The following is a 72089-nucleotide window of genomic DNA, read 5'->3' as shown; positions in this document are numbered from 1 at the left end:
TGCCTTTGCTTGAGATCAGTACCTCATAGGCTACACAAACTCTGTTCTTGATCATCTGCTGTTTCAGTTCAGGAAGAATCCACAAACCATTGTCATCTTCTGAAGCCAATACTCCCACTCAGTTCCAGCTGAAGTGAAGCAGTAAGGAGACCATGGCGGCAGCTATTGTGGTGTCCTTTGGGGACATCTGATAGAGAGCAGGAAACTTGTTATTGTCACTCAGGGCATGAACAAAAGGCACAAAAGTAAGCTAAAGGGAAAGAAATTTGTACAGTCTATGAGTGAGAATATTGCCAAGAATCACAGTCTCATTCCTAAAGTATGTTAAGAATCAGCATCAAGGCTTATACTATAAAACTTGAGCCACACATCCCACTTCCTGCTTTTGTTCTGTTCAATTGGAGATATTTCCTAAATAGGATTACAGATATGAGTCACCAGTACTCTGCTCATCATCTCTTCATACCTCAAAAGATTCTTGCAGAGAATCCCATGGTAACAACTGAATGGAGAGAGACTCAATAAATGGGACTACCTAAAAATAAAAAGTTTCTGCACAGATAAAAGCATAGCCACAAAAGTAGAGAGATAGCCAAAAAACTGGGAAAAGATATTTACCAATAATACATCTGACAAATGCTTAATATACAGTGTCTGCAGGGAACTCAAGAAACTAATTCCCCACAAACCCAACAAACCATTCACTAAATGGGCAAGGGAACTAAAGAGAGTCTTATCAAAAGAAGAGGTTAAAATGGCAGAAAAGCATATGAGAAAATGTTCATCATCCATTGTCATAAAGGAAATGCAAATAAAAACAACGCTAAGATACCACCTTACCCCAACAAGAACGGCCAAGATTTTGAACTCAGACAATGACAGTTGCTGGCGGGGTCGTGGAGAAAAAGGAACCCTACTACACTGCTGGTGGTATTGTAAACAAGTTCAGCCACTCTGGAAAGCAGTGTGGAAGTTTCTTAAAGAACTGAAAACTGACCTTCTCTCCAATCTCACCATACCACTTCTCGGCATCTACACTGAACATCATAACCCAAGATGTGATAAGGACACCTGCTCAGCTATATTCATCCCTGCACTATTCACAATAGCTAGGTGATGGAAGCAATCCAGATGCCCTACTGCAGATGAATGGATACAGAAAATGTGGTATATATAGACAATGGAATTGTACATAGCCAACAGACAATATAAAATAATGGTATTTGCAGGGAAGTGGATGAATCTAGAGCGAATCATGTTGAGTGAGACAAGTGAAGACCAAAGGAAGAAAAGGCACATGGTATCCTTAATATGTGGCTATTAGATCCAAACAGTACAAGAGTGAGGCATTGCATACCAAATGCTATGGACATGGTACTGGAAATATAAACACACCTACATAGACATAAGAAATTATGACTCTATAGACATAATGTTTTATTACCTAGATTAATATGTACCTCTGATATACAAACCCTTAGCCTAATTCAGATTATGTTCTAAAAACTAAGTGCCATGGCTTTTGCTTCTATATAGAATTAATTCTGAATGAGATTCACAAATGTACCTAAGCTGAGAGAGAGCATGCTTTTTCTTCACGACTATGCGTGTGTAAACAAAAACCTTTTGTCCATGGATTAAACATGGATTAGATGTTTATGTCACATTGCATATTCTGTTTCCTTTACCTTAGGATTACTAGCTCCACCTGTGTAAAAATGAATTGGATTTTGAGTTACTCAATTGATTTTATGTGTTTTTATGGCAGGCCAGGCTTAGTAATGAATGTTCAACTTAAGAGCAACTTTGAGAAGTGGTCTTTATGAAAGATTCTATAGCCATTATGCTCACACACCCAACATATTGAACACTGCTTCCTACACTATCAGCCAGAACAAGATCTCAATTATCAGGTGAGGAGATTTTATTCTTATTTATGTCACAAAGTAAAAGGTGCATCCAACTAGAAGGAAGTCATTGTGAGGAGGAAACTCCAACAGTGGATAAAGAGGAAATTGCAAGCAAGGCCACCACTATAACAGAGAGGGATCTCCACTCCTCTTTAACACAGTACTAGAATTCCTAGCCAGAGCAATAAGGCAAAAACCAATCAAAAAACGGATCCAAGTAGGGAAAGAGGAAGTAAAACTATCCCTGTTCGCAGATGACATGATTCTGTATTTAAAGAATCCTACAGACTCAACTCCCAAGCTCCTCGAGCTGATTCAAAACTTTGGAAAGGTAGCAGGGTATAAAATTAACTCTAAAAAATCAATTGCCTTCCTCTATGCCAACAGTGAGAGGAATGAGGCAACAATCAGTAAAGCAACTCCTTTCGCAATAGCCTCAAGGAAAATACAGTGCCTACGAATTATCTTAAGAATGTACAGAACCTATTTGATGAAACTTTAAACCGTGAAAAACAAAATTAAAGCAGAACTGCGGAAATGGAAAAACGTCCCATGCTCATGGATTGGAAGAATCAACGTTGTGAAAATGACAATCTTGCCAAGGGCTATCTAGAAATTCAACACAATACCCATTTATATCCTAATGTCATTCTACAAAAAATAGAAGAGGCAATCCAAAATTTCATATGGAATAATAAAAGACCCCATATAGCGAAAACACTTCTTAGCAGAAAGAACAGCGCTGGAGGAATTTCAATTCCAAACTTTAGATTCTATTACAGAGATATAATCATCAAATTAGCTTGGTACTTGCCGGGGCCAGCCGGCAGCAAACCAGGGTTCGCAGATTGGGATTCCTGAAATAGGGGGCAAGGACTAGGAAAAAATAGAAGAGAGACAGACACACCGGATCCGGGATGCCCAGGTAAAGACCGCCCCGTTTATTCTCAACTCCAGGCTTATATCCCTTCTTGAAACCAGGGAACTTCCAGCTGTTACATTCATATGGTAAATCTCAGATAATTTAAACAGAATAAGGCCATAAAACAATAAGACAATAAAGCCATGGTCTGATGCAAATCAAGATACAATTTGATTCTACTCTGGCTCCCAACAGGTACTGGCACAAGAACAGGCCTGAAGACCAATGGAATAGAACTGAGGACCCAGATATTAAACCACAGACCTATGGCCACCTAATCTTTGACAAGGGAGCCAAAAAAATAGAATGGAAGAAAGACAGTCTCTTCAACAAGTTGTGCTCGCAGAACTGGTTAAGCACCTGCAGAAAACTAAAGTTCGATCCTTCTTTGTTACCCTGCACTAGAATTAACTCCAAATGGATCAAAGATCTGGAGGTAAAAGCTGACACACTGAAAACTTTACAAGAAGGAATAGGAGATAAACTAGGCCTCCTTGGCACAGGTCGAAACTTTCTTAATAAGGACCAAGAATCACAACATATCAGAGAAAGGCTGGATAAGTGGGACTGCATTAAACTGAGGAGCTTTTGTATGGCAAAGGACATAGCTAATAAATTAATCAGGAAGACTACAGAATGGGAGAAGAACTTCCCTAATCATACATCAGACAAAGGCCTCATATCTAAAATATATCAACAGCTGAAAAAATTGAACCAATCAAAAACTAATCTCCAAAGAAACAACGATCCCATTAAAAGATGGGCCAAAGACTTAAAGAAAGTCTTCTCTAAAGAAGAAATAAAAATGGCCTATAGACACATGAAGAAATGCTCAACATTTCTGGTCGTAAAAGAAATGCAAATCAAAATAACTCTGAGATTCCACCTCACTCCAGTTAGAATGGCCAGGATCAAGAAAACGAATAACAACAGATGCTGGAGGGAATGTGGCCAGGAGGGATCACTACTACACTGTTGGTGGGAGCACAAACTCGTTCAACCGCTATGGAAAGCAGTATGGCAGTTCCTCAAAAGACTAAACATAGAGCTCCCCTATGACCCAGCAATTCCACTAGTAGGCATTTACCCAATCGTCCAGAAACAAGGACATACTAAATCCACTAGCACAACAATGTTCATTGCAGCTCTATTTACCATAGCAAAGATATGGACCGGGGAAGGTGTGGAAGATGGGGCAAAGACAATAGGGATGCTGCCTAGCTCTCTCTCACAAAAAGAGAGAACCAGGGAGTCCCACGAGCCAATTACCTTAAGCAATCCACAACAACAAACTCAAAAAGCAACGGAGGACTCAAACCGGAAAAGAAATCCACATAAAGCCCACATCCAACATTCTCAAAGAGTTCGGAGCATGAGGTCCCCTCCCGAAAAGGTGCAGAAACCAGCATTAGACCGGGCCAGCGAGCCTCAGAAGCAGCGGAACCCAGAGGCGGAACCAGAACAGCAAGCAATGGAACCCAGATGCGGAACACAGGTGGCGGAGGAGACCCGAGGGGAGTGAAAAACTCCCCAACACTATGGAACACCCGCAGACAACGCAGAGGTGTGAGTCATACAGTGGGTCCCCAAACCCCTCAGGAAACCAGAGCTGGTGCCAAGCAATAGAACTTAACTCAGACCCCTCCATCCTGCCCGAGAAAGACTGGCAGGAGCAGGGGGGCAAGGAATTTAGAATCCTGTCTCTTCCCTCAGCAGCCCCCTCCCCCAGGCCATTGACTGGAGATTGACAGGCGGGCTACCCCACCAAGGGAGGCGGAGCTGGCCCAAACCCACTGTCCAACAGGCATAACTCCCAGCCCTCTGACTGGAGACTGACAGGCGAGGAAAGCTAAGACTCAGCACCCTACCAGGGGAGGCGGAGGTGTCCCAGCTCCCATCCACCCAACAGATTCCCCTCCCATGCCACTGGATCTGGAGAGTGGAGGGTGCTGCGTCACTGCCTTACAGCAGCATGTGGGGTGTGTGGGAAAATTGAAGCCAGCATCTGTCCCCCCTCAATTCTTGAGTGGGGCATCCTCCAGCTGGGAATCCTGAGCAAGACAACACCGAGGGGCCCCCCACAGTCACAGACTCTCTGACAAAGCAGTGACACACAGCAGGGATCTGAAGGGCCTACCAGCAGCCAAACTCACATTCTGAGAATCAGAAATGCGCGGCTCTGCCCTTGGAGCCCATGTCCTCAGCTGGGCCCCGCCCCTGGGAACAGAGTGGTCTCCTGCTGGTCCTGCTGAGTGCTCCTGGAAACTCTCAAATCCCAGACCCTTGGCCGGGGGCCCCCCCTGGAAGCAGCACAGGTACACATCTGCCCAGCACGCTCAGACTGAAGCTTGCAGATCCATCCCAAGGTCCACTGTGAGGCCACTGGTTGGGCTGAGAGCTCGTCGTGCAGCAACACATAAGTTTTGTATAATACTTTCCAAAATTTGTACTCAAATATGCTACCTACTTACCAACTTAGGTCAGTTACCCTTACACTATACATTTTCTTCATTACTATAAGAATCTTACACTCCTAAGTTAAGCCTCTTGTACCTCCCCTGACCTCTCTCATTCTATTTTTCTGTCTCTGGTCCTCTTTTCGTCTTTCAACCCTTATAATGCATGGATCTACACTTGATGGCTGTGGAGCAATACTGTTTATCTAGGTGTTCAATTGTACTGTAGGCTCAGAGGGACTTAAATACAATAGAGATTGGATTGAGAGGCTTATTGTTTTGGGTATAAACAGCTTATCAGTGGTTGTAGTAGACTGGTCTGTAACTGAACAAAAAGACAGAGTGATAACACCAACCAAATTTGTGAACATCTAGGATCTGCCAGCTACACAGGTCTAGGATGGTTATATATGAAAACTATAATCAGGATTAGTATTAATCTTGCACCCATTTTCAAATGGGCAGAACAAGAAACTGAAGAAACATGTCAAATCAATGAATAATATCCCCCACCCAATATAAACAGACAATGGAAGAGTCACTGGCAAACCTAGAGGAGAGTCTTCCAAGTGCTGTACAAATGCAATTGATAAACATCATTAATGAAAAGTGTGAAAATATAAAGAAAGAGATAAGGGAGGAAGCCATATCTACACAAGAGGAAACCATAAACAAGGTGATAAGTGAAAAAGAAGAAGCTATAAAGGAGGCCATAATAAAGGTTTTTTCAAAGAAAAATGGATGAATTCATAGAATCCACAAATAAAAAGATGACTGAACTCCAACAAATGTCCCAATAAAATAAAGCTACTGAGCTAAACACTCAAATGGAAATCAAGGAGCAAAAGGAACCCATATATGATATAAAAGAAGAGAATGGCTTTAGATTTTCACCATTAAGTGTAATACTAGCAGTAGGTTTCTCATACACAGACTTTATTACATTGAGGAATGTTCCGTGGATTCCTAGTTTCTCCAGAGCTTTTAACATAAAGGGGTGTTGGATCTTGTCAAATGCCTTTTCTACGTCTATTGAGACAATCATGTGATTTTTGTCTTTGCTCCTGCTGATGTGTTGAATTATATGGATTTGCGTATGTTGAACCAGCTTTGCCTCACTGTGATGAATCCAGTTTGATCATAGTGTATAATTTTTTGATGAGTTGTTGTAGACGGTTGGCCAGTATTTTGTTGAGAAGTTTTGCATCAATGTTTATCAAAGATATAGGTCTATAGTTCGCTTTCTTTGATGAATCTCTGCCTGGTTTGGGGATGAGGGTTATACTGGCTTCATAGAATGAGTTTGGTAAGGAACCTTCATTTTCAATTTCGTTGAAGAGCTTGAGGAGTATTGGTGTGAGCTCTGCTTTGAAGACCTTATAGAATTCACCTGGCCCTGGGCTTTTTTTAGGTGGAAGTTCTCTAATTGCCATTTCTATTTCAGAGCTTGAAATAGGCCTGTTGAGTTGGCTTAGTTCTTCTTGGTTCAGTGTGAGTGTGTTAATATTGGCTAGGAATTCATCCATTTCATCTAGATTCTCAAATTTGTTGGCATAAAGGTTTGAGAAGTATTCCCTCATGATATTCTGGATCTTGGTAATTTCTGTCGTGATATTACCATTTTCATCTGCAATTTTGTTTATTTCGATATGCTCTCTTATTTTTTTGGTAAGATTTGCTAAGGGCTTGTCAATTTTGTTAATTCTTTCAAAGAACCAACTCCTTGTTTTGTTGATTCTTTCTACAGTTTTTTTGGATTCCAAATCATTTAATTCTGCTTTGATTTTAATTATTTGCTTTCTTCTACTGGGATTAGGGTTGGTTTGTTGCTCTTTTTCCAGGAGCTTCAGGTGGGACATTAACTTGTTGGTTTGCAATTTTTCCAACTTGTTATTGTAGGCACTCAGTGTTATGAATTTTCCTCTGAGTACTGCCTTTGTTGTGTCCCAAAGGAGTTGGTATTTTGTGTGCTCCGTACTGTTAAATTTCATAAACTGTTGGAATTCTGTTCTGATCTCTTCGATGACCCATTGGTGATTCAACAATGTGTTGTTCAGTCTCCATGAGTTACAGGGTTTTCGTTGGTGGAGATGTGTGTTCAATTCCAATTTGATGCCTTTGTGGTCTGAGAGCGTGCAGGGAATAACTTCAGTGTTTCTGAATCTGTCCAGGTTTGTTTTATGGCCTAAGATGTGGTCTGTTTTGGAAAATATTCCATGTGCTGCTGAGAAAAACGTACATTTTGTTGTTGCTGGGTGGAATATTCTGCAGATGTCTGTTGGATCTAGTTGGTCTATATAGTTGTTCAGTTCTAAGGTTTCTCTGTTGAGTTTTTGCCTTGTTGATCTATCCATAGGTGAGAGTGCTCTGTTAAAGTCACCAACAATCAATGTGTTTCGAGGTATGTATGGTTTCAGTGTAAGTAAAGTTTGCTTGATGAAGTTCGGAGCTCCGGGATTGAGTGTGTAGGTATTTAGGATCGTTTTGTCTTCCTGGAGGAAAGATCCCTTTAGTAGTATGTAGTAACCTTCTATGTCTTCTCTTACTAATTTTAGTTTGAAGTCTATTATATCTGATAAGAGGATGGCAACTCCAGCCTGTTTATGGGGACTGTTAGCTTGATAGAGATTATTCCAACCTCTCACTTTCAAAAGTTGATCGTTTTTGGGGTAAGTTGTGTCTCTTGAAGACAGGAAAGCTTTGTTTCTTGCTTTTTGATCCTACTAGATAGCCTATGTTGTTTAATTGGAGAGTTAAGTCCACTGATATTGAGAGTTAGGATTGAGAGATATTTATTAGTTTCTACTATTTTTAAAAGCTTTCATTAGGGCCTGTGTCTTGACAGTACTTCTGGTCCTTAGATGGTATGCTGTTTAGGTGCCATTTTTTTTTCTTCTTTTTTATTGTAATTAGTAAAAGGGTTACATGATATTTGCCAGATAGAAGGTACATTAATTCACATACATTGGTACCCTTTCACATGTCTTGGTACCCATTACCTTTTCCCCCACACCCCCCACCCGTCTTGGTTTTCCCCCCTTCCCTATCACTATTCAAATAACCAAATGCAAATAAATTCAAGATATCAGATAACGAAGTGAACACTATAACAATATGAGATAACCAAGGGACAGCAAAGGAGATGAGAGACAACATAGTATATTAAGGACAACAATCATTTGTTATATGGCTTTTGTTTCAATATCCTGGAGGTCCTTTCAATTAGCCTCATACCATATGGCCTTATGGATCAACATTTTGTTCTATTGCAGATCTCTGCTAGTAGAGCCAAAGGTTTCTGCTGATTATGACGAATGAGGGAAACCATTGAGCCTAAGTTCCTTTGAGTCTGGCTTACTTCACTTAATATGATTTTTTCTAAGTCTTTCCATTTCCTAACAAATGGGGCAATGTCATTCTTTCTGACAGCAGCATACAATTCCATTGTGTACAAATACCACAACTTTTGATCCATTCATCAACTGAGGGACATCTAGGTTGGTTCCATATCTTTACTATGGTGAATAGTGCTGCAATGAACATTGTTGTGCTAGTGGATTTTGTATGCCCTTGTTTCTGAATGGTTGGGTAAATGCCAAGTTGTGGAATTGATGGGTCATAGGGGAGTTCTATGTTTAGCCTTTTGAGGCACTGCCACACTGCCTTCCATAGTGTTTGAATGAGTTTGCACTCCCACCATCATGTAGTAGTGATCCCTCCTGGCCACATCCCCTCCAGCATCTGTTATTATTCGTTTTCCTGATCCTGGCCATTCTAACTGTAGTGAGGTGGAATCTTAACGTTGTTTTGATTTGCTTTTCTTTTATGACCAGAGATGTTGAGCATTTCTTCATGTGTCTTTCTATAGGCCATTTTTGTTTTTTCTTCAGAGAAGACTCTCTTTAAGTATTTGGCCCACTTTTTAATGGGATGGTTATTACTTTGGAGATTAGTTTTGGTGCCATTTCTTTCCCTATATTGCATTTATTTTGCTTTTCAATGTGTAGAAAATCTTTGAAAATTCTCTGTAGTGTTGGTTTTGTTGCGACATATTGTTGCAGCTTTTCCCTGGATTGGAATGCTTTATTGTTCCCTGTGTTATGAATGAGAGCTTTTTGGTACAGTATTCTTGGTTGGTATTTATTTGACTTAAGGGCATGACATATATGCTTCCAGTCACTTCTTGCTTGCATGGTCTCTGCTGAGAAATCTCGGGTTATTCTTATTGGTTTGCCTTTATAGGTTACTGAACCCTTTTCCCTGGCTGCCTTTAGGATCCTTTCTTTGGTTTCTATTGATCCAGTTCGGATTACGATATGGCGGTGGGATGTTCTTTTCTGGTCAGGCCTGTTTGGGGTTCTGAAAGCTTCTTGTATCTGGATGGGCCTGCCCTTCTGGATATTTGGGAAATTCTCTGTGATGATTCCCTGAAGTATATTTCCAGTACCATTGACCTCTTTCTCCACGCCCTCCTCAATACCAATTAGCCTTAAATTAGGCTTCCTAATTGTATGTTGGACCTCCTGAAGCACTCTGTCATTTTTCCTAGATTTGGATTGACTCATTTTCTGTTCTTTCTCTATAATAACTAAATTATCTTCAGCCCCGGAAATTCTCTCCTCTGCATTGTCTAACCTGCTATCAAAGCTATCTACTTTATTTTTCATCTCCCTTACTTCTAATTGCTCATTTTTGATGCCTTGCATCTCTTATTTTAGATCATGTATGGATTTCTATAGCTCCTTGATTTCCATTTGAGTGGTTAGCTCAGTAGCTTTATGTTCTTTGAACATTTGCTGGAGTTCGGTCACCTTTTTATTTGTGGATTCTATGAATTCATCCATCTTTCTTTGAAAAACCTTTATTATGGCCTCCTTTATGGCTTCTTCTTTTTCACTTATCACCTTGTTTATGGTTTCCTCTTGTTCAGCTATGGCTTCTTCCCTTATCTCTTTCTTTATATTTTCACATTTTTCATTAATGATGTTTATCAATTGCATTTGTACAGCACTTGAAAGCCTCTCCTCTAGGTTTTCCAGTGACTGTTCCATGGGCTGTTTACATTGGGTGAGGAGGGTGGGGGATGTTGTTTCTTGATTCGACATTTTTCTTGAGTTTCTTGTTCTGCCCATTTGAAAATGGGAGCAAGATTAATACTAAACACGACTATAATTTTTCAGATATAACCAACCTAGACCTCTGTAGCTGGCAGAATCTAGATGTTCACAAGTTTTGATTGGTGTTATCACTCTTTCTTTTTGTGCAGTTATCGACCAGTCTAATACATCCACTGATAAGGGATTTATACCCAAAACAATAAGCCTCTCAATCCAATCTCTATTGTCTTTAAGTCCCTCTGAGCCTAGAGAATAATTAAACACCTAGATATACAGTGTTGCTCAACAGCCATCACGTGTAGATCTATGCTGTATAAGGGTTGAAAGACGAGCAGAGGTCCAGAGATAGAAAAATAGAATGAGAGAGGTCAGGGAGTGAGTAGGTAGCGTATTTGAGTACAAAGTTTGGAAAGTAGTAGAATAATACTTATGTGTTGCTGCACGACTAGCTCTTAGCCCAACCAGTGGCCTCACAGTGGACCATGGGATGGATCTGCGAGCTTCAGTCTGAGCGTGGTTGGCCGACGTTTTCCTGTGCTGCTTCCAGGGGTGGCCCCAAGCCAAGGGTCTGGGGATTGAGAGTTTCAGGGGCTCTCAGCAGGACCAGCAGGAGACCCCTCTGTTCCCAGGGGCGGGGCCCAGCTGGGGACGTGGAATCCAAGGGTGGAGCCTTGCCTTTTTGATTCTCAGAAGGGGAGCTTGGCTTCTGGTCAGCCCTTCAGATCCCTGCTGTGTTTCCACTGCTTTGTCAGAGTCTGTGACTGTGGGGGGCCCCTCGGTGTTGTCTTGCTCAGGATTCCCAGCTGGAGGATGCCTCGCTCAAGAATTGAGGGGGGGCAGGTGCTGGCTCCTATTATCCCGCACCCCCTACCCACTGTTGTAAGGCAGGGACCCAATGCCCTCCACTCTCCATATCCAGTGGCCTGGGAGAGGAGCCTGCTGGGCGGGTGGGAGCTGGGACAACTCCGCCTCCCCTGGTGGGTTGCTGAATCTTAGGGTCCACCCGCTTGTCAGTCTCCAGTCAGAGGGCTGGGGGTTGAGCCCGTTGGGTGGGTGGGAGTTGGGACAGCCCCGCCTCCCTTGGTGGGGTGCTGGGTCTTATGGGTAGCCTGCCTGTCAATCTCCAGTCAATGGCCTGAGGGAGGGGGCTGTTGAGGGAAGGGACAGGATTCTAAATTCCTTGTCCTCCTGCTCCCGCCAGTCTTTCTCCGGCGGGGTATTGGGGTCTGAGTTAAGTTCTATTGCTTGACATGCGCTCTGCTTTCCCGATGTGTTTGGGGATGCGCTGTATTACTCACGCCTCTGCGTCTGTCTGCGGGTGCTCCAAGGTGGTGGGGAGCCTTTCACTCCCCTCGTGTCTCCACCACCGCCTGTGTTCTGCGTCTGGGTTCTGCTGCTTGCTGTTCTGGTTCCGCGTCTGGGTTCCGCTGCTTCCGCCATTCTCTGGCCCAGTTCTGTGCTGGTTTCTGCAGCCGTTGGGCTCCCAGCCTGGCGCCCTCCACTGCCGCTGCTTTTCGTGGATTACAGCCGGCGCCTGCTGCTGCTTTCCCAGCGTGGAGCAGGCACCCGCTCAACCGCTTTTCGCGGCTTGGTCCAGCGCCAGCTGCTGCTTTTCGCGGCTTTCTGCGGCTTTCCCAGCTTGGATCTGGCGGCGAGAGGTGGGGGAGGGCTCCTCGCGTTCCGAATTCTTTGAGAAAGTTGGATGTGAGCTTTATCTAGATGTCGTTTCCGGTTTGAGTCCTTCTCCGTTGCTTTTTGAGTTTGTTGTTGTGGATTTCTTTAGGTAGTTGGGTCGTGGGACTCCCTGGTTCTCTCTTTTTTCAGAGAGTGCTAGGCAGCGTCCCTATTGTCTCGGCGCCATCTTCCTTCCCCAGGAAGATAATTTCTATGTGACTTGAACAGGATGATGTAACACTGGAGAAAAAATGCATCTCTGGAGCCTTACCCCGGAGGCCAAGATGGAGAAGACCTCCACAGCCACCATCACCTTCCCCTTGGCAGTGTGGTAGACAGGCAGGAAGGTAAACCAAGGTTAGTATCTTGGCACTGTTCAAAAAAAAACCAAAAAAGAATAGCAGCAGGAATTTTGTCCAAGTAAAGAGCCTGCAGGCCAGGGACATAGGGACATTCCCAGGCATGTTTCATCATCCAGGAAACCTGCAACCCAGGGAGACATGTTTTCTGTCTGTGTTAGCATACTCTTCATCTGAACACTTCACACACAGCCCCATATCTGATGAGGAAGATAATGAGGAAGGAATTGGGAAGAATTCATCCCATTTCCATCCTGCCTTTTCTTTTTTTAATTAATTAATTTATTTTTTTCTTGTAATTAGTAAAAGGGTTACATGATATTTGCCAGATAGAAGGTGCTTTAATTCACATACATTGATACGCTTTCACATGTCTTGGTACCCGTTTCCCACCCCCCCACACCCCTCACCCGTCTTGGTTTTCCCCCCTTCCCTATCAAATTTCAAATATCCAAATACAAATCAATTCAATATATCAGATAACAAAGTGAGATTCTATACCAATTTGAGATAACCAAGGGACAGCAAAGGAGATGAGAGACAACATAGTACATTAAGGACAACAATCATTCATTATATGGCTTTTGTTTCAATATCCTGGAGGTCCTTTCAATCAGCTTCACATTATATGTCCATATGTATCAAGATTTTGCTCTATTGCAAATCTCTGCTAGTAGAGCCCAAGGTTTCTACTAATTATGACGAATGAGGGAAACCATTGAGCCTAAGTTCCTTTGATTCTGGCTTACTTCACTTAATATGATTTTTTCTAAGTCTTTCCATTTCCTAACAAATGGGGCGATGTCATTCTTTCTGACAGCAGCATAGAATTCCATTGTGTACAAATACCACAACTTGTTGATCCACTCATCAACTGAGGGACATCTATGTTGGTTCCATATCTTTGCTATGGTGAATAGTGCTGCAACAAACATTGTTGTGCTGGTGGGTTTAGTATGTCCTTGTTTCTGGACTGTTGGGTAAATGCCAAGTAGTGGAATTGCTGGGTCATAGGGGAGTTCTATGTTTAGCCTTTTGAGGCACTGCCACACTGCTTTCCATAGTGGTTGAACGAGTTTGCACTCCCACCAACAGTGTAGTAGTGATCCCTCCTGGCCACATCCCCTCCAGCATCTGTTGTTATTCGTTTTCCTGATCCTGGCTATCCTAGCTGGAGTGAGGTGGAATCTTAGAGTTATTTTGATTTGCATTTCTTTTATGACCAGAAATGTTGAGCATTTCTTCATGTGTCTATAGGCCATTTTTGTTTCTTCTTCAGAGAAGACTCTCTTTAAGTCTTTGGCCCATTTTTTAATGGGATGGTTGTTACTTTGGAGGTTAGTTTTGGAGTGATTCAATTTTTTGAGTTGTTGATATATTTTAGATATGAGGCCTTTGTCCTCATATGAGGCCTTTTGTCCCAAAAGAGTTCAGTAACCTATAAAGGAAAACCAATCAGAATAACCCCAGATTTCTCAGCAGAGACCATGCAAGCAAGAAGTGACTGGAAACATATATGTCATGCCCTTAAGTCAAATAACTACCAACCAAGAATACTGTACCCAGCTAAGCTCTCATTCATAACTGAGGGAACAATAAAAACATTCCATTCCAGGGAAAAGCTGCAACAATATGTCGCAACAAAACCAACACTACAGAGAATTCTCAAACATGTTCTATACATAGAAAACCAAAATAAATGCAATATAGGGAAAGAAATGGCACCTAAACAGCATACCATCTAAGGACCACAAGAACTATCAAGACACAGGCCCAAATAAAAGCTTTTAAAAATGGTAGGACCTAATAAATATCTCTCAATCCTAACTCTCAACATCAATGGATTTAATTCTCCAATAAAACGGCATAGGCTGTCTAGTTGGATCAAAAAGCAAGAGCCATCATTCTGCTGTCTTCAAGAGACACATCTTACCCAAAAAAACAATCATCTTTTGAAAGTGAGAGGTTGGAATAAACTCTATCAAGCCCACGGCCCCCATAAACAGGCTGGAGTTGCCATCCTCAGATGGCAGATAAAATAGACTTCAAACGAAAATTAGTAAGAAAAGACAAAGAAGGTTATTACATACTTCCTAAAGGGATCTTTCCTCCAGGAAGACATAACTATCCTAAATATTTACACAACCAATCCTGCAGCTCCAAACTTCATCAAACAAATTTTACTTACACTGAAACCATACATAGATCGAAATACAGTGATTGTCAGTGACTTTAACACACCACTCTCACCTATGGACAGATCAACAAGGCAAAAACTCAACAGAGAAACCTTAGAACTGAACAACTATATAGACCAAATACATCTAACAGACATCTGAAGAAATATTCCACCCAGCAACAACACAATATACGTTTTTCTCAGCAGCACATGGAACATTTTCCAAAATAGATCACAACATAGGCCATAAAACAAACCTGGACAGATTGAGAAACACTGAAATTATTCCATGCACGCTATCAGACCACAAAGGCATCAAACTGGAACTGAACACACATCTCCACCAACAAAAACCCTGTGTCTCATGGAGACTGAACAACACATTGTTGAATCACCAATGGGTCATAGAAGAGATCAGAACAGAAATCCAACAGTTTATGAAATTCAACAAAAATGAGCACACAAAATACCAACTCCTTTGGGACACAGCAAAGGCAGTATTCAGAGGAAAATTTATAGCGCTGAGTGCCTACAACAACAAGTTGGAAAAATTACAAACCAACAAGTTAATATCTCACCTTAAGCTCCTGGAAAAAGACCGACAAACCAACCCTATTCCCAGTTGAAGGAAGCAAATTATTAAAACCAAAGCAGAATGAAATGATTTGGAATCCAAAAAAACTGTAGAAAGAATCAACAAAACAAGGAGTTGGTTCTTTGAAAGAATTAACAAAATTGACAAGCCCTTAGCAAATCTTACCAAAAAAAGAAGAGAGCATATCGAAATAAACAAAATTGCAAATGAAAATGGTAATATCATGACAGAAATTACCAAGATCCAGAATATCATGAGGGAATACTTCTCAAACCTTTACGCCAACAAATTTGAGAATCTAGATGAAATGGATGAATTCCTAGCCAATATTAACGTACCCACACTGAACCAAGAAGAACTAAGCCAACTCAACAGGCCTATTTCAAGCTCTGAAATAGAAATGGCAATTGGAGAACTTCCACCTAAGAAAAGCCCAGGGCCAGATGGATTCGCAGCTGCATTCAATAAGGTCTTCAAAGCAGAGCTCACACCAATACTCCTCAAGCTCTTCAACGAAATTGAAAATGAAGGTTCCTTACCAAACTCATTCTATGAAGCCAGTATAACCCTCATCCCCAAACCAGACAGAGATTCATCAAAGAAAGAGAACTATAGACCTATATCTTTGATGAACATCGATGCAAAACTTCTCAACAAAATACTGGCCAACCGTCTACAACAACTCATCAAAAAAAATTATACATTATGATCAAACTGGATTCATCACTGGGAGGCAAAGCTGGTTCAACCTATGCAAATCAATTAATATAATACAACACATCAATAGGAGCAAGGACAATAATCACATGATTGTCTCAATAGACACGGAAAAGGCATTTGACAAGGTCCAACACCCCTTTATGTTAAAAGCTCTGGAGAAACTAGGAATCCATGGAACATTCCTCAATGTAATAAAGTCTGTGTATGAGAAACCTACTGCTAGTATTACACTTAATGGTGAAAATCTAAAGCCATTCCCTCTAAAATCAGGAACGAGACAAGGATGCCCACTCTCTCCACTACTCTTTAACATAGTACTAGAATTCCTAGCCAGGGCAATAAGGCAAGAAGCAAGCATAAAGGGGATGCAAGTAGGGAAAGAGGAAATAAAACTATCCCTCTTTGCAGATGACATGATTCTGTATTTAAAGAATCCTATAGACTCTACTCCCAAGCTCCTTGAGTGATTCAAAGGTTTGGAAGAGTAGCAGGCTATAAAATCAACCCTCAAAAATCAACTGACTTCCTTTATGCCAACAGTGAGAGGAACGAGGCAATAATCAGGAAAGAAACTCCTTTCACAATAGCCTCAAAGAAAATAAAGTACCTAGGAATTAGCTTAACTAAGAATGTAAAGGACCTTTTTGACGAAAACTTTAAAACCCTAAAAAAGGAAATTAAAGCAGAACTAAGGAAATGGAAAAAACTCCCATGCTCCTGGATTGGAAGAATCAACATTGTGAAAATGACAATCTTGCCAAGTGCTATCTACAAATCCAATGCAATACCCATCAACATCCCAATGTCATTCTTTAAAGAAATAGAAGAGGCAATCCAAAATTTCATATGGAATAATAAAAGACCCCATATAGCAAAAACACTTCTTAGCAGAAAGAACAGCGCTGGAGGAATTTCAATTCCAAACTTTAGACTCTATTACAGAGGTATAATTCTCAAAACAGCTTGGTACTGGCACAGGAACAGGCCCGAAGAACAATGGAATAGAACTGAGGACCCAGATATTAAACCACAGACCTATGGCCACCTAATCTTTGACAAGGGAGCCAAAACAATAGACTGGAAGAAAGACAACCTCTTCAACAAGTTGTGCTGGCAGAACTGGTTAAGCACCCGCAGAAAACTAAAGTTGGATCCTTCTTTGTCACCTTGCACTAGAATTAACTCCAAATGGATCAAAGACCTGGATGTAAAAGCTGACACACTGAAAACTTTACAGGAAGGAATAGGAGATACACTAGGCATCCTTGGCACAGGTCGAAACTTTCTTAATAAGGACCAAGAATCACAACAAATCAGAGAAAGGCTGGATAAGTGGGACTGTATTAAACTGCAGAGCTTTTGTATGGCAAAGGACATAGCTAGTAAACTAATCAGGAAGCCTACAGAGTGGGAGAAGATCTTCACCAACCAAACAATGGTCAAAGGCCTCATATCTAAAATATATCAACAACTGAAAAAATTGAATCACTCCAAAACTAACCTCCAAAGTAACAACCATCCAATTAAAAAATGGGCCAAAGACTTAAAGAGAGTCTTCTCTGAAGAAGAAAAAAAATGGCCTATAGACACATGAAGAAATGCTCAACATCTCTGGTCATAAAAGAAATGAAAATCAAAACAACTCTGAGATTCCACCTCTCTCCAGTTAGAATGGCCAGGATCAGGAAAACGAATGACAACAGATGCTGGAGGGGATGTGGCCAGGAGGGATCACTACTACACTGTTGGTGGGAGTGCAAACTCGTTCAACCACTATGGAAAGCAGTGTGGCAGTGCCTCAAAAGGCTAAACAGAACTCCCCTATGACCCATCAATTCCACTACTTGGCATTTACCCAACCATTCAGAAACAAGAACATACTAAATCCACTAGCACAACAATGTTCATTGCAGCACTATTCACCATAGCAAAGATATTTAACCAACCTAGATGTCCCTCAGTTGATGAGTGGATTAACAAGTTGTGGTATTTGTACACAATGGAATTCTATGCTGCTGTCAGAAAGATTGACATCCCCCCATTTGTTAGGAAATGGAAAGACATAGAAAAAATCATATTAAGTGAAGTAAGCCAGACTCAAAGGAACTTAGGCTCAATGGTTTCCCTCATTTTTCATAATCAGTAGAAACCTTGGACTCTACTATCAGAGATCTGCAATAGAGCAAAGTCTTGTTACATAAGGCCATATAATGTGAAGCTAATTGAAAGGACCTCCAGGATATTGAAACAAAAGCCATATAATGAATTATTGTTGTCCTTAATGTACTATGTTGTCTCTCATCTCCTTTGCTGTCCCTTGGTTACCTCATATTGGTATAGTATCTCACTTTGTTATCTGATATATTGAATTTATTTGTATTTGGTTATTTGAAATTTGATAGGGAAGGGGGGAAACCAAGACGGGCGGGGGGTGTTTGGGGAGTTGGAAATGGGCACCAAACATGTGAAAGGGTATCAATGTATGTGAATTAATGCACCTTCTATCTGGCAAATATCATGTAACCCTTTTACTAATTACAATAAAACTAAAAAAATAAAAAAAAGAAAAAAAGAAATTATCTTCCCGTCATCAGTGATAAAACACATAATCAGGAAAGAGGATTTAAGATGAATTCAATGTGTTTGATCAATGAATAGAAATCTGAAGTACACCTACATCATTTTCCCAATAAGCTAATAGTGGGTACTGTTGGAAGTACTTCAGTAAAAAAAATAGCCCACACTCATTTCTCTAGTGGTGATAGCACAGTAGATGTCAGCTTCTTACTAAATGATCTCATTTTCATTTTATTCTGCATATACGTGTTTCTGCCAGTTCAATCTGCATTTAATATGTCTATTTGTATTTAGTATACAATCTTTGTCTTTAGTCTTTGTTGTCTTTTATTTAATTTTCAAAACACTTCAATAAAGCAAATTCTTCCCTATATCGTGTTTATTAGCTCCCTAATGAATTCTATTAATATTTCCTAGTTACATAGTTCCATATTGTTCTATGCTCATTAGAGTATGTTATATTAAGCAATTACACATTATCATTTCCACATTTGCCTTTTGAAATTTTGAAGAATGAGTTTTTGAGAATTCATTTTTTTCTTTCCCCTCTGTATTTTGCATTGTGGATAAGGGTGATTATAGGCTATAAATGCACCCAAGTTTGTTTCACAATTTATTGAGGCTTGAACCAAAGTTGGATGAAATTTGTGGAGGCATTATAATAGCTGAAACAATCATTGTTGGATAAACTAGTGAATTTCTCCTTGCTTAATCAACGTGTATACATTAAATAACCATACATATATTTATTACTAGAGTATTTCTTTATTGAAAAGAAGATGAGCAGTGATGTATCTATTACATAATTAAAAGAATGAGTACATTTGGTTATTTTCATTATTACTGCATTCTCAAAAGACCCCCTATGACCTAGCTAACCCACTTCTGGCCATTTACCCAACTGTCCATTAACTGTCCATTAACTAGAAATACTAGCACAACCATGTTCATTGCAACATTATTTACCATACCTAAGGTGTGGAACCAACCAAGATACCCCTCAGTATGGGTCAAGAATATGGGTTATTTGTACACACTGGGATTCTATGCTGCCATCAGAATGAGTGACACCATCCCATTCATAAGGGAAAAGAAAGACTTGCAAAAATTCTACGAAGTAAAGTATGTCAGACTCAAAGAAACATAGGCTCCATGGCCTCCCTTAGTTGTAATAATTAATTAAAGTCTAGGATTTTCCTAGGAGAGGATAACAATAGCTCAGAAGCTATTCTTCCACACAGGAAAAGCTAGGCAAAATGAACTTTATGATATGGATTGTGATTGTTGTTCTTATTGTATTATGTGAAGTTATTTCTTTCTCTTTTTTTTCTTTGCTTTATCCCCTGTTGTTACTGTGTCTGACTTTGTTACCCTATGTATTGTACATACGTCTATTTGTTTGTTTGAAATAGGAAAGACAACAGGAACAACAAGATTATTGGGAGAGGGTGGAGGGAGGAAAAGAGGGAGAAAAACATGGGAAGGGGAATCAATGATTAAAATGAAGTGCACCCACGACATGACAAGTGACAAATGAAACTGTAACCCCTCTATAGATCACCCAGAAAAAAAGACAATTTTTAAAAAAGAAACAAATGCCAATTCACTGTGCTCAAGGTTTCAGAACAAGAATAAGGAATGGGGTTGCTTTGACCATATATGCTCATGAAAGTTGTTTAGAAACATCAGCCTCTAAATGGGTTAAGTTTGTTGCTAGCAGAATGAAGTCTTCCTAGCTGACTGTAATTAGCTTCTGAGCTATGGCAAATTTACAAATTTATCCTATGTGGTTGTTATTTTAATATTCTATGTGAAGATACTTTGTACCTTTTTCTCTTTTTCTTTTTTCTTTCCCTTATGACTTATCCCATGTTGTTACTATATCTGACTTTGGCACCTAGTGCATTGTAAATACATTCGCTTATATTAATTACTGAAGGGAGGGGAAAAACAAGACAATGAGTCACATGACATAGGCTGACCCAGTGTAACAGCAATATTCACAAGATATTATGTTGGAGATGAAATCCAAAACTGGGAAGGAGGGGGAAGAAAAGTGAGAAAAAATAAAGAAGCAGTAACAATGTTCAAGAAGTAAAGGACTCACTACTGTACAGATCTAATTGTAACCCTGCTATACATCACCATGAAAATAAAACATTTTTTTAATTTTATATTTTATTTTTTATTGTAATTAATAAAAGGGTTACATGATATTTGCCAGATAGAAGGTGCATTAATTCACATACATTGATACCCTTCCACATGTCTTGGTACACATTACCCTCCCTCCCCAACCCCCCGCCCATCTTGGGTTTCCCCCCTTCCCTATCAAATTTCAAATAACCAAATACAAATAAATCCAATATATCAGATAACAAAATGAGATACTATAACAATATGAGATACCGAAGGGACAGCAAGGGAGATGAGAGATAACATAGTACATTAAGGACAACAATCATTGGTTATATGGCTTTTGATTCAATATCCTGCAGGTCCTTTCAATTAGCTTCATACTATATGGCCTTATGTATCAAGGTTTTGCTCTATTTCAAATCTCTGCAAGTAGAGCCCAAGGTTTCTACAGATTATGATAAATGAGGGAAACCATTGAGCCTAAGTTCCTTTGAGTCTGGCTTACTTCACATTTCCAACACAGGGACGGCAGAATCATGAAAACAATACATGACATGTGGCCAGGAGTGTAGCCTAGAGTACTGTCCTCGCCTATTATGTACAGAGCCCTACATTCGATTCCCTTGAAACTCATCAACAGAAAAAAAACAAAGAGAAGTTGTGCTGTGACTCAAGTGGAAGAATAGTGTCATTGAGAAAAATGTGTTCAAGGACAATGCCCAGGCCCTGAGCTCAAGCCCCTGGACTGGCAAAAAAAGAATAGGATTTTAAGTAGTTGTGCACTGGTTTCATTACCATATTAATATTAATTTTTTTGTACCAAGAGGTTACAGTTCAACATATCAGTTTGTGAGTATAATGTATTTTGGTTGTTGACATCCTTTCTGTCTCCCCAACTGTCCCAACTTGAACAATATCTTCAATATTCTATTTTTTACCAAAGATAAACATTTGAATTACATTAAAGTAATTGTCCAAGGAGTTTCCACTCAGTAAAACAGTTGATGAACACAATGCACCTTGATCCTTATCAACACTTTCTTCTCCTTCATTCTACCCAAACTCCCCTCCCTTAAATTGTCTTCATTTTAAAGGGTATGTATAAAATCTTTAATAATATTTCCCCCCTTCTGTCTTCATTCTTCTACCATGCTCTTTCCTACCCTCTAGATTTCCATTATCCCATTTTCTGATACTCAGAAACATAATGATAAATTCCCCATTTTGTAGAAATAAATAGGGGGTTTTATTAAGACATATGTCACTGTCCTACAATAATATGAATATGTGCTCTCAAGTTTGACTTTAATATGGGGGAGAAGTCAAAGCTTTGTGTTGTATGATTTCTCGCAGTGAAATGGAAAGAAGCAGATGGGTCATTAAAAAGTTAGGAGCGAGGAGAGAGTGAAGGCACGAGTAGGGGAAGGTGACATTTTTGGAGAAGTGACATTGATGGAGATACATTATATTCAAAAACTGCTTTGGTAACTGTCAAATCCTTAGTACAACTACTTAAAATAATAATAATAATAATAATAATAATAATAATAATAATAATAATAAGGATAAAAGAACTTGTCAGTGGCAGAAAATGGCGGCGGTTCAGTGTGAGTCTTTCTGTGCTCTCTCCAAGATACCAGTTCTAGAATCATAGGGGAAAGTTCATACCCAAAGATCAACATTAAGTAAGTTTAGCACCACAGCAATATAAGACAGAGAGGAAAAAGGCAGAAAACTGAAGCAAGAAGACAGTGTGGAGCGCTGACAGCCGCGCGGAGCCACCACGGAGACAAAGCATTTCTCCTGAACCTGAGCACACAGATCTTCTTGGCAGCACAGACCAGTGCCAGACAGAGCCAGACAGAGCCTGCGGGAGCCCAGAGCCATCACCCAGCCATATCGCGGAAGTGCCAGCTTCACGGAACCAAAAAACCCATCAATTTTTGAGTACCTCCATAGAAAGACATTGGGAAAGGATCCTCTTCTCCACCAGCCTAGAGCAGCGCCATCGTGACTGCTGGCAAAGACCCAGCCAAAACAACTGTAGTCTGAGAAGTGGTGCTGGCAGGGCCATCATTCAAAAGGGCAAATGTATTCCCAGAGGCAGCTTGGCCGGATGTCTGTTCCTGGTGCTATGGGAAGTCCCACCCCTGGGCGTAGCCACTGTCCTGGTAAACAAAGCCCCTCATGAAGCCACTGTTTTGATTTTGTTTCCTTCCCAATCAACAAACTAATCAGAAAAACCGCAAAGCCAAATTGCAAGAGAAAAGATTTTTTGAAGGGTTTGGATCCCGAATTTAGTGGAGATACAAGTTTCCTATCCTGTGCCCCACAAAAAGACAAACTGAAGATTAAAATTTTTTTTGTTTACCAGGAGTGCGGCCCCACCCAGTGGGAAGAACTTCCACTGCCATCGGGGGCTGGTGTCCGGCTAAGCTGCCTCTGGGAAAACCTTTGCCCTTTTGAATGATGGCACTGCCAGCACCACTTCTCAGGCTCCAGTTGTTTTGGTCGGGTCTTTACCAGCAGTCAAGATGGTTCATCTTTCAGCTGGTAGGGAATGGGATTCCTTCCCAATGCCGTTCCACGGAGGTATTCACAATTTGATGGGTTTTCTGGTTTCGTGAAGCTGACAGGTCCGCGACAAGCTGGGTGACTGCTCTGGCCTTGCGCAGGCTTGGTCTGGCTCTTTCTGGAACAGGCAGGTCTGAGCTGCTGAGAAGCTCTGTCTGCTCAGGTTCAGGAGAAATGTTTTGTCTTCACAGTGGCTCCAAGCAGCTGGCTCTGCTCCATGCTGTCTTCTTGTTCCAGTTTTCTGCCTTTTTCTCTCTGACTTAGATCTCTGTGGGGCTAAAGCTAATTTAGGATCGATCTTGCGATATGAACTTTCCCCTATGATGCCAGAACTGGTATCTTGGAGAGAGCACAGAAAGACAACACTGAACCGCCGCCATATTCTGCCAAAGACAAGTTCTTTTATCCCTATTATTATTATTTTTAAGTAGTTGTACTAAGATTTGACAGTTACCAAAGCAGTATTTGAATATAATATATCTTGATCAAAGTCACTCCTCCCATATTATCACCTTCCCCTACTCACCTCTTCACTCACTCTTCATAATTTTGTGGGGTATACATTGGATGCTTGTCTGCATTCTCCCCATCTTCTTCTCATCTGTCCCTAGACACCACCCAAACCCTGTCACTACCCACTGTCTGATGTTAATATCTCTGAACCTAGATTTTGCCTTTCTATTGAAATACACCACCTGATGTATTTACTAAGGAGTTTGTGAGCTAAATGTACCTACCACATACAAGGGAAAACATGGATCCTGTATCTCTCTGAGTCTAACTTACTTCCTTTAACATAATTTTTTTCCAGGACTTTCTAGTTCTTTCCCAGTGAAAAAATACTATCCTTACCAATGGATGACTAGAATTTTACTATGTCTAGATACGATATTTCTTGGCTCCATTGACCCAGTGAGGGTGCTCTGGGCTGATTCCATCCATGTCTGTTAAACTACCAACAGCAGAATCCTCACATCCTTCATATAGTTTGTTTTTGTCTTTTCCATGGTGCTGTCCTCCCATATAGCTGTCCAGTTCCTCATTTTAATGGGTAATCTGTGCCCTTAAGAATCCTCACATCTGTAGGGCCTCTGTGCACTTGTTGCTTTATGTTTCTGATCCTCAGGATCATTCCACGGGGTGCAAGTTCAATGCATTCCCCATACATGTGATATAGTGAATCCTGGGACTCTTCTACATCATATGGGACCATCCTAATACATTGAAGAAATGTCGCATGGGGACCCAGCTGGGCTGGGGCTATTGCACTGCAGGGATGAAGGCCTTGAACTTTGAATGTTAGCTAGAATTGGAGACACAAGCTCAGAGCTGGTGATTAGTTAGATTTTTGGTGTGTTTGGTCCAAGTCTCTGTGGATGCACTGTTGTTAACAGATGAAGAGGAGAAAGGAGAACTCAAACCTGCTTCTTAGTGAAGAAAGAATATTTATAGAAGGGAATTGTCCTCCTCCTTTAGGAAGAATGATCTTCCATAATTTGTGAAGAAATAAATTTCGAGGACAAAATTCAATTGAAGTCAAGCCAGACCCAGAGATGATAAGGATGCATATTTTTTCTCATATGTGGTAGTTAGATCTAATTTATAATTATATAATTATATTCATGTTGAGTAATTGGCAAAGGTACCCAATTTATACCCTAAAGTGTGCTATGTTCAGGGAGGGGGTTTAAATGGTGTCATTCCTTAGAAAACTTACTCTCAGTCCACAAGAATGAATGCCAGGAAGCTGGAAAGTCTTGAAGGCTTAGAGCAATGAAATTTATAAAATTAATGTGAGGAAAAAAGAGAAAGTGATGTCTAGAGATGAAGATGTCAAACACATTTCATAGCTATGTTCTCAAGACAAGGGAAAACCAATCTATCAACTGAAATATGATATATATAGGATAGAGTTTAAATGGTGTAATTCATTAGAACCCCCAAAATACCGGCCAACAAAATGATTATCTGAAAATAGCGTACTGGATATAGTATGATGCTAAATGAAAGGGCCTCTAGGATGTAGAAGCAAAAGCCATATAATGAGTGATTGTTGTCCTTAATGTACTATGTTATCTCTCATCTCTTGCTGTCCCTTGGTTATCTCATATTGTTACAGTATCTCACTTTGTTATCTGATATATTGAATATATTTGTATTTGGTTATTTGAAATTGTATAGGGAAGGGAGAAAAACAAGATGAAGGGTGGGGGTAGGGGGAGGGAAATGTGGACCAAGATATGAGAAAGGGTATCCATGTGTGTGAATTAATGAACCTTCTATCTGGTGAATATGATGTAACCCTTCTATTAATTACAATAAAAATATGAAAAAAAGAAAATAACGTACTGGAAATGTAGAGGATAAGACAGAGGATGGTATACTGAAGTGAGAAGGGGGGAAATGTTATTAAAAATTCCATACATACCCTACAAAATTAAGACAATTGAAGGGAGGGGAGTTTGGGTAGAATGAAGTAGAATAAAACTGGTGATATGGAGCAAGATACACTGTGTTCACCAACTGCTCTGTTGAGTGTCAACCCCTTGGTACAAATACATTAATGTAATTCAAATATTTATTTAAAAAATAGAATATTGAAGATATTATTGAGGTTGGGAGAGTTGGTGAAGCAAAAAGGGTGTAAACAACTAAAATTCATTTTTCTCACAAACTGATATGTTGAACTGTAACATCTTGGTACAACAAATTAATAATAATCATGATAATAAAGAAACCAGTGCACAGCTACGTAAAAATGTTTTCTTTTTTTTGTCAGTCTGGGTGCTTGAACTCAGGGCCTGGGCATTGTCCTTGGACACATTTTGCTCAAGGCTGGTGCTCTGCCACTTGAGTCACAGCACCACTTCTGGATTTTTCTGTATATATGATGCCAGGGAATCGAACATAGAGCTCTGTGCATGCTAGGCGAACACGCTACCCTAGGCCACACTCCCAGCCACGAGTCACGGAAATTTTTTATGATTCTGTCATCCCTATGTTTGAAATGTCCAGAGACTTGGCCTGTTAATACACACAGGTTGGTTAATTGTGCCCTGTGGGTATTAATCCTCCAAGGCCATGTAGAAGTCAAGGATGAGCCTTCCCTCTCCTGTCTCCAGGACACTGGTCCTATATCTGTCTCCTCATCACCACCATCTCTGCTCCTTCTGTGTCTTCATCTCTTTCCTGAGGACAGAGGCTGGATTTGTGCCGGGCACCAGATCTGGGATCCTCATATCTGTCTACTTAGGCCATAGCTGAAGAGAGAAGCAGCTTAAGCAACTGAGTGGGGCAGGATGGTTGGTGAAGAACTTGGAGACAAGGAGACTGGAAAGTGTATGTCCTCAGTGAATATGCAGGTAGGGGTTGAAGGATAGAGGTACCAGTATATGTAATGGAGAATTCTTTACCTACTGTGCTTTTTATTCTCATTTGTGGCTCACCAAATGTAGCAGGATATAAATGGTTCAAACCAGTTTCCTAAGTTCTCCTAAAGACTGTATGAAAGGAGGAGGAGGACGAGGAAGAAGAGGAGGAGAAGAAGGAGAAATAGGAGGAGGAGGATAAAGGAGGGGAATGAGTAGGAAGATTGTGATGATGGTGAAAATGACAAAAGGACATTACATCAATGAAACTTTTGGCAGAATGCCGTGTCCTTCTCAGAGCTCTGAGTTTTAGGTCATTCTTTCTCATTTCATATCATTCACCTTCTGTAGTGTGTGCATGTGTGTGCGTTCACACAGACACACGTAGGTTCTGTGGCTTGAACTCGGGCCTGGGTGCTCAGGTCCCTGAGGTTTTTGCTCAAAGCTACAGCTCCACTTCCTGCGTTTAGTCGTTCCTTTTTAATTGTAATTAATAGAAAAGTTACCGTTATATTTGCCAGATAGAAAGTGCATTATTTCCCAAACATTGATACCATTTCTCATGTTTTTGTGCCCTTTTGCCTCTCCTTACGCACTCCCTTCATCTTGTTTCCCCCCCTTCCTATCCAATTCCAAATAAACAAATTAATGAATATAGAATAAAACAGATAACAAGCTAAGATAGTGTAACAATATGAGAATAACCAAGGGACAATAAAAGAGATTAAAAATAACCTAGGACACTAAGAACAACAATTACACATCATATGGCTCTTGTTTCCATATCCTGGAGGTCTTCTCAATTAGCTTCCAGCTCCTAACTTCCTGATTCAAAACAAGATATTCTCAGAATTCCCTGCCCCAGACTGGCTTCCACCTGTGAATCTAAGACTTCAGCCTCTGGAATAGTTAGGATTAGAAATTTGAGCCACCTACTTCTGGAACACTGTATATTTTTAACAAGCAGACTGTTTCATCTTCCTCCTATTCATGTGGTTAAACCATAGCTTACTTGATGAGAGTTGTTCCATAAGAATCCTTTCCTGCCACACTTTACTCAATTTGTGTGTGCATTGATGCACATGACCCTATGTGCATTCATATAATGTGATAATTGAGATTTAATTTTATGTTTTTATGTTTTATAGAAGGATACATGTCCTTTGTTTCTCTGAACCTGACTTATTTCACTCAGTATCACATTTCCAGGCTTACTCATTTCCCTACAAATGCCATAATACAAGAAGAGGAAAGTTGAGAGGAACCAGAAGTAGATTTGTGCCTGCATGCTGTCACAGTGGAGATAAATAAGGAGTGACTGTTCATGGGATTGGATTTTCTTTTCAGTGCGATAAAAATATTCACTGCACTAATGGATGGGAAACTGCTTCGTTCTCCTAACTCAATATTGCTCTAGTGGCTTGACCTACTGCTGGCCCTTCCCCCAGGGGAATCTTCCTGAAATCCTCCAGCCCAGTTTACAACCCAGAATCTCAATCTACACATGAAAGCCCACTCTCCAGCCCTCCCAGTGGATGGGCTTCCTAGAGCCTAGGGCAGGGCACTGGCTCCAAAAGTAGGCTCCTAGACAGAGACATGCATCATAAATGTGTAAATTCTTGGATCTCTCCTGCTGCCCTGGAACCTGTTCCCCCACACTACATTACAAGGATGTACTGTCAGGTGACCTTGCTCTAGCCAGCCATTATCTTCTTTGCTTTCCAACACAACTGCGTGTCACTGGGGCACATATGGAGACAAAAGCCTGAGGAACAAGGCATCCGAGATTAAGAAGATTCTAGAAGTAGAGAATTGCCACAATTCACAAACACTAGTATACTGCACTGCATAGGTAGTGCAAAACTAAAGCTTGTAAAGGTGGTGCAAAATTCAAGCTTGTAAATACCTGACTTTCAAGTAATTAGAGCTGACAATTCCTGGATATGTGTTTCATTTTCTATCAAGATGTTTTTGTTTTTGATCAGTTGTCCAGGTGATAAAGAAGCACAAAATCTAAACCTCGTTACACATTTTCTTCTACTTAGAATCTCAGAGAATCCAAAATTACAACCCATGCTCTTTGGACTCTTCCTCTCCATGTATTTCACCACCTTACTGGGAAATCTGCTCATCATCCTGGCCGTCAGCTCAGGATCCCACCTCCACACCCCCATGTACTTCTTCCTCTCCATCCTCTCCTTGGATGACATCTGCTTCATCTCCACCACCGTACCCAAAATGCTGGTGAAACTCCTGGGTCACAGCAGAGCCATCTCCTGTGCAGGCTGCCTCACACAGATGTGTCTCTTCACCATTTTTGGCTGCATGGATGCTATGCTTCTTACTGTGATGGCCTATGACTGCTTTGTGGCCATCTGTCACCCCCTGAATTACCCTCTCATCTTGAACCCTCGTCTCTGTGTCTCCTTGATTCTGCTATGTTTTTCACCAGCTTCTTGGAAGGACAGCTGCACATGTGGATGGCATTGCAGATGACCAATTTCAAGGAATTGGAAATTCCAAGTTTCTTCTGTGATCCTTCTCAAGTCCTGGATCTTTCCTGTAAGCACACATTCACAAATGGTATCTTCAAATATGTTGTTGCTACCATATATGGATTTCCTCCAATCTTTGGAATCCTTTTCCCTTACTATAAAATTATTACTTCAGTTCTGTGAATTCCATCATCAGGTGGGAAGTACAAATCCTTCTCCACCTGTGGCTCTCAACTGTCAGTGGTGTGTTTATTCTTTGGGACAGGATTGGGAGTTTATTTTGCATCAGCGGTGTCACATTCAACCCGGAGCAGCGCTGTGTCCTCAGTGATGTACACAGTGGTCACTCCTTTCCTGAACCCCTTCATCTACAGCCTGAGGAAGAGGGAACTCAAAAGAGCCCTGCGCAGATTGTACAACCAGGAGCTGACATCAGGAGGTAGGAAATACATCTGTAATATGGTTTTGCAGAAGGAAGAATAGTTGACCCTCAGTCCTGTAAATCCTACCTCTCTGAACACATTATTTGTATTCTCTGGTTTCATTAGTATCATTCATGACACATGAATACTGGAGAAAGTTGCTGGCTAGGTCAAGGTGTTTCTTGAAGTAGGGGTTCCATTTTTTGTTTTTTTCATATATTTTTATTGTAATTAATAGAAGGGTTACATTATATTCACCCGATAGAAGGTACATTACTTCATGAATATTGATACCCTTTCTCATGACATGGTCCCCATTTCCCTTCCCCCCTCTCCCCGCTCCTCTTGATTTCCCCCTTCCCTCTCCTATTTCAAATAACCAATTAAGCACATATAAGATATATCAGATAACGAGGTGAAATATTGTAACAATATGAAATAACCAAGGGACAGCAAACGAGATGAGATATAACAGTATATTAAGGACAATAGTAACTCATTATATGGCTTTGGTTTCCTTATCCTGGAGGTCCTTACATTTAGTTTCATACTATTTGGCCTAATGTCTCCAGATTTTGTTCTATTGTAAATCTCTGCTAGGAGAGCCCAAGTTTTCTACTGATTATGACAAATGAGGGAAACCATTGAGCCTATGTTCCTTTGAGTGTGGCTTACTTCACTTAATATAGTTTTGTAATGCAAAAATTTTAAATTTGTATAGGCAGCACATGTCTGGAGATGGTTGCCCAATAAACTGAATTTTGCAGTGGTTGAGATGTGAATTTTCTATCATGGATAACTTATCTCAATCAAAGTGCACAAATGGAGATCTTTTCTATTTTGGTAGCACTGGTACTTGAACTCAGGGCTTTCTTCTTTCTTGGTAAATGATCTACAACCAGATTTTTTGTTTGTTTGTAGTCATTGTATGGAAAGGATTTAGGGGTTATTAATGCACAGGTGTGTTCAGATGCTCATATCTCATGGTCAGCCTCTAGCTGCTTACTAATGAAAGCAAGGTGGGTACTTTTTGCTCTTGTTAGCTTGCTTGTTTGCTTGTTCATATGTACCTGTCCTTGGGCTTGAACTCAGGGACTGAACACTTTCCCTGAGCTTTTTTCTCCAGGCTGTTATTCTCCTACTTCACCCATAGCTCGACCTCTTGCTGTCTCTGTGTGTATGAGTGTGTGTGGTGTGTGTGTGTGTGTTTAATTGGATATAAAATTCTAATGGACTTCCCAGCCACGGATGGCTTTGAAATGAAATTCCCAGGTCTATGCCTCCTGAGTGTGTAGGATTCTGGGTGTGAAGCACAGGCACACAGGGAAAGCAATAAATGAACATTACTTGTGTCTTGGTAGGAAAATGAATACATAAGCTATTTTACATTGCTGAAGGTTTATTTATTTAAAGAACATGGTTGAGACAAATCAAATGATGTAAGATAAATAATGTAAAAGGCGTGGCTCATCATGTATTTTTAACTTATGGAGAGATGAATGTGTTTTGGTGTCACTTGTGTGCTTGGCTCTCCACATATACTTAATTGAAACATTTTAACAAAAGTTTGTATTTCACAGAAAACATGGATCGTATATCATTTAATAATTCCACTAAACTATTTTCTCTCTTTAACACTTCTTATCTTGACTTACTTGCAGCAACAGATTTCAGATTAACATGTCCCTGTACTTGTATAATGTATGTTCATCTGAGGCATCTGTTCCATCATTCTCCTCTTCCACCTGCCTTATCACCAATAGACACATTATTATCCAGATTTCATTTTTAAACAAATAAACAGTGAGTATTATCACGGCATTCTCCTTTGGCTCCTTGTTTCCATTCATTCCACTACTTCGTAATGGAAGTCCACTCCAGATACTGATATTCGGGATATTTCTGTTGTTAAATTGTCTGGGGACTATTTGATAGACTTAAAACTTGGAATTGAATTCCTGCATATGCTGTAATTAGCCATATTTTTGCCAGTCCTGGGTTTGAACACAGGGTCTGGACACTGTCCTTGGCTTTGTCAAGGCTGCAGCTCAAGGCCACATGAGTCACAGCACCACTTCCTGCTTTTTTTTGTATGTTTTACTGAGGAATACAATCAGATCTTTGTGAATGCTAGACAAACAGTCCATCAACAGGCCAAACTCCTGGACCTCATTACCCATATTTTAGAGGCTGTCATCTGGGTATAGAACTTGGAAGCTTTGCTGCCCAGAGGACAGGGCTTAAATCTATTGTATTGGACATTCTTTCCCCCCATCCATGTTAGTGAGTTCATTGAGATTTGTAAGCTTTGGATCAATTTTCTAATTGGGCATCTGTCTCATTTCTCTCAGAGTTCCACGAAGAGAATATCTTATTTAGGGGACTATAGACTGATCACAAAACAGAGCCACAGGGGTCACAGTTAGAGACCAGTATAGGAAGTGCAATAATCAGATAGATGATTGAAAAGGAAGAAACCCAGTAACCAAATGTCAATCACCATTGCCTAAATGCCAGGAATACTTTGATACACAGACAGACCGTATTAGAAAACAAAGCAATGATGCAGAATATCCTGGGAGACTGCAGGCACATTGGATCAAAATGAAGTTCACAGATTTTAAAAAAATCACTGCTGTGAACTACCCTGTAATACAGAATAATCTGTATTTTCGCTGATCAGAAAACACTGCATGTAATGTTCTAACATAGTTGAGTATCTATAGTGAATACAAAAATGGTAATAAATGAGACAAAAAATCTAGGATAATTGTGTTTGTCACAAGTGAAAAGTGTGGAACAGAATGTCGATATCGACTGTGCGTATATGAGTTCAAAATGATTGTGGAATTCTGACTTCTTCATTATGTATTGCTCTCTCTTCATATCAAAGGTCTCCAATTAATGCAGAGTTGTGCAATCTAACACACATCTCTGAATTTTATCTCCTGGGCTTCTCAGATGGCCCTGAGCTACAACCCATGCTCTTTGGGCTCTTCCTGTCCATGTACCTGATCACTGTGCTCAGAAATCTGCTCATCATCCTGGCTTTCCCATCTGACACTCACCTCTACACCCCCACGTACTTCTTCCTTTCCATCCTGTCCTTGGCTGACATTGTCTTCACCTCCACCACCGTCCCCAAGATGCTGGTGGACATCCAGACTCACGGCAGAGCCATCTCCTATGCGGGCTGCCTCACCCAGATATCTATTTTTGTCACTTTTGGTTGTATGGATCTTTTCCTTCTTACTGTGATGGCCAATGACCGCTTTGTGGCCAACTGTCACCCCCTGAATTACCCTCTCATCAGGAACCCTCTTCAATGTGTCTCCTTGGTTCTGCCGTCATTTGTTAACAGCATCTTTGGTGGACAGATGCACGTGTGGATGGCCTTACATATGACTGATTTCAAGGAAGTGGAAATCCAGAGTTTCTTCTGTGATACTTCTCAACTCCTGGGTCTTTCCTGTAAGCACACACTCACAAATGCTATCTTCAAATATGTTGTTGGTACAATATATGGATTCCTACAATTTTTGGAATCTTTTATCTTATTATAAAATTATTTCTTCAGTGCTGAGAATTCCATCAACAAGAGGGAAGTACAAAGCCTTCTCCACCTGTGGTTCTCACCTGTCAGTGCTGTGTTTATTCTTTGGGACAGGATTGAGGGTCTACTTTGCATCTGCCATTTCACATTCTCCCAGGAGCATCACTGTGTCCTCAGCAATGTACACAGTGGTCACTCCTCTCCTGAATCCCATCATCTACAACCTGAGGAACAAGCACCTCAAAAGTGTCCTGAGGAGGTTGTTCACACCAAGAGCTGTTTTGCAGAAGCAACAAAGTTGACATGGAATCAGATAAATTCTACCTGTTTGAATACCTAATTGTTCTAGTTTCATTAGTACAATCCATTACTAGAAAAGAATCTATCAAGATAGATTCTAAATGGAAAAATGTATCTTTTTCATGTTTAAAATGTTAGTTTGTAAAGAATGATGAATGTCTGCAGATGGTGGGCCCAACAAAGAATGTTGCAAGGATTGAGTGGCAAGTTTGTAATATGTAAAATTTACCTCAATAAAATTGGACAGAAACATGCCTTTTTGTTTTTCTTTTTAAGCAGTCTTTGAAGTAATAACTTTCTAATTGGTAGTCAGATATCCTTCCTCCTGCACTTTGGTTTTGAGTTATTTTCAACTTATAAGTTAGTCCCCTAATTGTTTCCTCTAATGCATTTTTTTACTTTAGAGGTGATGGGCTACCATTATCTAATTCAAGTAAAGAGTGCATTTCATTCTGGACAGTGTAATTCCTTCCTTCCCTTTCTTCCATAATATCTTTCAAAGAAAATTGAAAATCTTGTTTCCTACGGAAATTATGTGAGGATAGACCAACCTAATCCACTGGCACCTACATTTGGTTCTAGGCTGCTTGATTGTCTGGGTACATGAACTCTATGATATGGGAGTCTCCTAATGCTTGAGTGAGCTGGAGGAAGCAATGAAAGAGCAATCCATTACCTAATCTACAGGGATGTGAGTGGTGCCTTGGAAAGACATTGGAGCGTTCATCTCAAATTCACTCGTAGAAAAACCAAGAGTAAGGGACATCAGCTTGGACTTGGTCTTCCAAGACTCAACCAGCCATCGCTAGCCCACACTTTATCCCAACCTTCATCTGTCAGCTGCATTCTTACCGTGCACTTATCACTGTCAAGACAGGGACACTCAGGGACATCAACTTGTGGATCTGAAATGCAGTGAACAGTCCCCATCTTTGAAAGGAAGGTTCTTTCATGGATATACCTAACATCCAGTGTTGGTTAATGCACAAACACAAAGGACTAGCGTGCCTTGCTGGGTCAGTCCAGGCCAAGCTGAGCAGTCACCCAAAGTGTGGAGCATCTGATGGGACTGGCGAGACCACTGCATCCCATGTCAACTACTTTTTACGTACTTGCTTTACTTTTCAACTCAAGAGGTTCCTGCAAGAAACATTTCTGTATGCAATTTTCACTGCAAACTATTTCCATGGATTTCAATGGCAGTTTCCTATGAAGTCTTTACATAATTGTATATGTGTGGTACATTGTGGTACTAATACTTTGGAACATTTTGGAGAAAACTTATATCCCCTTAACTCCATTAATGTCCCAAGAGTACCATGAAATATAGATAAGCAAGTCCATAACGTACTCAACATTTCCCTATGTCAAAACCTGCTGTACTTGGACACTTCAACTAGCAGATCCAATGTCTACCATCAGAATTACCAGTGATGATGTTTAAGACAAGTGACAATTGTAGTGCTTTGCCAACATTGCCTTAGTTTTTATTCTTACTGTCTGTTAATAATTTGTATACATGTGTTAAATAATATTTTTCTTAGGACATCATTATCTCACTGTGACATCACAGAACTAGTGCAAAATCATAATTTGTGACATCACATCGATGGAATGACATCACTGACCTACCACAACATCCTAACCATTGTGACATCACATGGCTATTTTACATCAGAGAAGCTTTGACCTCATGTCCTGATTTTAGCCTAAGAAAGTTTCAGGCATGACAGGCATTGTGACAGTAAAAAACATAATCATGACCTCACATCATAATTTTGGTATCATTGTGCCATTGTGATGTCACTGTCACATTGTGACAACATAAACCTACTGTGACACCACAGTGCTTGTGGAAATCCATTAATTCAAACTGAATTAAGAGCATTGGCGCCTCATACGTGGAGATTAAAGAAACCCCTGCATTATTCATAGTCTCATGCTCACAATTCACACATATGCCCAGATACTATTTGTATAGGTTTCTAGTTATGAAGATGGAGAGGTAGTACTTTTCTGATCATAATATCTGAGCTATTCTAAGTATAAATATATGCACAATTACAATTTCATGGATTGACATAAAAAATAATGGTAACAACAGTGGGTTTTTCTCTCCAATACCAAGGCTTAAATTCAGGATCTCCTGTTTCTATCCTGTTTGCTTAGCTTGTTTGCTCATTTGAACTACATCTCCAGCCTGCCTTTTTGCTGAATAATTAAAATGGGTTCCAAACTTTTTTTTCTAGCCAGACTAACTTAATGACATTTACAGGACAGATAGAAAATCCTGGAAATAGAAGAGGAAAATGCAAGTGCCACAAGAAGCAAGTAAAAGTACACCTATAGCATTGACATATATTCAAAAGAAGTGGTTTGGCTTGGCTCTGATATTAAGCTTCCCCAAATCCTGGACTTGTGATAAGCCATGCACAAGGAAGCAAGTTATGATTTTATGAGGCCCAAACCACTGCTTTGTATGAATTGGGTTGATACATTACATTAGGCCACCGGAGAAGTTATCTAGGCCTATCTCTGAAGGCATACTCTACTGGTCTGTTCCTGACAGGCTTATTTCCATAACACAGGAAGATGGCATACTGTGGTGGGAAGGTAGATTCTGTAACAATATTAACGTAAAAGAGTCTGAACTTTACTCATTTGGTGTTTTGAGGGTCTGTGGTTTGAACTTAGCCTGGGCACTGTCTCTGAGCTCTTAGGCTCAAGGCTACCACCCTACCCATGGGCCTGGATTCTGTCCCTGGGCGCTTCAGCTCAAGTCAACCACCCTATCCTTTTGCAAAGGCCCCCTTCCATTTTCTACAGGTTAATTGGAGATAAGAGTCGTAGGTCCTTTTGTGCCCCAGCTGGCTTTTAACCTTGATCCTCAAATCTCAGTCTCCCTAGGAGCTAAGTGTCTGAAGTTTGTTTGAGTGCTTCTCCAGTATATCCTTAGTTGATAATTTTACTGTTGTTGCCAGAAAGCATCTTTCTGTCTACTCCCTATGTTCATGGAAAAAAGTTATTTCACTCCAACAATGTATATTTCACCTTCATAGACCAACTACTAGAAATTTATAATAGTGGCTTTTCTCTTCCAGTAAATTATAGCCTTAGACTGAGGGTATAACATCAGACTAGTATTTCACTGGCACTTAGGTCAGTTTTATATTGTAGACCAACCAAAAAAACTACATGATTGAGTGTTGGGTCTTCAGTACCAATGAACTCAGTAACTAAATCTTTACAGTAGAAAATTAGTTGTTGAGGTTTCCTTGCTTAAGGATGGTGCTTCACTATTGGGTCAAAACCCTCATTTCTTCATATTTGAAGGGGGTATGCATTTTGAGGAACTTACTTCATTAGGGAAAACAGGCCCCTGCACTTCTCACACAGCCTTGTTGGAACCATGAACTTCAGATTGCCATTTCCAGAGGAGCTAGGATTGCTAACTTGAGCCAAAGGTCATCTATCCTTTCCTGTGTTTAGAACACATTTAATTACTGTCCCCTCACCAGGGGGCCACTGAGTAAACAGTACAACATCTGAGTCAGAGACACAAAGACAGAGAGAGAGAGAAAGAGAGAGAGAGAAAATGATTGTGTGTGTGTGCGTGTGTGTGTGTGTGTGTGTGTGTGTGTGTGTGTAGATTATGGCCTAACCAGTATAACCCTCATCCCCAAACCAGACAGAGATTCATCAAAGAAAGAGAACTATAGACCTATATCTTTGATGAACATCGATGCAAAATTTCTCAACAAAATACTGGCCAACAGTCTACAACAACTCATCAAAAAAATTATACACTATGATCAAACTGGATTCGTCACAGGGAGGCAAAGGTGGTTCAACATACGCAAATCAATTAATATAATTCAACACATCAACAGGAGCAAGGACAAAAATCACATGATTGTCTCAATAGACGCGGAAAAGGCATTTGACAAGATCCAACACCCCTTTATGTTAAAAGCTCTGGAGAAACTAGGAATCCTTGGAACATTCCTCAATGTAATAAAGGCTGTGTATGAGAAACCTACTGCTAGTATTACATTTAATGGTGAAAATCTAAAGCCATTCCCTCTAAAATCAGGAAGGAGACAAGGATGCCCACTCTCTCCACTACTCTTTAACATAGTACTAGAATTCCTAGCCAGGGCAATAAGGCAAGAAGCAATCATAAAGGGGATCCAAGTAGGGAAAGAGGAAATAAAACTATCCCTCTTTGCAGATGACATGATTCTGTATTTAAAGAATCCTATAGACTCTACTCCCAAGCTCCTTGAGCTGACTCAAAGCTTTGGAAGAGTAGCAGGCTATAAAATCAACCCTCAAAAATCAACTGCCTTCCTTTACGCCAACAGTGAGAGGAATGAGGCAATAATCAGGAAAGAAACTCCTTTCACAATACCTCAAATAAAATAAAGTACCTAGGTATTAGCTTAACTAAGAATGTAAAGGACCTTTTTGAGGAAAACTTTAAAACCCTAAAAAAGGAAATTAAAGCAGAACTAAGGAAATGGAAAAACCTCCCATGCTCCTGGATTAGAAGAATCAATATTGTGAAAATGACAATCTTGCCAAGAGCTATCTACAAATTCAATGCAATACCCATCAACATCCCAATGTCATTCTTTAAAGAAATAGAGGAGGCAATGCAAAATTTCATATGGAATAATAAAAGACCCCGTATAGCAAAAACACTTCTTAGCAGAAAGAACAGCTCTGAAGGAATTTCAATTCCAAACTTTAAACTCTATTACAGAGCTATAATTCTCAAAACAGCTTGGTACTGGCACAGGAACAGGCCTGAAGACCAATGGAATAGAACTGAGGACCCAGATATTAAACCACAGACCTATGGCCACCTAATCTTTGACAAGGGAGCCAAAAAAATACAATGGAAGAAAGACAGCCTCTTCAACAATTTGTGCTGGCAGAACTGGTTAAGCACCAGCAGAAAACTAAAGCTGGATCCTTCTTTATCACCTTGCACTAGAATTAACTCCAAATGGATCAAAGACCTGGAGGTAAAAGTTGACAAACTGAAAACTCTACAGGAAGGAATAGGAGATACACTAGGCATCCTTGGCACAGGTCGAAACTTTCTTAATAAGGACCAAGAATCACAACAAATCAGAGAAAGGCTGTATAAGTGTGACTGCATTAAACTGCAGAGCTTTTGTATGGCAAAGGACATAGCCAGTAAACTAATCAGGAAGCCTACAGAGTGGGAGAAGATCTTCACCAACCAAACAACGGACAAAGGCCTCATATCTAAAATATATCAACAACTCAAAAAATTGAATCACTCCAAATCTAACCTCCAAAGTATCAACCATCCCATTAAAAATGGGCCAAAAACTTAAAGAGAGTCTTCTCTGAAGAAGAAACAAAAATGGCCTATAGACACATGAAGAAATGCTCAACATCTCTGGTCATAAAAGAAATGCAAATCAAAACAACTCTAAGATTCCACCTCACTCCAGTTAGAATGGCCAGGATCAGGAAAACAAATAACAACAGATGCTGGAGGTGATGTGGCCAAGAGGGATCACTACTACACTGTTGGTGGGAGTGCAAACTCGTTCAACCACTATGGAAAGCAGTGTGGCAGTGCCTCAAAAGGCTAAACATAGAACTCCCCTATGACCCAGCAATTCCACTACTCCACATTTACCCAACCACCCAGAAACAAGGACATACTAAACCCACTAGCACAACCATGTTCATTGCAGCACTATTCACCATAGCAAAGATATGGAACCAACATAGATGTCCCTCAGTTGATGAGTGGATCAACAAGTTGTGGTATTTGTACACAATGGAATTCTATGCTTCTGTCAGAAAGAATGACATTGCCCCATTTGTTAGGAAATGGAACTTAGGCTCAATGGTTTCCCACATTTGTCATAATCACTAGAAACCTTGGGCTCTACTAGCAGAGATTTGCAATAGAGCAAAATCTTGATACATAAGGACATATAATGTGAAGCTAATTGAAAGGACCTCCAGGATATTAAAACAAAAGCCATATAATGAATGATTGTTGTCCTTAATGTACTATGTTGTCTCTCATCTCCTTTGCTGTCCCTTGGTTATCTCATATTGGTATAGTATCTCACTTTGTTATCTCATTTATTGAATTTATTTGTATTTGGATATTTGAAATTTGATAGGGAAGGGGGAAAACCAAGACGGGTTGGGGGTGTGGGGGGGTGGGATACGGGTACCAAGACATGTGAAAGGGTATCAATGTATGTGAATTAATGCACCTTCTATCTGGCAAATATCATGTAACCCTTTTACTAATTACAATAAAAAAATAAAATAAAAAAATAAAAAAAGAACACATTTAATACTGTCCCCTCACCAGAGGGCCACTGAGTAGACAGTACAACATCTGAGTCAGAGACACAAGACAGAGAGAGAGAGAGAGAGAGAGAGAGAGAGAGAGAATGATTGTGTGTGTGTGTGTGTGTGTGTGTGTGTGTGTGTTTGTAGATTATGGCCTAACCAGATATTCCCTGTGATATGAATTTCCCAGGATATATTGTAAGAATTCAATTCTGTAATGGTGGAAAAAACTATTTCTTAGATTTGGATAGCCTAATACACTTTGTTAAGCACCAGGACCAGAGTCCAAGAACTAAATTCAGAAATAAATAGTAACACCAATTTTTAAAAATTAAAAATATGCGGTAAATAAAAGAGTTAAAAACATTTTAAGTACATCACTGGGATAGATGATTGATAGAAAGGCAGGGGACACAGTTGTGGGATTCGGCCTGTGAGGTGGTAGAGACACACTGGAGCCAGGTGATTCACCACCAGGCTGCTGGAGAAAACAGCAATTTCGTTCCGTGAAAGCACTGGGAGGAGGGCAGAGGGAAGAGGAGGAACACACAGAGGAGTATTTCCACGGCCAATGGCACCACTTCTGGGGGCCTAGCACATCTAAAGGGACCACCTGTGTCCTCACCACACCGTTTTCATCTAGATGGTTCAACCTAGCGGGGGCGGGGTTTCAAGACATTGCCCATCATCCCACTCAGGTCATCACATCACCAGCTGTGCAGTCAGCAGCACAGACCCCGCTGAGCCAGCTTCTCCTTCCTGTCCCCTACAGTGCTAGACAGTGGTTGTGTGAGGCATTCCCATTTCCCCTACTTCATTCTGCAGAAAATCTAACACAGACCCAGAAAAAGATCCAGAGAGGCTGTGTAAACTAGCTCAGAAGGAAATTCCTCCCCCTAATCAGCCCACTTTCTACCTGACCAGAAGCAACCTTCTGCAGGTAGGCTCAACTTGCTCAAAGGCAGCACTTACCTGTCCTGATTCAGTTCTGGTCCAGTTTACAGTGCATTCAGGTTCAATGTGGGTTCATTTTGTACACAGAACATAAAATACTCACTAGTGGTGCCAACCTGTTTCAGTTAACACGAGAGACACTTCACCAGTCTCTTTCAACCAGTACCAACTAGATTCAGTAGGACCAGCAATGGGGCAACATCTCACCACCACCTCAGCTCGGATGTACAGGCATGTCCAGCTCACCCACAGGCCTAGACAAGGCCCATACACACCGGCAGAGTTCAACTTCCATAACACAAAAATATTCCCGACCTTCAAAGTTAACGTTATTCATATTCTCTCCAATGGTTTTCTTCTTGATGAAAAATATCCTTGAGTGCACATGACTTCATCTACTCATCCTGATCATGACAAGGCCATATTGACTCCAAACCTACCTGCCCACTGAGGGTGGATGAAAGCTCCAGGCTCAACTATAGGGTTCCTGTGAGGGAGCCAGTGTCCAGCTTCAGGAGGCAAAAACAACAGGCACAAGACACTCACCTCTGAGCCCATCAGAACTGCAGTCGTTCAAAATGAAGGTGGGTGCAGACGAGGCATATTAGCTATTGTAAGAAGCCTTGAAATTACAACACAGACCTCAAAAGTACCCAGTCTCTCAGAATATATGCTTGTGCTTGAAGAAGAACAAATTAGAAAAGTTCCACAGAAGTATTTGTTTAGACTCTTCATATATTCCAGGAGAAACTCAAAGGTCATATGAATTTCATTCAACTTTTCCCTTCTCTATCATTTCCCCTTCCAGGAAAATTATTTTTTCCTATATTTTTATTGTAATTAATAGAAGGGTTGAATTACATGCACCAGAAAGAAGGTACCTTACTTCACAAACATTGATACCCTTTCTCATGTCTTGGTCCTCATTTCCCTCCCACCACCCCACCCCTCATCTTGTTTTCCTCCCTTCCCTATCCGATCTCAAATAACCAAATACGCATATATACAATATATCAGATAACCAGATGAAATCCTGTAAGAATATGAGATAACCAAGGACATAAAAAAAATGAGAGATAACATAGTACATGAAGGACAACAATCACTCATTATATGGCTTTTGTTTCTATATCCTGGATTTCTTTCATTTAGTGTCATTGTATATGGCCTTATGTATCTAGGTTTTGTTCTATTGTAGATCTCTTCTATGAGAGCCAAAGGTTTCTACTGATTATGACAAATGAGGGAAACTATTGAGTCTATGTTCCTTTGTGTCTGGCTTACTTCACTTAATATAATTTTTTCTAAGTCTTTCCATTTCTTCCAGGAAGTTCTTAGAGTCTAAAATACCATTGTAATTTTCTTCTGTGTACATTCTATTTACATCAATTGCATTGAGAACTTCACAGGCACTACTCATCTGCAGAAAAACAATTTATGCTCCAGAACTGAATCTTTGCATCTGTCTATAAATACTCAGTCTCCAGAATCCTAAGGCTCTTAACTACTGTGCAATGAGGGAACAAAATGGGGAATTAATTAGCCAATTACTCTTCACACTTTTCACATGGAAGAAGAAGCAGAGAGCTGCCTAATTCTTCCATTTAGTTAACTGTCCTACCCAAGTCCTGAGTTCCAAGGATCCTGCTGCCCAGCCTCCTCAGAGTCCTGCTAATGTCCCTGTTCCTCAGGCTGTAGATGAAGGGGTTCAGCATGGGGGAGACCGCTGTGTACATCATCGAAGCCACCACGATCTTCTTGGAGGCATTGAACACAGTGGAACCACAGTACGCACCAAGCAAGGTGCCATAGAAAAAGCAAACCACCAACAGGTGAGCCCCACACATGGAAAAGGCTTTGTGCCTCCCACTTTCTGTGGGGATACTGAGGATGGAAGAGATAATTTTGTAGTAAGAGTAAAGGATCCCTGAAAGAGGAAATAGCCCAAAGATGACAGTAGTTACATATATGAACAAGTTATTTGTAAGGGAACCAGAACAGGAGAGTTTAAATATTTGAGAAGCATCACAGAAGTAATTTGGGATTTCCACACTTTTAAAGCAAGTGAATTGTAAGATCAATATATTGTGTGACTGGGAATCCAGAAAACTAAACAGAGCATACACCAGTACTAAGATGCGACAGCAGCGAGGGTTCAAGAGGACCGGGTAGTGCAGGGGGTGACAGATGGCCACAAAGCCGTCATAGGCCATGACAGTCAGAAGCATGTCATCCATGCAGCCAAAAAAGAGGAAGAAAGACATCTAGGTGATGCAGCCCCCATAGGAGATGGCTCTGCTGTGATTCTGGATGTTCACCAGCATCTTGGGGACCGTAGTAGAAGTGAAGCAGATGTCAGCCAAGGAGAGGTTACAGAGGAAGAAGTACACGGCGGTGTGGAGATGAGGGTCAGAGCTGACGGCCAGGATGATGAGCAGATTTCCCAGCACAGTGGTCAAATACATGAACAGGAAGATCCCAAAGAGGACTGGTTGTAGTTCAGGGTCATCTGAGAGTTCCAAGAGATAGAACTCAGAGACTGTGGTTAGATTTTCTGCTTTGAGATCACCTGGACAGCTGCTTAAAAAGAAATGTCATTAGAAAAACAAAATGTGTGTCCAGGAATGCTCAACTGTTCATACCTGATATCCAAATATTTATAAGTTTAAATGTGTAATATACTTGATGTGCAGTGTACTTAGAAATATTTCTCTGCTATGGCAATCCCCCACTTCTAGCCTCTTCTCACCCAGAAGTTTGCTTATCATCCTGTCCTAATGGTGAACAGCATTGTTAGAAATCACAGAACAATTTTTAAATGGGGTTGTTGTTTCTTGGACGGTTTACTTTGGGGAGGTTTAATTTGTTGAGCTTTAGAGAGGCTTATCCGAAGAAGAAATAAGAATAGCCAGTAGACACATGAAGAGATGCTCTCCATCTCTGGCTATAAAAGAAATGCAAATCAAAACAACTTTGAGATTCCACCTCACTCCAGTTAGAATGGCCATGATCAAGACATGTAATAACAACAGATGCTGGCAGGTATGGGTCCAGAAGGGAACACTACTACACTGTTGGTTGGAGTTTAAATGTGTTGAGCCACTGTAGAGAGCAGTATGGAGAGTCCTCAGAGGGCTAAACATACAGCTTCCCTGTGACCCAGCAATCCTATTTGTGGTCATCTACCCAAATGCTGGGTCACAGGGACTCTCTGTTCAGTCTTTTGAGGAATCTCCATAGCTTTTCAGAAATTTTACCAACAACATAGGAATGTCCCCTTCTGGCCACATCCCCACCAGCATCTGTGATTACCAGTTTTCTTCATAATGGTCATCTAACTGAGGTTTGGTGGAATCTCAAGGTATTTTTTTAAATTTTTTATTGCAATTAATAAAAGGGTTACATGATATTTGCCTTATAGAAGGTGCATTAATTCACATACATTAATACCCTTTCACATGTCTTGGTACCCTTTACCCTCCCCCGCACCGTCCCCCCATCTTGGTTTTCCCCCCTGCCCTATCAAATTTCAAATATCCAAATACAAATAAACTCAATACATCAGATAACAAAGTGAGATACTGTAACAATATGAGATACCCAAGGGACAGCAAAGGAGATGAGAGATAACATAGTACATTAAGGACAACAATCATTCATTATATGGCTTTTGTTTCAATATCCTGGAGGTCCTTTCAATTGGCTTCATACTACATAGCCTTATGTATCAAGGTTTTGCTCTATTGCAGATCTCTGGTAGTAGAGCCCAAGGTTTCTACTGATTATGACAAATGAGGGAAACCATTGAGCCTAAGTTTCTTTGAGTCTGCCTTACTTCACTTAATATGATTTTTTGTAAGTCTTTCCATTTCCTAACAAATGGGGCGATGTCGTTTGAACCATGACCCTCAGATCTCAGTCCCCTGAGTAGCTAGGATGACAGGCATAAACCAGCATCACACAGCTTTATTTACCTTTAGTGTTTCTTGGTGTTTTAACCATTCTGAGCACATTTTATTTTTTTATTCCAATCTTAGTAAATAATGAAAACCCCAACTATGTGTCAAATATACCTGTAGCCCCACTATACATTATAATAAAAACAAAAAGATAATTTTTTTTAAAAGTGGACAGAAACAGATCATTTTGGTTTTGGTAGCACTGGTGTTTGAACTCAGGGCTTTGTGATTTCTTGGCAAATTATGTACAACCTCCTTTTTTGTTTTTACTAATTTATAGATAGGATCTAGGACTTTTTAATGCACAGGTCTGGCTGGATGTTTATATCTCAGAGGTGAGCCTCTAACTGCTGGCTCATAAAAGCAAGGTGGATGATTTTTGTTGTTGTTTGCTTGCCTCTTTGCTTCTTTGTTTGTACCTGACCTGGAGTTTGAACTTAGGATCTGGACACTTTCCCTGAGCTTTTTTGCTCAGGGCTATTGTTCTACTTCTTGAGCCATAGCTTGACTTCTTACTGTGTGGGGGGTTGTGTGTACGTGCTTAATTGGACATAAAATTTTGATATACTTCCCAGCCCTGGATGGTTTTGAAACAGAAATTCTCAGGTCTCTGCCTCCTGAGTAGCTAGGATTTTTGGTGTGAGGCACAGGTGCACAGCTAAAAGTGTTTTACATCAGGGAAACAATAAACAAACATTATTTTTGACTTGGTTGTAAAATGAATACATAAGATATCTTACATTGCAGAAGGTTCATTGATTTACAGATCGTGTTTGAGACATATCAAATGACAATATGAATAATATCAGGGTGTGGCTGATCATGTATTATTATGAACTATGGGGAGATGAATGTTTGCTGATGTCACTTTCATATCACTTGTGTGATTGGCTCTCCCCATATAGTTAACTGCTACAATTTTATAAAAGTTTACATTTCACCAAAATCACTGATGATAGTTGCAGTATATATAATTTAATAATAGGAATAAGCTACCTTCTCTCTTCAAAACTTTTATCTTGACTTCTTTGTAGAAAGATATTTCAAATTAATATGTCCACACCCTTGTATAATGTATATTCACACCTGTAACCTTAGCTACTCAGAGGGCAGAGGCCTGAGGATCTTGTTCAAATCCAGCCAGGCAAAACAAAGCCCAGAGATTCTTATCTACAATTAATTCCTAGAAACCTGGAAACAGAAATGTGGCTCAAGGGTATGGCACTATCCTTGAGCTGAAGAGGACAGGGACAGCACCCACGTCCTGCGGTAGGGCAGTAACCTTGAGCTGAAGTGCTCAGGGACAGGGCCCAGGCCAGAGTTCAAGCACCATGACCCCCAAACCGCTAAAAAGATCCAAATTTCCTTTTTTACACACATGAACATTGAGTATTATGACTGCATTCTCCCACAATTGTTTGTTTCCATTCATTCCTGTACCTCTTAATGGAATCCCACTCAGGACACTGATAGTCAGGATATTTCTGTTGTTAAATTTTTGGGGGACTACTCAAAAGACTTACAACTTGGAATTGCACTCCTGTATATCCTATAATTAACCATATTTTTTGCCAGACCTGGGACTTGAATACAGAGTCTGGACACTGTCCTTGGACTTCCTCAAGGCTAGAGCTCAAGTCCACTTGAGGCACAGCACCACTTCCATCTTTTTCTGTGCAAGTTGTACCGAGGAATCAAACCTGGGCCCTTGTGCTTGCCAGGCAAATACTCTACCACCAAAACTCCTGGCCCCAACTAGGCATATTTTAGATGCTGTCCTTTGCCACAATATTGGAACCTTTTTTTACCAGAAGACAAGGCTAAAATCTATTATTTTGGGCATCCTTTTTTATTTTTCTACCCGTCCATAGATGTTAGTGTGTCGACTGAAAGCTTTGAATTATTTTTTGTGATTCTGAGTTCTGCAAATCAGGGTTCATGATGGTGGGAAAGCCTGTCATCACCCTGTCCTCAAAATCTCCAACACCATATGACACTGCAGCTGGAAATCCTCCATGTCCACTTATATAGGATCCATTCTGTGATATTTTTTTCTTTTTAAAGATTATAAGGCAGGGTCCCAGCGCCCTCCACTCTCCAGATCCAGTGGCCTGGGAGAGGAGCCTGGTGGGCAGGTGGGAGCTGGGCCTATAGACACATGAAGAAATGCTCAACATCTCTGGTCATAAAAGAAATGCAAATCAAAACAACTTTAAGATTCCACCCCACTCCAGTTAGAATGGCCAGGATCAGGAAAACGAATAATGACAGATGCTGGAGGGGATGTGGCCAGGAGGGATCACTACTACAATGTTGGTGGGAGTGCAAACTCATTTAACCACTATGGAAAGCAGTGTGGCAGTGCCTCAAAAGGCTAAACATAGAACTCCCCTATGACCCAGCAATTCCACTACTTTGCATTTACCCAACCATCCAGGAACAAGGACTTAACCAAACCCACTAGCACAACAATGTTCATTGCAGCACTATGCACCATAGCAAAGATATGGAACCAACCTAGATGTCCCTCAGTTGATGAGTGGATCAACAAGTTGTGGTATTTGTACACAATGGAATTCTATGCTGCTGTCAGAAAGAATGACATTGACCCATTTGTTAGGAAATGGAAAGACTTACAAAAAATCATATTAAGTGAAGAAAGCCAGACTCAAAGGAACTTAGACTCAATGGTTTCCCTCATTCATCATAATCAGTAGAAACCTTGGGCTCTACTACCAGAGATCTGCAATAGAGCAAAACCTTGATACATAAGGCCATATAGTATGAAGCTAATTGAAAAGACCTCCAGGATATTGAAACAAAAGCCATATAATGAATGATTGTTGTCCTTAATGTACTATGTTGTCGCTCATCTCCTTTGCTGTCCCTTGGTTATCGCATATTGTTATAGTATGTCACTTTGTTATCTGATATATTGAATTTATGTGTATTTGGTTATTTGAAATTTGATAGGGAAGGGGGGAAAACCAAGATGGGTGAGGGGTGTGGTGGGAAGGGTAATGGGTACCAAGACATGTGAAAAGATATCAATGTATGTGAATTAATGCACCTTCTATCTGACAAATATCATGTAACCCTTTTACTAATTACAATAAAAAAAATCTATGATGAAAAAAAAGAAAAAATCATATTAAGTGAAGTAAGCCAGACGCAAAGGAACATAGGCTCAATGGTTTCCCTCATTTGTCATAATCAGTAGAAACCTTGGGCTCTCCTAGCAGAGATCTACAATATAACAAAACCTTGATACATAAGGCCATCTAGTATGATGCTAAATGAAAGGACCTCCAGGATATTGAAACAAAAGCCATATAATGAATGACTGTTGTCGTTAATGTACTATGTTATCTCTCATCTCTTTTGCTGTCCCTTGGGTATCTCATATTGTTACAGTATCTCACTTTGTTGCCTAATATATTGAATCTATTTATATTTGGTTATTTGAAATTTGATAGGGAAGGGGGGAAAACCAAGACGGGGGGTTGGGGGGGGAGGGTAATGGGTACCAAGACATGTGAAAGGGTATCAATGTATGTGAATTAATGCACCTTCTATCTGGCAAATATCATGTAACCCTTTTATTAATTACAATAAAAATATTTTTTAAAAAGATACTTTTTTTGAATGAGAATGTAAAAATAAGCAGTCCCTATCAATTATATCTATTATGTCAAACACATCTCTTAGGACAATCATTTTAAGATTGTGGATCAAACTACTTTAACACGTATATGGAGGAAAATTAATATTTATCTCCCATATATACCAAAATGCTCAGTGGTGGGCTTTGTGGAAATGACTTTTAGGCTGTAACATGAAACTTGCAGTACATACACAATATGCCTATATTTCTACATCAGCTCTCAAACTGCTTGATAGAAATGGGAGAAATGAAGTATGTAGTTACTGTTGGAGTTTACATTTTTCTTTAAAAAAGCATTCTACCATCATAGAAATGGTGAGGTTATTGCAGATGATGCTAGCGCACAGAGCAATGTGAAACTAAAATGGTCCCATGCCCATATAGAAGTCTGTCTAAAATTTGAACCAGTACTAGGGCTTGAACTCAGGGTCTGGGCATGGTCCCTTAACGTTTTCACTCAAAGTTAGTAATTTTCTCCTTCAACTACAGATTTCCTTGTAGCTTTAAATAGGATCTCCATATTTTACCTGGAGATTCACATTCAGATTCACACACCCATGCTTCTTTTTTTAATTGTTCATGGTGCTTGAACTTGAGGCCTGGGCAATGAGTCTCAGCAATCTTGCTCAGGACTAGCCATCTACCAATTTGAGCCACAGCACCACTTCCAGTGTTCTGCTGGTTAATTTCGGTAAGAGGCTCAGGGGCTTTCCTTCCCATGCTGGTATTGAATCTTATCTTCAGATCTCACCCTCTTAAGTAGCTAGGAGTAGAGGCATAAGCCACCAGCCTTAACTAACCTGAGCCCTGTAAAATGGGATTTGAGTAAGTGCTGCCACTACATTAGTTCCTTGGTTGGGAACTGATTGGCTAGATTTCAATCCTCTCAATCTCTATTCCACAGTATCAAAGATTATATGTGGGAACCACGAGGCCAAGACTGAGGTATTTTGTGTGTGTGTGTGTGAGAGAGAGAGAGAGAGAGAGAGAGAGAGAGAGAGAGAGAGAGAGAGAGAGAGAGAGAGACAGAGAGAGACAGAGAGACAGAGAGAGACAGAGAGAGACAGAGAGAGAGAGAGAGAGAGAGAGAGAGAGAGAGAGAGAGAGAGAGAGAGAGAGAGAGAGAGAGAGTCCTGGGCCTTGAACTCAGGGCCTGAGCACGGTCCTTGGGCTTTCTCAAGGCCAGATCTCTACCGCTTGAGCCACAGAACCACTTCTCGATTTTTTTCTATGTGTATGATACTTAAGAATTGAGCCCAGGTCTTTGTGCAGGCTAGGCAAGCACTCTACCGCTAGGCCAAACTTCCAACCCCTAGGACTGAGTTTTGACAAGTAATATATTTAGTTTAAAGCTAGATGCTAGTGGCTCTTGTTTGTAATCCATGCTAATTGTTTTAGGACTTTGAATGATGGCCAGACCTTAAGATGACAAGCTAGGGGCACCAGGTGCCTGTGGCTCACTCCTGTAACCCTAGCCACTCAGGAGGGTGAGCTCTGAGGATTAGGGTTCAAAGACAGCTCAGGTAGGAGAATCTGTGATACTTTCACCTCCAAAGGATCATGAAACGGCTAGAAATGGAGCTGTGACTCAAGTTGTAATGTCCATCCAGCCAAGAGCACTGAAGTTCAAGAAAAGTACCCAGGTCCTGGTTCAACGCCAAGTGTGCACACACACACACAACACACACATGCACATACACGCACATACACACACAACGCACACACGTGCACACATATACACACATGCACACACACACAACACACACATGCACACACACAAACACAACACACACACGCCCACACACATACACACACAACACACACATACACACACAGGCACACACACAAACACACACAACACACACACAACACACACGCACATGCACACACACACAACACACACACATGCACACACATACACATGCATGCACACACACGCACACACACATACACACACACGCACACATGCACAACACACACATACACACACACACACGCACACACACACACACGCACACACACTCACACACAGGTTGGAGAATCCTACTGCCTAGTGTCCCAGCGTGGTGCTAATGTAGGTATCAAGGTTAAGTGGAAATGGCTTCCACTGAAGTCTCTTCCCTTGGCTGGTGTAGTGATGTTGATTTGGGGTTTTCTCTCTGAAAAGTGTCCTTCTCACTTTATCTTGAGGAATTTTTCAAAGGAACAAGTTATTCTTATTCACTTTGCTGGTTATCTGCATCAGTAAATTTTCTGCCCTGTTATATAGCTTATGTATACATTTTCCTGACAAGAGTTATACACACACACACACACACACACACACACACACACAAAAGTGGAACTGTGCTACAAGTGGTAGAGTGCTAGCCTTGAGCAAAAAGCACAAGGACATTTTCCTGACCCTTAGTTCAAGTCCTAGAAATAGTGTAAATAAATAACATAACCAAAAAAGCATCCACCTCACTTTTATTAACCAAGAGCTAGAGGCTCACAACTTTAATCAGAGATATACAGAGGGCTGGAATCTCTAGATCTGGCCAGACTGTGGCTAGCAAAGCACTTGATCTCATCTATAAAATAACTATTTAAAAAAAAAGATAGATGGCACACCATTTGGTTAGCAATCAGAAAGCCCTGTTCAAACCTCAGTATTATGAAAATCAAAAAAAGAAAAGAAAAGAAAAGTAGACAGGAATATATAAAGAAAATTTATATAATAAAAACTTTACATCTCAACAACTGTAAAATTCAGTTTGTAGACTGACCTTCTAGACACTCATCATCTTTACAAACTAAAATTTCATACATTAAAAAAAATGAGCTCCTCCTTCATAAATGCCCATTGAATTGGCTCCAATCTTCTTCCAGTGCTACTTGGTCAAGAACTGTACAAATGAATCCAAACAAACAATATGTGCAGACAGAAAGGACTTATAGGTCTACAGGCTAAATTTCTTGCTTCTGTAAAACGACAACATTCATAAATCTCCTAGTCAGCTCCTGGTTTGTACAACCTGCTCAGGGCTCTTTTGAGGTCCCTGTTCCTCAGGCTGTAGATGAAGGGGTTCAGGAGAGGAGTGACCACTGTGTACATTACTGAGGACACAGCGCTGCCCCTGGGAGAATGTGACACAGCTGACTCAAAGTAGACACCCAATGCTGTCCCAAAGAATAAGCAGACCACGGACAGGTGAGAGCCACATGTTGAGAAGGCTTTGGACTTCCCTCTTGAAGAGGACATTCTCAGCACTGAAGAAATGATCTTGTAGTAAGAGAAAAGGATCCCTAAGATAGGAAGGAAACCGTATATAGTACCAAAAATGTATTTTAAAAAATCATTTGTAAATGTGACCTTACAGGAAAGACCCAGGACTTGAGAGGGGTCACAGAAGAAACTTGGGATTTCCAATTCCTTGAAATCGGTCATCTGTAATGCCATCCACACATGCACCTCTCCTTCCAAGAAGCTGGCAAAAAGTGACAGCAGAACCAAGGAGACACAGAGATGAGGGTTCATGATGAGAGGGTAATTCAGAGGGTAACAGATGGCCACAAAGTGGCCATAGACCATCGCAGTCAGAAGCATAACATCCATGCAGCCAAAAATCAGAAAAACAGACATCTGGGTGAGGCAGCCTGCAAAGGAGATGGCTCTGCTGTGAGTCTGGATGTCCACCAGCATCTTGGGGACAGTGGTGGAGGTGAAGCAGATGTCAGACCAAGACAGAATGGAGAGGAAGAAGTACATGGGAGTGTGGAGGTGGGGGTCAGTGGTGACGGCCAGGATGATGAGCAGATTTCTGAGCACGGTGATCAGATACATGGACAGGAACAGCCCAAACAGTGTGGGTTGTATCTCAGGGTCATCTGAGAGTCCCAAGAGATAAAATTCTGAGATGCGAGTTTCATTCTTCAGCCTAATGTTTATTAGACACCTTGATAAATAATGAAAGCAATAATTAATGAAGAACTCAGAATTCTTCAATCATTTTGAATTTAAGTATTCATTGTTCATGACTATATCCCATCGATCATATTGTTAGTTGTCACAACCCCAATCATCCTTGATTTCTTCTTTTTCATTTACTCCGTTTTATGTATTCATTCTAAACTATGGTAGAATATTACAACATTCTTTTTCTTTACCAGTGCTGGCCCTTGAACTCAGAGCATGAGTATTGTCCTTGGCTTTCTCAAGGCTAGAGTTCTACCACTTGAGCCACAGCACCACTTCTATCTTTTCCTAAGTATGTGGTACTGAGGACTCCAATCCTGATCTTCATGCATGCTATGGAATCACTCTACCACTAGACCAAACTCCTGGCCCTTTACTGACTCTTCTTTTAAAAAAATCCATAAGGTGGTCGTGGTGGCTCATGCCTGCAATCCTAGCTATTCAGGAGGCTGAGATCTGAGGATCACGGTTCAAAGAAAGCCCTGGCACTAAAGAATGTGAGACACTTATCTCCAATTAATCACTAGAAAGTGGGAAGTGGCACTGTGGCTCCAGGGGAAAGACAATAGCCTTGAACTGAAGAGCTCAGGGACAGCACCCAGGCCCAGGGGTATGGTGGTAGTCTTGAGCTGAAGAGCCCAGAAAGAGTGCCCAGACCCAGAGTTCAAGCCCCATGACAAAAAAAAAGGTAATCCAGAGCAATCACCTTTTGAGGAAATTTCTTTTTATCCAACCTATAAAGTCATACAAGCTTTATTTTAACATAAGGAAATAGTAAAGTAGTGAGTAGTGAATGAGAAAAAATTCTAGACATATGGTATTTACAAAGGCTTTGTAAAATATAGATGCCTGACTGTTCTAAATCTAATTTGACGTAGTTCAATATTAGAAAATAAAAATCTCCCTGGAGATTTATCATTGCTGGACTTTCTAATTTCTATTTTGGTTTTCTTTCTGGTATGTATGTGTGTGTGTGTGTGTGTGTGTGTGTGTGCGTTTGTGTGTGTGTGTGTGCATGTGTGCATGCATACATGCATACATGCATGGCAGTCCTAGGAACTGAAATCTAGACCTGGGCAATATCGCTGAGTTTTTCATGCCCAAGAGTATCATTCCTCCACTTGAGTCACAAATTGACTTTTTGTGAGATCAGAGTCTCACAGATTTTGCTGCTCAGGCTGGCTTTGAATCTCTATCCTCAGAACGCAGTCTTCTGTGTAGCTAACATAACATGTGAACCACCAGCACTGGGAGTAAAAATATAGATTTTTGGCCAGTCCTGGGCTTGAACTCAGGGCCTGAGCACTGTCCTTGGACTTTCTCAAGGCTAGAGCTCTACCACTTGAGCCTGAGCACCACTTCCGGCTATTTTCTATGTATGTGGTACCAAGGAATCGAACCTGGGTCTTCATGCACGCTAGGCAAACACTTTAACCACTAGGCCAAACTCCCGGCCCCAAAATATAGATTTTTTTTTTACTTTTCATTGTTGGTATAATGTATAGAGGGGTTACAGTTACATTTGTCAGGTAGTAGTTGCATTACTTCTCACACATTGATTTCCCTGCTCATGTTTTTGTCCCCGATTCCCTCCCCTACCCCTTCCCAATTATCTTGTTTTCTCCCCTTCCCTTTAGTATTTCAAATAAACAAATAAACATATATATAATATACTAGGTAACAAAGTCAGATAAAGTAACAATGTGAGATTAACCATAAAGGCCAGAAAAAAATGTAAGAGAAATAACATAGTACATTAAGAACAACAATCACACAAGATAATCCTCTTCTTTCCATTTTTTTAACTCTTTACATTTGTCTAATAAATCAAGACCTGATAGGTGCCTCTCTGTGTGTTAATTCAAGGATTTTAGAAATATATACCTTAGCAAGTCTTTCCAGGGACGTGGACAATGGTAGTCTATACCTAGTGGCTGTATTCCTTCTGTTCTTCCATCTATCTGGCCTATTGCCTTCTCTACAGTAAATTCAAAGTGATGGTCCTTTCTTCCAAGAAAACAAATCAATATCTTCTTCCTAGATATTAGAAACGTTTAGGCTTCCATTGGCTGATTTCTAAGATCTTTGCAAAGGCATCCTTTCCAAAATTGCATATTCTGTGTCAAAAAATGACAGAAAGAGAGATTCAGGAGTCCCTTTTTCTGTTTTTTTTCACCATTTTTACACAACCTATCTAAGAACGGTGTGTTCAGCCCTATTCTATAGCATAACTTTGCAGACTACACCACAACCAAAACACCGAAATAGACCTTAACTCAGATCTTAACTCTTAACTGTGTAACCTTCCCCCAGAGAAGATATAACCTTTACATTTCCCATTACTTATCATCAAAATGGTGAAATACTTACAATTGTCCCACTCTCTAGTTAAGGATACAAGGCTGTGTTTCCCCCAAAGAAAGGGCACCTCTCAGTCACCAGGAAAGTTAGAGAAAGCATGCTGGCATGGTCAGTGCGGTGGTGCTCTCTACTTACTGGGTAGAGCTGCTTCTCTCTTGGGTCATGACTATCAAGTAGAGATCAAAAGGTCCCCCCAAGCCTGCAGTCTAATGCGATCTGCCTATTCCTCATAATCCATTATGAATATGGAGACACAGGAGAAATTCCAGAGTCAGGACATGGGCTTGGACATATTTATGGAGATGTCTGATAATGGTCTCTCCTATGGTCTTGGACTCTCAATTCACAGAGCTCACACAATTACAAAAATTGGTCCAAAGCATCCAAATCTCAGTGGACTCAGCAGCATAGGCTCTTCCTAAGCAAAGCTTGTCCATTCTGTGCATACGTGACAGGACCACATGAAACGCCAATGGTAGAACATGCAGCAATGCAATTCCATGTTGTAAACCCTCTGAACACTTCCGGGATAATTTAGCCAAAGAAATGTCTTGAATATCGGTACCTTGAATGGGGAGCTAGCAGGAAGGGATGGAACAAAAGAAGAAAAAGGGCAGCAAGTGAGTATAGTAATAATACTCAATATTTACGCATGAAAACATGAGGTGTGGATATTAAGGTGTCTATTATAAATGAGTAGGTGGTATATAAGAAGTGATTGTTTTCCTTGATGTACTATGTCCCTTGGTTATTTCATATTGTTACAGTATTTCACCTTGTTATCTGATATATTGTATATATGCTTATTTGGCTATTTGAAATAGGATAGGGAAAGGGAGAAAACAAGATGAGGGGCAGGGGTAGAGGGAAGGAAATAGGACCAAAACATGAGAAAGGGTATCAATGTTTTTGAAGTAATTCACCTTCTATCTGGTGAATATAATGTAATGCTTCTACTAATTACAATAAAAATATGTGGAAAAATGAGTAGGTGAGGTCAGTGGAAGGAGTAACTTGGATTAAAATTTATTGCCCATCTACACAGATGTGTTAAGTTGAGACCTTCACCATGACCTTCTCACATGGAAACACTTACACACACACACACACACACACACACTCACACACACACACACACACACACACACACACACACTACTGTTGTGCAATGGCAAAACCTCCCTTGCCATAACCCCTCATCACAACCTCACAGTTTTTCAGCATCTGACTCTACTTTGATGCTGACAGAAGTGTTTTCCTGGACAGAAAACAACTACACAACTTGATCCAGGAGTTCTTGCAGGAACTGAAGAAGGCTGGAGTGGAATTATCACCTGAGGAGAAAACTTTTCTGAATGGCTGTGGAGGTGAAAACTTGTGTGGATCAATATGATAAAACAGGAATTGTGGAGTGGGTTCATGTGTTACCCACAGAAGAGAATTTCCTGTTGCTCTTCCAGTGTCAGCAACTGAAGTCCTATGAGAAATTAATGAAGACTTGGATTCTTCATAGAAACTGAGGAGATGAAGAGCTTTCCAAAGAACCTGCTACCAAAAGCAAACAGTTGCTGACACAGAACTAGCTGAGTACACAGAGCTAATGCTAGAACTGGTTCAAATGATGATGGGAAGTTAGAACTGACTGACATGGCCAGGTTTCTACCATTATAAGAGGATTTTCTTAAATATCAGGGAGACAAAATATGTGTGAGACAGCTCAACAAGGCTTTTGACTTCTATAACCAATTCTCTAAGCAGGATCACAATGAATACACAGATGAAAATGAACTGGAGGCTTTACTGAAAGATCTCTGTGATAAGAATAAACAGAATCTGTATATTAATAATATTGAAACATTCAAGAAGGTCATAATGGGTCAGGAGTTTGGCCTAGTGGTAGAGTGCTTGCCTGGCATGCATGAAGACCTAGATTCGATTCCACGGTACCACATATATAGAAAAATCTGGAAGTGGTGCTGTGGTTCAAGTGGTAGAGCTCTAGCCTTGAGAAAGTCCAAGGACTGTGCTCAAGCCCTGAGTTAAAGCCTGGGATTGGAAAAAAATGGCTTTGTCAAGAAGCTGTATCAGACTGACTAACTCTTGTTCTCTCTTCTGAAAACAACTAGGGCTGATGACCACAACCACAAGCTAGGAATACATTGTACCTAAAAAAATAATGTTCACTGTATAGGAGTATGCTGTATTTTCTTCTATATCTGTAAATTTCACTGCATATAGATAATTATCCAAGATGTGTGGCATATTTTTTTCTACTTGTTTCAATGTTGGGGTTTTTTTGTGAGTCATGGGGCTTGAGTTCAGGGCCTAAGCACTGTCCTTGGACTTTTCTCAAGGCTAGAGCTCTACCACTTGAGCTACAGCACCGCTTCCAGACTTTTTCTATGTATATGGTACCAAGTAATCAAACCTGGGTCTTCGTGCATGCTAGGCAAGCACTCTACCACTAGGCCAAACTCCCGGCCATTTCTATGCTGTTTTTACTGTACAGCTTTTGTAAATATATAATTGGAAAAGGGAGATTTTATGCTAAAATCAAGCAGTATTCCATATTTGTGTGTATGTGTGTGTGTGTATAGTTACTTACATATACTTGTTTTCATATGTATATATATGTATATACAAATATACTTATTTCCATGTATACAGTTGGAAATTAATATTTTTCCATTTAATTCATCAGAATTAATCTCTAAAAGTCTAACTTCTGATGTGTAAATGCACATTTGTCACTGAATGAGACAATAATCATGACAAATCCATCATTCTTAGGCAATCCTCTGACTGTTCCATAAAATATTTCTAAGCTACATTCCCAGCTATTAAGAGAAATGACCTTTTATATCTAAAATATCACAGTATCAATACATCAATAAAGAATCATTTGTAGCTTTTTCAGGAATTAGCTTTTTTTTCAGGCATTAGCAGGAACCCTAGATAGTTTACTAATCATTTGATATCAAATGGTTGCCTCAAGACGATTTGGTATCAAGGGATGGCAACAGCAGAGGAGCCAAAAAAATCTGTCTGACTTGACACTGACATTTCTGACATATCTACTGTCAGCAAGCATGATGTTTTTTTCATTTTCTAAACCATTTCATAGGTGTCAAATTATAATAATTCTTGTAAACTGCTGTCTTATGTCATGTCTTGTATGTCATCTCCAATTAAATTTATGATGGAAAAGATCCTAGTGTCTGGTTTTCACAGTTTCTGGACTTTCTTTCTGTGTAGAACTGTTCATTTCCACCATGGTTGTCTGCAACCTCTGAAAACATTTCTTTCTAGTTCATAGCAACTATACTTTTTGCCAGTCCTAAGACTTGAACTCAGGGCATAGGCACAGTCTCTGAGCTGCTTTTGGTCAAGGCTAGCACTCTACCAAGTGAGCCACAGCAACACTTCTGGCTTTTTCTGAATAGTTTGTTGGAGGTAAGAGTCTCATGGACCTTCCTGCCTGGGCTGGCTTTGAACCGTGATCCTGAGGTCTCAGCCTCCTGAGTAGCTAGGATTACAGCCACCAGCACCTGACTAACAATCCTATTTTTTACTATATAACTAAATTTGAATGCAAGATTCAGAGCATCCTGGTGACTGAATGTTCTATCACCAATACTTTAGTGGATTCTCTATTTCACACAGATCGGCATGCAAGATAGGTCTATTTCTATCTTATCTTACCAAAGATTCCCAAACCTCCCTTGGCCCACATCTAAGTAACAGTTCCTCTAGCTCCAAATGGAGCTAAAATATCTATCCTGGTTGTAGTTGAGTTGTAATGGTTGATGGCTGTAAGTCCTTTGTTTGAGAAGCAGGGAACAATGACAGAAATGTCTGTGAACTGTATCATTACTGCCAGAGTTAATGATGAATATTCCATTTTTATTATTATAAAAAATAAGAAAAAATGTGAAAAGTTTCACGAGAGACCTCTGTAGGCTCTAGGGATCCCACAGACAGGAAGGGAGTCCCCAGTCCTTGTCAGTATGCCTCCACCACAAACTACAGCTGGTTACCTTTTCCTGAAGGCGTCGGAATGGTGGATGGAGTTAGTCAAATGGCAGAGGGCCTCCAGCTTGGAGATCAAGGGACCAGGGGAACGGGAGGAAGAAACAGATTAGAGAGAAGGAGACTGCCTTGTCCTGGTCTACCATATCTCAGAACTCAGCAGCCACAACTTCAAATAGGACAAGATTTAGCTTTGTTTTGTTTAATTCTATTTTATTGTCAGGGTGATGTATAGAGGCGTTGCAGCTACATGCACAAGGTAGTGGGTAAATTACTTCTCAAACATTGTTACCTCTTCCCATGTTTTCTCCCACTTTCACTCCCCCTACACCCTCTCAAGTTGTAAAGTTCATTTCCAGAATATTGTCTATGAATATTGCCATTACACTAGTTCACAAAGGATGACTATCCTTTGTCTCATCATCTTCTTTTTCCCTTTCCTTTCCCTGATTCAAACAAACAAATAAACTTATATAAAATATACCAGGTAACAAAGTCAGATACAGAAACAGCAGGGGAGAAACTATAAGGAGGGGGTAAAAAGAAAGAAAATAAATAACTTCATATAGTACATTAAAAACAACCACAAACATAAACCTCATGTTTCCCTATCCTAGAGTTTACTTAGTCTCATCCCATATGGCCATATGCACACAGCTTTTGAGCTACTGTGATCTTCTGCTAGGAAAATCCCCTACATATATACTAATTATTACAAATGACGGAAGCCATGGAGTCTATTTCTGTGGATCTAGCTTACTTCACTTACTATGATTTTTTCCCAAGTCTTTCTATTTCCTTACAAATGGGGTGCTGTCATTCTTTCTGATGGCAGCAAAAAATTCCATTGTGTATAAATACCGTTCATCTGCTGAGGGACATCTGGGTTGGTTCCACATCCTTGCTATGGTAAATAGTGCTGCAATGAACATTTTGTGCTGGTATCATTGGTATGCCCTTGCTTAAGGACATTTGTGCCAATGCCCAGGAGTTAGATTGCTGGGTTATAGGGGAGACCTATGTTTAGTCTTTTGAGAAACTGCTATAATGCTTTCCATAGTGGTTAAACGACTTTGCACTCCCACCAACAGTGTAGTAGTGATCCCTCCTGGCCACATTCCCGCCAGAATCTGTTGTTAGTAGATTTCTTGATCATGGCCATTCTGACTGGAGTGAGGTGGAATCTTAGAGTTGTTTTGATTTGCATTTCTTTTATGACCAGAGATGTTGAGCATTTTTTTATGTGTCTATAGGCGATTTTTATTTCTTCTTCAGAGAAGACTCTCTTTAAGTCTTTAGCCCACCTTTTAATGGGATGGTTGTTTCTTTGAGATTCAATTTTTTCAGCTGTAGATATATTTTATTTTTAAATAAATATTTTTATTATTTATTCATTCATTCCTATGTATTTTTTTTTGCTAGTCGTGGGCTTGATCTCAAGGCATGAGCACTGTCCTTGGACTTTCTCAACTTTAGAGCTGTACCACTTGAGTCTCAGCACCATTTCTGGCTTTTTTCTATGTATGTGGTACCGACGAATCGAACCCGGGTCTTCATGCATGCTAGGCAAGCACTCTACCACTAGGCCAAACTCCCAGCCCCTGTAGATACATTTTAGATATGAGTCCCATCTCTGTTGTATGGCTAGTGAAGATCTTCTCCCATTCTGTGAGCTTTCTATTTAACTTACTAGCTATGTCCTTGGCCATACAGAAGTTTAATTCAGTGTGATTTGTCCGAACTTTCTTTAAGTTGTTGTGATTCTGGGTCTTTATGAAGAAAGTTTCCGCCTCTGCTAAGGAGCCCTAGAGTTTCTCCTATCCTTCTTGTAAAATTTTCAGGGTATCTGCTTATACCACAAGGTCTTTGATCTATGTGGAAATAATTCTGGTGTAGGGTTACATATAAGGATCTAACTTTAGTTTCCTACAAGTGTCTAACCAATTCTGCTAGCGCCACTTGTTGAAGAGGCTGTCTTTCTTCCATTCTATTTTTTTTGGTTCCGTTATTGAAGAGCATGTGGCTATAAACCTGTGGATTAATTTCGGGGTAGTTCTATTCCACTGGTCCTCCCTCAGGCTTGTTCTTGTGCCAGTACAAAGCAGGTTTTTATTGCTATAGCTCTGTAATAAAGTCTGAAGTTTTGTACTGATATTCTCCCAATGCTATTCTTTCTACTAAGGATTGTTTTTGCTAATCTAGATCTTTTATTATTCCAGATGAATTTGTGATTGCTTCCTCTCCTTCATTAAAGAATGACATTGGGATACCGGTGGCATTGCATTTAATTTGTAGATAGCCTTTGGCAGGGTTGTCACCTTGTGACCTTCACATGGCATCCTCTGGTGCCATCCATTTATATCATCCTTAGCGGCATTTGTACGGATCTTTGTAACTGATTTTTGTGCTTGATTTCTTTTAAACTCTTTTTCTGCACATAAGTTTACAAACAACTCAACAGAAAATGACTCCATCCCTGGGGTTTTATATTTTATTATTTTGTTGGTGGTGGTGGTCATGAGTCTTAAACTCTGGGCCTGGGCACTGTCCCTGAGCTCTTCAGCTCAAGATTAGTGCTCTACCACTTAAGCCACAGCACCACTTCCATGGCATTTTATAATCTAGAGGCCTAGATGAAATCACAGCCCTGAAGGCATGGAGAAGAAGACCCTACACATGTTTTCCAACTTGTGTTATTTACCTTGATGCCAGACTGCAGATGCAGAGCTAGAGGGCAGAGCAGGCTCTCTCAAGGACAGGGGAGGAGACTGGTGATGCATCCCGGTGCCATCCAGGTAACAAGAAGCCACAGAAACTGAAGATCCATTTATACACCTGCCTGACACTGCAGGCTCAGTCTCCAGCTAGATTCACAGCTCTGTGAATGCTGCAGAAATGTCCCCTGTGGCTCTGATGCTGCTTCTCCTCCAGCTTCTGCTCTGTGTCAGTTCCTCTGAAGATGACAGATAGTTTGATCCAGACAAATGTTGGCACAAACCAAGGGAGATATAGTAGATTGCTGGCTCTCCCCATCCCCACTCCTACCCCTTTATACTTTGGAATTCGAATGAGACAAGAATGACTCTTCCCTGAATCAACAAGCCCCTCCTGTAAGTGATTTCATGGTTTCTTTTTATCATTTTCTAATTGGTTATCAATAAGAGGACAGGAGAGTTTGGATGTTCTCTGGATCTTCTTACACTGGTTTTACCACAACAGCTCTCCTTTTATTTCAGGTTTTTCTGATAACATGTTTTCCTCCCAAGAGGCAGACAGCTTTCTGTCTTGTCCTCCATTCCACTCTCCTTCCCAAGACTGTCCCAGCATTCGAGGTGTATTATATATAGCCTTCTGTATTGACTGCTGGGATATTTTCTTTTTTTTGCCAGTCCCAGGCTTGAGCTCAGGGCCTGAGCATTATCCTTGGGTTTTTGTTAAGGCTAGAGCTCTACCACTTGAGCCTCAGCACCACTTCCGGCTTTTTTCTATGTATGTGGTACCGAGGAATCGAACCCGGGTCTTCGTGCATGCTAGGCAAGCACTTTAACCACTAGGCCAAACTCCCGGCCCTGCTGGGATATTTTCCCACCTGCATAGGAATTACTTTTCTAGAGTCTTCCACTGCAGAGTTTCCTTATGGTGGCTTTAATATCTTTGTTCCTCAGGCTGTAGATGAAGGGGTTCAACATAGGGTGACCACAGTGTACATCACCGAGGTCACTTTCCTCTCTTTGAAAGAATGGAATACAACTGACTCCAGATATATACCAACAGCTGTTCCATAAAATAGACAGACGACCGACAGGTGAGCCCCACATGTAGAGAAAGCTTTGGACTTCCCCCCAGATGATGTGATTTGCAAAATAGGGGATATTATCTTACAGTAAGAAAGTAGGATTCCTGAAATGGGTAGAAAGCCAAATAGGGCAGCAACCAAATAGGTGAGTAGGCTTTTGGCAAAAGTGTCAGAACAGTCCAGATGAAGGATCTGTGCAGGCTCACAACAGAAGCCTGAAATTTCTACTTGTTTGATGTAATTAAACTGGATCACGAACAAATTATGCAACTGGCAGTCCAAGAGACTAACACAAAATGAGGCCAGAACCAGAAAGATACAGAATGGATGGTTCATGAGGACAGAGTAATATAAGGGGTGACAGATGGCCACGTACCTGTCGTAGGCCATCACTGTCAGAAGCATGTCATCCATGCAGCCAAAAATGATAACAAGACACATCTGTGTATAATAAGATCTATTATACAAAAAATTGATACATCAAGAAGTTGGTTCTTTGAAAGAGTCAACAAAATTGACAGACCCTTGGCAAGATTAATCAAAAAAAGGAAAGGGGAGACTCAAATAAACAAGATTAAAGACCCCACGAGAACAATCACAACTGATTCCCAAGAAATCCAGTCCATAATGAATAGGTACTACCAGGGTCTATATTCAAAGAAACAAGAAAAACTAGTAGAAATGAATGACTTCTTAAATAAATATAGGCTACCCACACTGAACAACGATGAGGTAAACAAATTGAACAGACCAATTACTTACAATGAAATTGTGGAAGCAATCAGGGAAATGCCAACCAAAAAAAGCCCGGGTCTAGATGGTTTCACTGCGAAATTCTACAAGACATTTAAAGATGAAATAACACCTATACTTTTGAAGCTCTTCCGAGAAACAGAAACAGAAGGAGCAATACCAAACTCATTTTATGAAGCTAATATTACTCTCATCCCCAAACCAGGGAAAGACCCAACAAAAAAAGAAAACTACAGACCTCTCTCTCTAATGAACACAGATGCAAACTCCTCAATAAAATATTAGCCAACAGAATCCAGAAACAATTTAAAAAATCATACACTATGATCAAGTGGGCTTCACCCCACAGATGCACGGCTGGTTTAACATTCGCAAATCAATCAATGTAATACATCATATCAATAGAGCTAAGGATAAGAATCATATGATAATTTCTCTGGATGCGGAGAAGACATCTGACAAGATACAACATCCATTCATGTTGAAAGCTCTAGAAAAAATAGGAATAACAGGTACATTCCTCAAAATAGTGAAAGCCATATATGAAAAACCTACAGCCAGTAATATACTAAATGGTGAAAAACTGGAACCATTCACCTTAAAATCAGGAACTAGACAGGGATGCACACTCTCCACTTCTCTTCAATATAGTGCTGGAACCCTTAGCCAGAGCAATAAGACAAGAAAAGGACATCAAAGGGATCCACATAGGGAAAGAAGAAATTAAACTATCCTTATTCGCAGACGACATGATCCTCTAGTTGAGTGACTCAACAAACTCCACTCCCAAACTACTAGAATTAATAAACCACTTTAGCAAAGTGGCAGGATACAAAATCAACTTTCAGAAGTCAGTAGCCTTCTTGTACACCAACAATACACAAACAGAAGGCCAAATCAAGAAAACGATCCCATTCGCAATAGCCCTCAAAGAATAAAATACTTAGGAATATACTTAACCAAAGAAGTAAAGGAATTATTCAATGAAAATTATAAAAGCCTAATGAAAGAAATTAAAGAGGACACTAGGAAATGGAAAGACATCCCATGCTCATGGCTAGGGAGAATCAACATGGTGAAAATGGCTATACTGCCAAAACTGATATACAAATTCAATGGAATCCCCATCAAAATAACAAAGACATTCTTTATGGAAATTGAAGATATAATCCAAAGATTCATATGGAACAAGAAAAGACCTAGAATAGCCAAAGCAATTCTAGGCAAAAAGAGCAAAGCTGGTGGTATTACAATACCAGACTTCAAACTCTACTATAGAGCCATAGTAACAAAACTGCTTGGTACTGGCACAAAAACAGACCAGAAGATCAGTGGAACAGAATAGAAAACCCAGAAATAGAACCATATCCCTATAGGCAACTTGTATTTGACAAAGGAGCCAAAGATATACAATGGGACAAACACAGTCTATTCAATTATTGGTGCTAGCAAAACTTGGCAGCCACATGCAGAAAACTAAATTTGACCCTAGCCTTTAGCCATGCACAAGCATTAAATCAAAGTGGATCAAAGACTTCTACGTCAGACTGGAAACCGTGAAATTGCTACATGATAATGTAGGAGAGACACTGGAACTCATAGGCACAGGCAACAGATTCCTGAACAGAATCCCAGGGTCACAACAGAATGGAAAGAGACTCGATAGATGGGACTACCTAAAAATAAAAAGTTTCTGTACAGATAAAGACATAGTTGCAAAAGTAGAGAGACAGCCAACCAACTAGGAAAAGATATTCACCAACAATATATCTGAAAAATGCTTAATATCCAATATCTACAGGGAACTCAAGAAACTAATCCCCAAGCCTGGATAGATTGTGAATATAATCCTAGTTACTCAGAAGGCTGAGATGTGAGGATCATCATTTGAAACCATGATTATCCTATCTCCAATTAACTACTTACAAGCAGGAGAGCCATGGCTCAAGTGGTAGAGTGCTATCCCTCAACGACAAAACTCAGCAAACAATGCCCAGGCCCTGAATTCAAGTCTTAGGAACAACACAAAAAAGAAAAAGAGATGGGGGGGAGGAATAAATATCCACCAAAGGATTTGAGCTCTGCTCTAGGTACAGTTTGTATATGACATTTGCATCTTTCATTTCTGTATTTATTTTAATAGCCCACCTTCTTTCATACCCATTTACATTTTAGCAAATACATTCAAGAAAATATGGCTGTGTCAAGTATACATGCCTTTGACATTACTTAGTACCAGTACAACAGAAGCTTTTCTGTTTTGCACACTGAAAGGGCAGTCACTATTTAAGACTTTCTTTACTCCAGTTTAATAAACTATATTGTCAGTCTATTCCCTCATCTAATCCTTCATCATTGGCTGAATGTCATTGGCATTTTGGTAATGCCAATATCTAATTTTCATATCTAATTTTCATACATAGTTGTATTCATTTCATCTCTTCTTTGTTTTTTTCTTCCCTTCGGTTAGTTTGGAAATACGTTTATTAATCTTCTGTATATTTTCCAATGGCCAACTTTGGGTGTCCTCCTTTGTATTATTCTTTTTGCAACCTTTTTAAATTAATTTTCACTCTGAACTTTATTACTTCAATCTACTTCTCAATTTGAAGATATGGTTGTGCTCATGCTTGTTTCAGGGATTAAGATGTGTCTTTACCTGTTGATTTGAAATATTTCTATTTTTTAATGTAAGCACTCAGCTGTAAATATTTCTCTTTCCTGTATTCCAATAGTCCTAGTGTTTTCTTTGGTTCTATGATTTTTTTGGTGCTTGAACTCAGCCTGGGCCCAGTCCCTGAGCTCTTCAGCTTAAGGCTACCCACCTACCCTTGAGCCAATCCCCACTTCCCATTTTCTAGAGGTTAATTGGAGATAAGAGTCTCAGGTCCTTTTGTGCCTGGGTTGGCTTTGAACCTTGATCCTCAGATCTTAGCTAGGATTACAGACATGAGCCACTTGCCTGGCTTGGTTCTATGATTTCTTTAATTGCTTCTGTGATTTCTTCATTGACTCACTAACTATTCAAAAGTGTATTGTCCTTGGGCCAGGAGTTTGGCCTAGTGGTAGAGTGCTTGCCTAGCATGCACGAAGACCTGGGTTCAATTCCTTGGTACCACATACATAGAAAAAAGCCAGAAGTGGTGCTGAGACTCAAGTGGTAGAGCTCTAGCCTTGAGAAAGTCCAAGGATAGTCTCAGGCCCTGAGCTCAAGCCCAGGACTGGCAAAAAATATGATGGTCTCTCAACCCTTGAGGTTAAGCACGACTAGGGTTCAGGTAGCTAAATGAAATGCCTTACTAAATAGTTCAACAGATGATGATAATGATGGTGATAACTATATTTGTATTTAGTAAATTCCTACACAATGTGGATATTATCCATTCTGCTATTTTCCCCCAGCTGAGTACACTAAAAACTGAACACCATTAGAAATCCAGTCTGCTTAGTTTATAACTCTGAGATGCTGAAAAATAGCTTTGAACTACAAGCCTATATATTGAGTTCTCCATGAATTATATATATACATATATATATTGCCTTGTCCTAGAGCTTGAACTCAGGGCATGGACACTGTCCCTGAGCTTCTTTTATTCAACTCTAGTACTTTAACATTTGAGCCACAGCTCTGCTTCTAACTACTTTGGTAATACGTTGGAGATAAGAATCTCATGGACTCCTCAGTTGATGAGTGGATCAACAAGATGTGGTATTTATACACAATGGAATTCTATGCTGCTGTCAGAAAGAATTACATCGCCCCATTTGTAAGGAAATGGAAAGTCTTAGAAAAAATCATATTAATTGAAGTAATCCAGACTCAAAGAAACATAGGCTCAATGGTTTCCCTCATTTGTCATAATCAGTAGAAACCTTGGACTCTCCTAGCAGAGATTTACAAGAGAACAAACCCTAGATATGTAAGGCCATGGCACTAAATGAAAGACCTCCAGGATATAGAAACAAAAGCCATATTATGAGTGATTGTTGTCCTGAATGTACTGTTATCTCTCATCTCTTTTGCTGTCCCTTGGCTATCTCATATTGTTACAGTATTTCACCTGGTTGTCTGATATATTGTATATATGTGTATTTGGTTATTTGAAGTCAGATAGGGAAGGGGGGAACCAAGATGTGGGCGGGGGTGGGAGAAGGGAAATGGGGACCAAGACATGAGAAAGAGTATCAATGTATGTGAAGTAATGCACTTTCTATGTGGTGAATATAATGTAACCCTTCGATTAATTACAATAAAAATATACAAAAAAAGAATCTCATAGATTTTTCTGCCTGAACTTTGAATGTTGATTCTCACATCTCAGCCTCCTGAGTAGCTATGACTACTGACAAGTGTACCTGGCTCCTAGTTATCATTTTTTAATAATGACAGTTTTCCCTACTATATGTTACTATGAACTAAATTCTGATTTAGAACATTCGACTCTGTGTGGTACAGGATTTCAGTCAAATGCTCTGGGTACCACACACTTCTGAGAAGCAATCTAAATACAACACGTTTGCTGGCATACTGAAGATCACACAAGCTTTAATTCGTGAATTCTAGGAACACATTTTTTTTGCTAGTCGTGGGGCTTGAACTCAGGGCCTGGGCACTGTCCTTGGCCTATTCTCAAAGCTAGAGCAATACCACTTGAGCCACAACACGACTTTCAGCTTTTTTTCTATGTATGTGGTACCGAGGAATCAAACCCAGGTCTTCGTGCATGCTAGGCAAGCACTCTACCACTAGGCCAAACTCCCAGCCAACGAACACCTTTTATGTATTCCTGTACTACAGCTTAAATTTAGAGCCTCGTGCTCTCACTTGTCTTTCTTGCTCAAAGCAAGGACTTTATCACTTCAGCCACAACTCCACTTCTGGTTTTTTACTCATTAATTAGAGATAAAAGTCTCATGGATTTTTCTGCCCAAGCTGACCTTAAATCAAGATACTCAAATCTCAGCCTCCGGAGTAGCTAGGATTACAGGTGTAAACCACCAGCACCTGGAATGAATGCACATGGAAAAGCTAGTTATTGCCAGGCACTTGTGGCTCACATCTATAATTCTAGTTATTCAGAAGGGTGAGATTTGAGGACTGCAGTTCAAACCCAGCCTGGACAGGAAATTCCATGATATTCTTATCTCCAAATAACCACTGAGAAGCTGGAAATGGAGCTGTGGCACAAGTGCTAGAATGCCCACTTGGACAAAGCCCAGCCCCTGAGTGCTGGCACAAATAAAAAAAAGAAGCTAGTTGTCTACAGCAATAGGATGGACCATTGAGAGTTAACTATTACGGGAATTGTTTGTGATACAATTTTATATAATCATTGAATGACATTGGAGTTATAAATATATTGCACTCAGTTTGGCCTTGAGATATCTGAAGCTCACAGAGGAACTGAGTGGCTCAAATTCTCAAACTTTAGAACCAATCTAAGCTGAGTGCCAGGAGCTCATGCTGTAATCCTAGCTTCTCCAGAGGCTGAGATCTAAGGACTGAAATTCAAACCTAGCACAAACAAGAAAATCTATGAGAGTCTTCTCTCCAATTAACCACCAAAGCTCTGAAAACAGAGGTGTGTCTCAAGTGGTAGGTCTCTAGGCTTGAGTAAAATAACACAAGGAGAGCATCCAGGTCCTGAAAGCAAGCCCCAGGTCCAGCAAAAAAGAAAAAAAGGTATATATGAGTAAAATTCTGTTCATGAATCTTACATTCATTCTATCACCTGTAAAACCTATCGTATGTACAGAGTTCACTCCACTTTTTGTTTAGATGGGAACAATACCATTTTCCTATTTAACATGACGTTTCCCTACATATTAAGTGGAAAACAGAAGTAAAAAGAAGCAAAACTTTAGTTAATACACACTGAAATTGTTGGTAATTAGCCCCAGATAGCACTAATTTAGATACCTGAATGCAGGTGTAAAGCTAAAACAAGCTTCATTTTCCATATGCCAGTCCTGGAGCTTGAACTTGGGGTCTGGGTGCTATCCCTGAGCTTTTTCACTCAAGGATACCAATTGAGCCACACCTCCACTTCCTGCTTTTGGTAGTTCATTGGCTATAAGAATCTTACAAACTTTTTTGCCCCAGCTGCCTTCAAAACATGATCCACAGATTTCCTGAGTAGCCTCCTGACAAAAGGAATAGCAAGAAGCTGAAACATGTTTTGTCAGGGTGGGGGAGGTCAAGGTTAGGCAAATAAATGCAAGCAGTCATAATTGCAAGGTACAGATGTGAAAATGGAACCAGGTAACCTGAGGGGATGCCATAGAGTTGGCAGAGATGGAAGAAAAAACTGGAAGTAGTGGCATGGGAAGAGATGCTTTGTTCTCATACACTGACTTGTTGAAGTCAAGATACTTGGACATCCTCTTAAGGCTAAAAATACTACTACTACTAATAATAATATACAATGCATGATATGCAATGCTACATAATAATAGAGGATTGTATATATTTGTTACTGATTAATCTATATCCTATATCTATATCTATTATAATTGATTACATTTCTTTTGATGAAAGCAGGGTATCTGTATATTTTTTAATTCTCTCTATATATGCTTTTCTGCTGTCTTCCTCTTTTGTGATTCCCACTGGTTTTCCTCTCTTTCTTTCCCCACAGAATAGACTTTCCTGTTTTCCTTTTTGGTTTGTTTGTTTATTTATTTTTCTTTTTGAGCTGGCCCTGGTCTTAAACTCAGAGCCTGGGCTCTGTCCCTGCTCAAGGCTAGTGTTTAGCATTTGAACCACACCTCCATTTTCTTTTCTTTCTTTCTTTCCTTTTTAAGTGGGAAAAAGTTGTACATTTATAATTAGCCAGCTGGATGCAGTTTAGATGATTTCAATTTTGTTGGCAACATCTAAAGCATCATAATCAGGAACCAGTCGCACATATGTCTTCTCTCTGTCAGATCTGATCAGGGTATTGACCTTAGCCACATCAATGTCACAGTGCTTCTCACAGTCTGCTTGATTTGATGCTTGTTGGCCTTGACATCCGTAGTGAACACAAATGTGTTATTGTTTTCTATCATCTTCACGGATGACTCAGTGGTCAAGGTCACCTGATAGTTGCATACAATTATTTTCCTCAGAGCACTCTTCCAGGGATATTTGTGCGGTCTCCCCAGCAGCCTGAAAGTGGGTGAAGTGTGTATCTTCTTTTTTTGTGGCTTGGACACCTTTCAGCACTGCCTTCTTGCCTTCAATGCCTTTTCCTTCCTTGGCTTCAGCTTTAGAAAGGGCAGGAGCTCCCTTCTTCATGTTCAATGCCATCTTGGTGAAAAGGAGATCCACTTGCTTTCCTGTCTTTACTGATTCTTCTCATTCATAGAGACATCTTGTCCTGACTCTTCCTTGAAAAGACAACATGCTAAGCCCCAATGGCTCACATTTATATTCATACCTGGTAAATAACATATAATACATCATGCATGATTTATAGAATATAATGTATAATGTATATAATATATGCAGTATAATACATAGTGTATATTATATGATCTATGGTATGCATTACATAGGAATTTATAGTCTATAGATATAATGTATAATGTTCTATATCATATCTGTATTAAAAGTAAAGAAATTATTTTAATATAAAATGTTAATAAAATTGCATTTATCACATACAAATGATTCTGTTATATAATTTATGTTTTATAATATAAATATAATAAAGTATATGATCTAATTATAACATGCACTATATATTCCAAATATAACATAGTGCTTTAAATGCTAAAATAAATATAAGGAAAATAAAGCTGAGTATAATGGTAAGACAATCTTATATCGGGGATTTGGGGTTGTTGTATTGTTTTGTTTTGTTTTGTTTTTTGTCAGTCCTGGGTCTTGAATTCAGGGCACGGGTATCCTCCTTGAGCTTTCTCAAGGCTAGCACTGTACCACTTGTGCCACAGCACCACTTCCAGTTTTTATCTGTGTATGTGAACCAAGGAATCGAACCCAGGGCTTTGTGCATGCTAGGCAAGCACTCTACCACTTGGCCATACTCCTGGCCCCATCTTATATTATTAAAGAAAATATTAGAAAAAAAATCATGAGCCCAGGAAGAAAAGTCCATGAGGCTTATCCCCAATTAACCACCAGAAAACTGGAAGCAGTGCTGTGACTCAAAGTGGTAGAGTGCTAGCCTTGCACACAAAAGCTCAGGAACAGTACCCAGGCTGTGAGTTCAAGCCCCACACCTGACCAATTTCTCCCGGGAATTTAAATGTGCATCACTCTTAATCTATAAGTATGCATTAACAAACAAAAAATAAATAAATATGCATTAAGTGTTCAGGTAAATATATCTACTACAGTACAATAGAAATCAAAATTTACATCTCATTTTTTTTGCCAGTCCTCAGCTTGAACTCAGGGCCTGAACCCTGTCCTTGGACTTTCTCAATGCTAGAGCTCTACCACCTGAGCCTCAGTACCACTTCTGAATTTTTTCTATGGATGTGGTACCGAGGAATCAAACCTGGGTCTTTGTGCATGCTAGGCAAGCACTCTATCACTAGGCCAAACTCCCAGCTATTGTCTGTAATTTTTAATGTCACCAGCAGTAGCCAATGTGCATGAGAAGGGAGAAGGATGCATGCAGACACTCAAATGGAAAAGATCAAGATGCCCCTTTAAAATGATAAATAATTGGGGCCAGAGCACAGACTAATGGTAGAGTGCTCACCTAGCATACATGGAGACCTGGGTTCAATTCCTCAGTACCACATACACAGAAAAAGCTGGAAATAACGCTGTGCCTTAAGTGGCAGAGCATTAGCCTTGAATGTCCAAAGACTGTGACAAAGCCCTGAGTTCAAGTCCCAGGATTGGCAAATATGTATCTATGACATACAACCCCTCAGCCTAAT

At 40.2% G+C, this 72089-nt stretch overlaps 3 protein-coding genes and 1 pseudogene across 3 annotated transcripts in view; 1 reads left to right on the top strand and 3 right to left on the bottom strand.

Moving 5' to 3' along the window:
- The window catches only part of LOC150068127 (vomeronasal type-2 receptor 116-like), a 7860-nt gene extending 6815 nt beyond the window's left edge, over positions 1-1045 (bottom strand). The window contains exons 1-2 of the mRNA XM_090342996.1: positions 998-1045; positions 152-250 (exon numbers count right to left, since the gene is read on the bottom strand). Of these exons, the coding sequence (XP_090199122.1) occupies positions 152-250; positions 998-1045 (147 nt within the window). The remainder of the gene's footprint in view (positions 1-151; positions 251-997) is intronic.
- Positions 1046-42275: 41230 nt separating this feature from the next.
- Positions 42276-42908, bottom strand: LOC150068126 (olfactory receptor 7E24-like). The gene has a single exon (XM_090342870.1). The coding sequence runs from the start codon at positions 42906-42908 to the stop codon at positions 42276-42278; it is 633 nt and encodes a 210-aa protein (XP_090198996.1).
- Positions 42909-51286: 8378 nt separating this feature from the next.
- LOC150068125 (olfactory receptor 7E178-like) lies at positions 51287-54777 on the bottom strand. The gene is made up of 2 exons (XM_090342736.1): positions 54749-54777; positions 51287-52232 (listed from the first exon to the last, which is right to left on the bottom strand). The coding sequence occupies exons 1-2, from the start codon at positions 54775-54777 to the stop codon at positions 51287-51289; spliced, it is 975 nt and encodes a 324-aa protein (XP_090198862.1).
- Positions 54778-55781: 1004 nt separating this feature from the next.
- On the top strand, positions 55782-58755 carry LOC150068124 (calbindin pseudogene; annotated as a pseudogene).
- The last annotated feature ends 13334 nt before the right edge of the window (positions 58756-72089 follow it).

Source organism: Megascapheus bottae, chromosome 1, assembly GCF_031878675.1.
Source record: "Megascapheus bottae isolate mThoBot1 chromosome 1, mThoBot2.hap1, whole genome shotgun sequence".
Taxonomy (NCBI): Eukaryota; Metazoa; Chordata; class Mammalia; order Rodentia; family Geomyidae; genus Megascapheus; species Megascapheus bottae.
Note: the sequence above shows the minus strand (reverse complement) of the source record. Positions and strands in the feature narration are given on the sequence as shown.

Coding starts and splice junctions, on each gene's coding strand:
- LOC150068126 (XM_090342870.1), bottom strand. CDS start 42,908: ATGGATGACATGCTTCTGACTGTCATGGCCTATGACGGCTTTGTGGCC.
- LOC150068125 (XM_090342736.1), bottom strand. CDS start 54,777: ATGACCCAAGAGAGAAGCAGCTCTACCCA. Junction 52,233..54,748: donor GAGAGAAGCAGCTCTACCCA/GTAAGTAGAGAG, acceptor TTATTTATCAAG/GTGTCTAATAAACATTAGGC.